At 36.8% G+C, this 69,512-nt stretch overlaps 11 protein-coding genes and 1 long non-coding RNA gene across 15 annotated transcripts in view; 7 read left to right on the top strand and 5 right to left on the bottom strand.

Moving 5' to 3' along the window:
- Positions 1-65: 65 nt before the first annotated feature.
- Positions 66-7,896, top strand: LOC111811475 (ABC transporter B family member 2-like). The gene is made up of 12 exons (XM_023698339.1): positions 66-468; positions 1,699-1,753; positions 1,837-2,012; positions 2,981-3,181; positions 3,974-4,233; positions 4,343-4,883; positions 4,956-5,332; positions 5,463-5,878; positions 5,956-6,197; positions 6,288-6,535; positions 6,627-7,039; positions 7,141-7,896. Exons 1-12 carry the CDS (start codon positions 181-183, stop codon positions 7,686-7,688), a joined length of 3,765 nt encoding a protein of 1,254 aa, XP_023554107.1. The 5' UTR covers positions 66-180; the 3' UTR covers positions 7,689-7,896.
- Positions 7,897-14,642: 6,746 nt separating this feature from the next.
- LOC111776339 (transcription factor MYB41-like) lies at positions 14,643-16,283 on the top strand. The gene is made up of 2 exons (XM_023655770.1): positions 14,643-14,917; positions 15,632-16,283. Exons 1-2 carry the CDS (start codon positions 14,655-14,657, stop codon positions 16,281-16,283), a joined length of 915 nt encoding a protein of 304 aa, XP_023511538.1. The 5' UTR covers positions 14,643-14,654.
- Positions 16,284-18,459: 2,176 nt separating this feature from the next.
- On the bottom strand, positions 18,460-21,870 carry LOC111776412. Its single transcript, XR_002812248.1, has 3 exons — positions 21,684-21,870; positions 21,507-21,572; positions 18,460-18,866 (listed from the first exon to the last, which is right to left on the bottom strand). It is a non-coding gene; the product is annotated as an uncharacterized LOC111776412 (long non-coding RNA).
- A 1,795-nt stretch (positions 21,871-23,665) lies between these two features.
- LOC111811338 (inositol-tetrakisphosphate 1-kinase 1-like) lies at positions 23,666-25,188 on the bottom strand. The gene has a single exon (XM_023698128.1). The coding sequence runs from the start codon at positions 25,060-25,062 to the stop codon at positions 23,977-23,979; it is 1,086 nt and encodes a 361-aa protein (XP_023553896.1). The 5' UTR covers positions 25,063-25,188; the 3' UTR covers positions 23,666-23,976.
- Positions 25,189-33,611: 8,423 nt separating this feature from the next.
- Positions 33,612-36,651, top strand: LOC111811119 (uncharacterized membrane protein At4g09580). Its single transcript, XM_023697858.1, has 4 exons — positions 33,612-34,058; positions 35,245-35,515; positions 35,592-35,762; positions 36,245-36,651. Exons 1-4 carry the CDS (start codon positions 33,865-33,867, stop codon positions 36,368-36,370), a joined length of 762 nt encoding a protein of 253 aa, XP_023553626.1. The 5' UTR covers positions 33,612-33,864; the 3' UTR covers positions 36,371-36,651.
- Positions 36,652-37,985: 1,334 nt separating this feature from the next.
- LOC111811867 lies at positions 37,986-39,271 on the bottom strand. Its single transcript, XM_023698904.1, has 3 exons — positions 38,663-39,271; positions 38,358-38,530; positions 37,986-38,274 (listed from the first exon to the last, which is right to left on the bottom strand). The coding sequence occupies exons 1-3, from the start codon at positions 39,188-39,190 to the stop codon at positions 38,166-38,168; spliced, it is 810 nt and encodes a 269-aa protein (XP_023554672.1). The 5' UTR covers positions 39,191-39,271; the 3' UTR covers positions 37,986-38,165.
- A 5,584-nt stretch (positions 39,272-44,855) lies between these two features.
- LOC111811231 (dolichyl-diphosphooligosaccharide--protein glycosyltransferase subunit 4A-like) lies at positions 44,856-45,157 on the top strand. The gene has a single exon (XM_023697990.1). It carries the CDS (start codon positions 44,856-44,858, stop codon positions 44,967-44,969), a length of 114 nt encoding a protein of 37 aa, XP_023553758.1. The 3' UTR covers positions 44,970-45,157.
- A 1,651-nt stretch (positions 45,158-46,808) lies between these two features.
- LOC111776464 (zinc finger CCCH domain-containing protein 12) lies at positions 46,809-50,090 on the top strand. 4 transcript variants are annotated; one of them, XM_023655902.1, is made up of 4 exons: positions 46,811-47,071; positions 47,203-47,566; positions 48,003-48,408; positions 49,526-50,090. In XM_023655902.1, exons 2-4 carry the CDS (start codon positions 47,234-47,236, stop codon positions 49,801-49,803), a joined length of 1,017 nt encoding a protein of 338 aa, XP_023511670.1. In that variant the 5' UTR covers positions 46,811-47,071; positions 47,203-47,233; the 3' UTR covers positions 49,804-50,090. The 4 variants fall into 4 exon arrangements, with proteins under 4 accessions (XP_023511669.1, XP_023511670.1, XP_023511667.1 ...); XM_023655901.1 differs by having other exon boundaries at positions 46,809-47,566; positions 49,562-50,090; XM_023655899.1 differs by having other exon boundaries at positions 46,811-47,566.
- Positions 50,091-50,869: 779 nt separating this feature from the next.
- On the top strand, positions 50,870-53,490 carry LOC111811942 (RING-H2 finger protein ATL29). Its single transcript, XM_023699015.1, has one exon. It carries the CDS (start codon positions 51,292-51,294, stop codon positions 52,312-52,314), a length of 1,023 nt encoding a protein of 340 aa, XP_023554783.1. The 5' UTR covers positions 50,870-51,291; the 3' UTR covers positions 52,315-53,490.
- Positions 53,491-55,720: 2,230 nt separating this feature from the next.
- Positions 55,721-58,356, top strand: LOC111811941 (transcription factor bHLH71-like). Its single transcript, XM_023699014.1, has 3 exons — positions 55,721-56,337; positions 56,700-57,110; positions 58,060-58,356. Exons 1-3 carry the CDS (start codon positions 55,756-55,758, stop codon positions 58,153-58,155), a joined length of 1,089 nt encoding a protein of 362 aa, XP_023554782.1. The 5' UTR covers positions 55,721-55,755; the 3' UTR covers positions 58,156-58,356.
- A 1,550-nt stretch (positions 58,357-59,906) lies between these two features.
- LOC111811223 (RING-H2 finger protein ATL52-like) lies at positions 59,907-61,915 on the bottom strand. Its single transcript, XM_023697980.1, has one exon. The coding sequence runs from the start codon at positions 61,212-61,214 to the stop codon at positions 60,147-60,149; it is 1,068 nt and encodes a 355-aa protein (XP_023553748.1). The 5' UTR covers positions 61,215-61,915; the 3' UTR covers positions 59,907-60,146.
- Positions 61,916-69,501: 7,586 nt separating this feature from the next.
- LOC111811153 overlaps positions 69,502-69,512 on the bottom strand; it is a 1,590-nt gene continuing 1,579 nt past the window's right edge. Inside the window, exon 4 of the mRNA XM_023697902.1 lies at positions 69,502-69,512. This exon is cut by the window's right edge and continues 500 nt beyond it. The gene's annotated coding sequence lies outside the window, so the exon portion shown is untranslated.

The raw sequence follows: 69,512 nt of genomic DNA on the forward strand, positions 1-69,512 counted from the left end.
AGTTAAGCCAACATTTATAACAAAAACCTGCCCATCACAAGACATAGGAGCTCACAAAAGGGCTCTTTAGTGCATTTAACATAGCCCTCCAACTCCCCTCTCCCTATCCACCTCCCACCACCTCTTATAATACCTACACCCTCTTACACTCCCTCCATTGTTGCAGAGATCTGAAAGACAATGAGAAGCCATGGATCATCACCATGTTCGTACGAGGAGGAGGCCATGGACAAGGAGGATGAACACAAAGTGAAGAAGAAGAAGAAGGAACACCAAAACAAAGTTGCTTTTTATAAGCTTTTTGCTTTTGCTGATTGTTATGATTATTTTCTCATGGCTTTTGGTTCCATTGGAGCTTGTCTTCATGGTGCTTCTGTTCCTGTCTTCTTCATCTTCTTTGGGAAGCTTATTAATATCATTGGTATGGCTTATCTCTTCCCCGAAGAAGCTGCTCCAAAGGTTGCCAAGGTACGCTTGTTTCATAATCATTTTAGTTTCTTTAAGGAACTGGTCCGTGAAAATAGTGTTTATAAGCTTAAATTTGAAAACCCAGAAGCTAAAAACTCGGAATAAGAGTTTAACTGGGTATTATTGAAAATCCTGGATAATAGTTTAATTGGGTACCACGAGGTAACGAAATAAGGAAAGGGGTCGGTGGAAATAGTGTTTATAAGCTTAAATTTGAAAACCCAGAAGCTAAAAACTCGGAATAAGAGTTTAACTGGGTATTATTGAAAATCCGGGATAATAGTTTAATTAGGTACCACGAGGTAACGAAATAAGGAAATGGGTCGGTGGAAATAGTGTTTATAAGCTTAAATTTGAAAACCCATAAGCTAAAAACTTGGAATAAGAGTTTAACTGGGTATTGTTGAAAATCCGGGATAATAGTTTACTTGGGTATCACGAGGTAATGAAATAAGGAAACGGGTCGGTGGAAATAATATTTATAAGTTTAAATTTGAAAATCCAGAAGCTAAAAACTCGGAAATAGTTTAACTAGGTATTATTGAAAATCCGGGGTAATAATATAATTGGGTACCAGGAGGTAACGAAATAAGGAAACGGGTCGGTGGAAATAATATTTATAAACTTAGATTTGAAAACCCAGAAACTAAAAACTCGGAATAATAGTTTAACAGGTATCATTGAAAATTCGGGATAACTATTTGTTTTTGAAACTGTGAGATCCCACATCAGTTGGGGAGGAGAACGAAACATTTTTTATGAGGGTGTGGAAGTCGCTCACTAACAGACACTTTTTAAAAATCTTGAGAGGATACCGAGAAGTGAAAGACCAAAGAAGACAATATCTACTAGCGGTAGACTTGAGCTGCTATATTACAGAAACAACGTAACAAAACAAGGAAACTGAATAAGTGGAAATAACATTTACAAGCTTAAATTTAAAAACCCAGAAACTAAAAACCTTGAATTGTAGTTTAACGGGCACTACGTAAAATCCGGGATAATAGTTCAGCAGGGTATCACTAATCATTTTCTAAAATACATTTCTGAATACACTCGTTTGATAATCATCTTTCTTTTTCAAACAATCGTTAAGTGAAAATGACATTTATAAGCTTAAATTAAAAAACCCAGAAAGATAATAGTTTAACACGACACTATTGACCTGGTCAATGCATTATATTCTCGAGTAATCGAGGCTAATTTTTTATTATTTTTTTTATTTTGCAGTACTCTTTGGATTTTTTATATCTAAGTGTGGCTATACTATTCTCATCATGGGCAGGTATGTTAATTTTTTTTTAATTAAAATTAAATTAAAAAATGGTTTAAAATTTAAAAAATAAAATAAAAAATTGGTAAATACAGAGGTGGCTTGTTGGATGCACAGTGGAGAGAGACAAGCAGCCAAAATGAGAATGGCTTATTTAAGATCAATGTTGAGTCAAGACATTAGCCTCTTTGACACTGAAGCTTCAACTGGTGAAGTCATTGCTGCTATTACAAGTGATATTGTTGTTGTTCAAGACGCCATTTCCGAGAAGGTACCTCGACAATCTCTCGTTTTTAATGTTACCCGACCTCGACCCACCATGCATCGTTCTTAAACGAGCTTCGAAATACTTGAACTTTTTATTAACGTTTCAAAATGAAAATCATTTAGAATATCAGACGGAAATCGAGACATGGAACATTGATGACCTAAAAGAGTGTGACTATCCAAATTGGTATAAAAGTATAATTGAAACTAATTTTTGACGGGTATTTTTAATAATTTAATAATGATATATATATATATATATATATATTAATAAAAATTTAATGCAATTAGAGATGGATGGTAGTGAATTTATATTTGACATAAAAGAATCTGACATTTCCTTTCTATAATGGTTTGATAAACGAGTGTGGAGTAAATGCAATGGTTGAGAACATTAAATAAGTCGCGGCTGCGTTGGTAAGGCTGCTCATTCATTCTCAGTTTTGTGACTTTTATTCCCAAATTAATCTAAACCCTTTTGAAAAAATCAATTTTAGTTGTTTATGTATTCATTTCTTGTACGATTATTGTTGTAACCCATCCATTAATGATGGGTCTTCAGTGTTTATTGTGTTCTTATGAGATAATTTAGATTTTGAGATGCGAAGAAATTAAACTGCTGATTCTTGAATTTGGAACTGAGATTTAATTTTTATGTGTTGTTCTTAGCATTAGAATTGTTGGGTTTTGTTTTGATCTCTGTACTCCGTTGTTTTTATCTTGAACGAATGAGTTGCGGTTAAGGTGTTTGATGAAATGCCTGAAAGAGTTAGTGGGTTCTACAGGTGGGGAACTTTTTGCACTAGCTGATTCTTGATTTGAATACTAAGATTTAAGTATGATGTGTTGTTCTTAGCATTAGAATTGTGAAGTTTTGTTTTGATCTCTTTACTCTGTTTTTTTTATCTTGAACGAATGAGTTGCGGTTAAGGTGTTTGATGAAATGCCTGATAGAGTTGTTGGGTTTTGCAGGTGGGGAACTTTTTGCACTATATAAGCCGGTTTATATCAGGGTTTATCATTGGATTTGTGAGGGTATGGCAAATCAGTCTTGTCACATTATCTATTGTTCCCTTGATTGCACTTGCTGGTGGTCTCTATGCCTTTGTCACCATTGGACTTATTGCCAAAATAAGAAAATCCTATGTCAAGGCTGGTGAGATTGCTGAAGAGGTTAGAACTTTCTCTGATCTACTCATCTAGACATTGTTTCGATTATATGTACGTTAACTCGTTGGCTTAAACTTTTGAATGATCAATAACATATGTAAAAGTTTAAACCTTATTATTTACCTTATGTTTTGTGAGATCCCACATCGGTTGGGGAGGAGAACGAAACATTCTTTATTAGGATGTGTAAACCTCTCCCTAGCAAACACGTTTTAAATAAAAACCTTAAGGGAAAGTCCAAAGAGGAAAATATCTGCTAGCGGTGGGCTTGGGCCGTTACAAATGGTATTAAAGCCAGGCATCGGGCGATGTGCCCGCGAGGAGGCTGAGTCCCAAAGGGGGGTTGACATGAGGCGATGTGCCAGCTAGGATGTTGGGCCCCGAAGGGGGGTGGATTGTGAGATCCCACATCAGTGAGGGAGGAGAACAAAACATTCTTCATAAGAGTGTGGAAACATCTCCCTAACAGACACATTTTAAAAACCTTGAGAGAAAGCCCAAAGAGGACAACATCTGCTAGCGGTTGGCTTGGGCCGTTACACATTTAATGTCAATCAGGAAAGCAAATGAGTTATAGTTGCCTTAAATTATATATAGGAAACTTAAATATGTTAACTAGTAAATGGTAAGCAGCATTTTTTTTCGCCAATTCGAACATACAATGGGTAAAGCATCAATTTTCATTCTAAAAGTCGATGATTCAATTCGAGTGGAAACAAATCCACCTTTTCTTTGCTTAATTAGCTGTATATTGTAGCTCTCTTCATCCCTTTTCTTCTGTTTTTGTCCTCTCAGATTCTAGGAAATGTTAGAACAGTTCAAGCATTTGCTGGGGAAGAAAGGGCTGTAGGATTATACAAAGGAGCTCTCAGGAATACCTACAAGTATGGTAGAAAAGCAGGGCTGGCTAAGGGACTTGGCCTGGGGTCCATGCATTGTGTTCTTTTCTTGTCATGGGCTCTGCTAGTTTGGTTTACCAGCATTGTTGTTCATAAGGGTATTGCCAATGGCGGAGACTCCTTCACCACAATGCTTAATGTTGTCATTTCTGGCCTGTAAGTCTTTCATCTTATCTCAAAATGAGTGCTACGTAATTCTAGTGAGCTGGTAATCCAAGCTTCATGCTAATGGTTGCACTTATTATTAATGGTTACATTGCTTCAGGTCACTTGGGCAGGCTGCACCGGATATTTCTGCCTTCGTTCGAGCAAAGGCAGCAGCGTATCCTATTTTTCAGATGATAGAAAGAAACACAGTTAGCAAAAGCAGCTCCAAAATTGGTCGGAAACTAAACAAGCTCGACGGTCATATTCAATTCAAGGATGTCAGTTTCAGCTATCCTTCTCGTTCGGATGTAATTATATTTAATAAGTTATCTCTCGATATTCCTGCGGGCAAGATTGTAGCTCTTGTGGGAGGAAGTGGGTCAGGAAAGAGCACGGTCATATCTTTGATCGAACGGTTCTATGAACCGATTTCTGGAGAGATTCTACTAGATGGTAATAACATCAAGGAGCTGGATCTCAAGTGGCTTAGGCAGCAAATTGGTCTGGTCAATCAAGAGCCTGCCCTCTTTGCTACGAGCATTAGGGAGAACATTCTATATGGAAAAGACGATGCTACGCTCGAGGACATCACACGTGCAGCGAAACTTTCTGAGGCGTTATCGTTTATAAACAATCTCCCTGAAAGATTTGAAACTCAGGTAATATTATCCATCTCTGAGAAATAACGATGAGAATTTGAGTTGAAAATAATATTAGATGTGTTGTTCTAGGTTGGTGAAAGAGGGGTCCAATTATCTGGAGGACAAAAGCAAAGGATTGCAATATCTCGTGCAATCGTTAAAAATCCATCGATCCTGCTGTTGGATGAGGCAACCAGCGCACTAGATGCAGAATCCGAGAAGAGTGTTCAAGAAGCACTCGATCGTGTCATGGTTGGTCGAACGACTGTAGTGGTCGCTCATCGTCTATCTACCATAAGGAATGCAGATGTGATTGCTGTCGTTCAAGAGGGGAAGATAGTTGAAACTGGAAGCCATGATGAGCTCATTTCAAACCCGGACAGTGTTTATGCATCACTTGTACAGTTTCAAGAAACGGCATCTCTGCAACGCCATCCTTCGATTGGACAGTTGGGTCGACCACCAAGGTATTTCACTCTCATTTTAGCCTACCATACAACAATAATCGACAAATTCAAGTTCGTTTCATCGTTTTACATGAATCAATGAGTTTCTCAAATGCTTCTTGTTTAACTGTTTTCGAATATGGCCTTGTAGTATAAAGTACTCGCGAGAATTATCTCGCACAACAACAAGCTTTGGTGCGAGTTTTCGCTCTGAGAAAGAATCTCTGGGACGGATTGGAGTCGATGGAATGGAAATGGAGAAACCGAAGCATATTTCAGCAAAAAGACTTTACTCCATGGTCGGACCGGATTGGATGTATGGAGTCGTTGGCGTCATTGGAGCGTTCGTTACTGGATCCCAGATGCCCCTTTTTGCTCTTGGGGTCTCTCAGGCTCTTGTTGCTTTTTATATGGACTGGAATACAACTCAACATGAGATCAAGAAGATTTCATTGCTTTTCTGTGGTGGTGCAGTTTTAACCGTCATTTTTCATGCAGTCGAGCATCTCTGTTTCGGAATTATGGGAGAGCGACTCACTCTTCGAGTTCGAGAAAAGATGTTCCACGGTATACTGCAATCTGAACACATATTTTGAGCGACTCATGAAACTTGTTTTCTCTGAGCAACTTTTGGTTTTTTGCAGCTATGTTGAGAAACGAGATAGGATGGTTCGATGATATAGACAACACGAGTGCTATGCTTTCGTCACGCCTAGAAACCGATGCAACTTTGTTACGAACTATAGTTGTCGACCGCTCGACAATTCTTCTGCAGAATCTAGCTTTGGTCGTTGCATCGTTCATCATTGCGTTCATATTGAATTGGAGAATCACTTTAGTTGTCCTGGCTACTTATCCATTGATCATTAGCGGTCACATTAGCGAGGTTTTCTATCACGACTTCTCTAAGTTGCTTATTTCGTTCCCCGAAATTTCGAATATTTCCTCATGAAACTGCATTTTCCATGTGTTTTAGAAACTTTTTATGCAAGGCTATGGTGGAAATTTGAGTAAAGCATACCTGAAAGCCAATACACTGGCCGGTGAGGCAGTTGGCAATATTAGAACTGTTGCTGCATTTTGTTCCGAGGAGAAGGTCCTCGATCTATATGCTAAGGAGCTTGTTGAGCCCTCGAGACGTTCACTTAAACGTGGACAGATCGCTGGCATATTCTACGGTGTCTCGCAGTTCTTCATCTTTTCATCTTATGGTTTGGCCTTGTGGTATGTGATTTAAGAACATGTTTGAATTAAACAGAATTAATTTTACTATTGCCTCAACTACATCGCCCGGTTCGGTATGTGATTTATGCAGGTACGGTTCGGTCTTGATGGGACAGGGACTTGCTAGCTTCAAATCTATTATGAAAGCATTCATGGTTTTGATAGTAACAGCATTAGCAATGGGTGAGACTTTGGCACTAGCCCCTGACCTTTTAAAGGGAAATCAGATGGTGGCATCAGTGTTCGAGGTGATGGATCGACAAACAGAGGTGTCGGGCGATGTCGGTGAAGAGCTAAATGTCGTGGAGGGTACCATTGAGCTGAAGAACGTCGAGTTCAGCTATCCATCAAGACCAGATGTTTTGATCTTCAAAGATTTCAATCTTAAAGTGAGATCAGGCAAGAGTATAGCCTTAGTTGGGCAAAGCGGCTCAGGGAAAAGCTCTGTTTTAGCCCTTATACTGCGTTTTTACGATCCGATAGCTGGGAGGGTGATGATTGACGGTAAGTTTCTCTCTCGAGACGTTTTGACTATTTCGATCTATGAGAATAGATCAGGCTATCTATCAATAGACGTTCTGATTCATGAAAGAATTGACTTGCAGGAAGAGATATAAAAAAACTGAAGGTCAAATCTCTGAGAAAGCACATAGGCCTCGTCCAACAAGAACCGGCTCTTTTCGCCACATCGATTTACGAGAACATTCTTTACGGGAAAGAAGGAGCTTCCGAAGCCGAAGTATTCGAAGCAGCAAAGCTCGCCAACGCGCATACCTTCATCAGTGCTCTCCCTGAAGGCTACTCAACAAAAGTCGGTGAAAGAGGGATCCAACTCTCGGGTGGGCAACGACAGAGGATAGCCATTGCACGAGCAGTCCTGAAGAACCCAGAAATCCTACTACTCGACGAAGCCACGAGCGCTCTCGACGTCGAATCGGAACGCGTGGTTCAACAAGCCTTAGATAGACTGATGAAGCACAGAACAACTGTGGTGGTTGCTCACAGGCTTTCCACCATTAAAAATTGCGACCAAATCTCAGTGATCCAAGATGGTAAGATAGTAGAACAAGGGACTCATTCGAGCCTTTGTGAGAACAAGAATGGAGCTTATTACAAGTTGATCAACATCCAACAACAGCAACAACGACAGTGAAGAACCAGACATCCATGTTACATAGGACAACCAAACAAGTCATGTTAAAACATTTTCTATTGGGTGCTTAATATTTAGTTTTTATTTTACTCTCTCATAGTTATTTATTTATTTATTGAACATTTGTTTCCACATTATGTACATTGAAGTGCTTGTTTATCTCTGATAATAAAGGATAATACATAATAGAGAATGGCTTCAAACACTATACATTTGGCAATTACTTTATATATCTATTGTCCCATGTTAGGGAAATGTGGACTCAAAATGTATATTTTGGTTATATACATTTGTAAGTTTATTTAAACACGATGGTTGGAGAGGGGAATGAAACATTCTTTACAAGGGTGTGAAATCTTTCTTTAGAAGATGCGTTTTTAAAACCTTGAGGGGAAACTCGAAAGGGAAAACCCAAAGAAGACAATATTTGCTAGTGATGAGCCTGTGCGTTTTCAAATGGTATCAGGTTAGACATCAGGCGGTGTGTCAGCGAGGACCTTGAGCCTCAAAAGGGGGTGGTGTGCAAGTGGGTACGTTGGGACCTGAAGGGGGGGTAGATTGTGAGATCTCACATCGATTCGAGAGAAAAACGAGTGCCAACGAGGACACTAAGTTCCGAAGGGGGGTGGATTGAGAGATCCCACATCGATTTGAGAGAAGAACGAGCGCCAACGAGTATGCTAAGCCCTGAAGGAGGGGGGTGGATCGTGAGATCCCACATCAACTGAAGAGGGGAACGAGTGTTAGCGAGGACGTTCGGCCCTGAAGGGGGTGGATTGTGAGATCCCACGTCGACTGAAGAGGGGAACCAAACATTCTTTATAAGGGTGTGGAAACCTCTCCCTAGAGAATGAGTTTTAAAAACCTTGAGGAGAAAACCTGAAGAAGACAATATCTACCGTCAGTGGGCTTGAGCTCTTACAGATGCTATAAGAACTAAGTTATATTCGTGTTGACATTATGTTTACTGAGTGCGTTTGAGTCATTCCAAATCATTCGTTTGAAATTTCTTAAGTAGTCAACATTTTACGTTAAAGTGAAATTTTATATAATTCAGAATTAGTATTATGTCATCAATATAAACACGTGAGAAAAATTGTAACGACCCTAATTTCTAGGTAAATAGAGCCGCTACTACATGCATGATGTGACTTTTAAGTGCAGAAATATTCATTTAAAATAATTAATAAAATGTTGCTATGGACTTAAACATTCATAATAAATGTCTTAAAACAAAACAACGGAAAGATAAACCACGTGAAATTTTAATCAAAACAAACAAAAGAATAAAACGATACCTTGATCTAATCTTAGAGCTACAAAATAAATAAAATGCGACGATACTAACACAAGTTTCATGGTTTTCAAGTCGACGCCCCCGTCATTCGTACATCGGTGCCTTACCTTTACTTGAAATGTAAGAGTGACACATGACTTGAGTATTATAAGAAATACTCAGTAAGTAATTTCATTATTGGGGTTGGAAAATTCAAAAATATGCAACATGGTAGGACCTATACGGTCCCTTCTAACATAGCATATCATGACCTTAGGTAGCTTTCTAGTCCGAACAAAGTTGGATGTGTAGTACTTCCCTACACGTGACCTACACGAGCATGGGTCCACAAGGCGGGCTCACACATCTCTGGGCCTAGTGTTGAGAATTGTTAGGAGGAGCTACACAATGGCTAGGATATATCTCCATTGGTACGAGACCTTTTGAGGAAACCAAAAGTGCTCAAAGTAGACAATATCATACCATTGTAGAAGTTTGTGATTCCTAACATGGTATCAGAGTCATGCTCTTAACTTAGTCATGTTAATAGAATCCTCAAGTGTCGAGTTGTGAGCTTCGAAGGTGTAGTCAAAAGTGACTCAAAGGTTGAAAAAATGGTATACTTTGTTCGAGGACTCTAGAGAAATGAGTCGAGTCTTGATTAAGGGGAGACTATTCAAGGCTCTATAGGTCTCAGGGGAGGCTCTATGGTGTACTTTTGTAACGACCCAGATCCACCGCTAGCAGATATTGTCCTCTTTGGGCTTTTCCTTTCGGGCTTCCCCTCAAGGCTTTAAAACGAGTCTGCTAGGGGAAGGTTTCCACACCCTTATAAATGGTGGTTTGTTCTCCTCCCCAACCAATGTGCGACATCACAACTTTGTTCGAGAGGAGGGCTATTGAAGATTGTTGCGAGGGAGTCCCACATTGACTAATTCAAGATCGGATCATGAGTTTTAAGTAAGGAATTCATCTCCATTGGTACGAGGCATTTTGAGGAAACCAAAAGAAAGCGGACAATATCATACCTTTATGGAGGTTCGTGATTCCTAACACCTGGTTCATCAAGCTAGCACTCGCTAATGGGCTCCATGTCAAATACCATGGACGGAAAGACCATCATTACATCATGGTAAACATAATGTCATAAATTATATATCATATTATACACGTCCGTACATGTCATAGTGTGCAAGCATCATACAAAAATGCATAGGGTCCCCATATCTTATAATCATGGTATAATATATGATGCAAAACAACCTCCATACATGCTTATATAATTCCTCTACATCGTACACAGCTTAGCCTTTACGAGCATGGTCTATGGAGGTTTATACATCTTAGCATACAAATTTCATGTTGGTTGGATGGTCGAGGGAGCACGATGGTATCTTCTTATTTACGATATTTATGTATTAATTAAATCTCGATATTTATTCATATTTGGTTGAATATTATTTTATTAATTTAAGAAAAAAAAATCCAAAGTCTACCAAGGAAGTCATACAACTTTGGTAAAAACCCACCTAACAATTAATCTTCTTCATAAAAGTAATAATAATAAATAAAAATTATATATATATATATATATATATAATCCCCACTTTATTAAGATAGTCAAGGAAGGCATTAATGATGTAAGAAAGGTTGACTTTTTTTGTCATTTTTCTCACTGTCTCTTATGTGTTGATACCTTGCTTCAACCAAATAAATAAAAACTATATATTATAAAATTATAATAAGGTTTGGGAATAAATAAAAACTATAGATTATAAAATTACAATAAAGTATGGAGCTTACCCCCCATGAGCTGCATGTATTCAAGGCGTTATCTAACTATGAATAAATTAATAAGTCAATACCAACTGAGATTATGTCAAAGATTTAAGGAGGCTTATTACATTTACTTCCGTTAATATTTATCCACTCGATTATCGCTAATTTTGTTTATTTAAATTCTAAACTTTCAGATATTTTTATCGGTAATCGGTCGAGCAACTAGGGTTCTAAAATGTCGATATCAATGATAATGTAGAAGTTTTAATTTTGTTTACATTTTTGTTACAGTTTAGGTACAGTTATTTTCGATTTCTGAGCGCTTCGTGAAACTTTCTCCGAATTTTCTATGAAACTGTAAGAACAAGAATCGTGGGCTAACTTTCATGGTAAATGGAAATTTTCTCTAACGGAGATCTGGGTCTTACCTAAAACGCTCAATTGATTCGACTTCGAGCTTAAGCTTCCTTCTCCCAAAATTGGCGTGATAGACTTCTTGCCTGCATTTGAATCTCCACGAACCTTTTTATGAAGTTAGCGTTAGTGATGATGGGTTTACGCTCGTTCTTTGAATCACAAGTCTTCTCAAATCTCCGGGAGGATAAAAATATAAGTGGACGTAGTTCTATTTGTCATAGCACATACCCAGGATTCGGAATTTGGAATCGACATCTAATGGCTCTAACATTCCCCTGTAACATGATCACGATACTCACTCTGAAGACTATCCTCATAAACAAAGACAAGTCCTTTCAAACATGTTTTGTCCTCACTCACATGCATTCTAGAAAAATTCTCAGGAGGTTAGGTTACCCAATATAGAATTACTCCAGAAAAAACACGTTTAACCTTAGAGTTACTATGATTGAGTCATCGAAAAGGAAATCCATTGATATCAACCGTTTGTACTCTCCTTTACTCCGACGTCTCTCAGATTCACTTTTCTAGCGAACCCAAACGGTTGATATCAATGAAGAACGAGAAGTTTAGAGACGAAAACAGATTCAAACCCTTTACTTCCGATCAGTTCTAGAAGTTTTCGATCAAAGGAATTTGACTATTTTGCTAAGAAATTACAATATAAAACAAGAACATTATTATTAAATTTGTTTGAATTTGAATTAAGTGAAGGCAGTTGGAGGTTTGAAAAATGAAGAACAAATGTGAAGCTGATAGCTTCAATTCTACACAGTTTGGTAAGGTTTGGTATACATAAATGTCTCAAACTATATGGTTCATAAGGTTTTTATTTATTTATTTATTTATTTATTTATTTATTTTTAGGAAATTAAAGACTCAATAATTGCTATCAATTTTTAAAATTTAATTTGGAATTTGAGATGAATTCTTTGTTGATGGCTTAATAAGGATAATCATAAAATGACAAATTTGATGACTTTTGCAATGAGGCATTCCTTCATACAATTTATTATTATTATTATTATCATCGAACGGAATTTAAATTATACCCTAAAGTTATATAACTGAATCAATTTAGATTCGTTGTTGAAATTTCGTTCGTAGGAATTTACGTCATAGTAAATAGAAATGTGGGATCTTAATGGATACTAACGACTTTCTGAGCGGTTTCTCTATGAACGACCACGTAATTTTTTGGAATTTTGGGAGAAGAATAATTTTATTTACGTGATTTTGAGTTGAGTTTAAAATGAATCGGGTAAAATAGTTAGGAAATTATTAATTAAATTGATATATTATTTGTTTGAGGTTTTAATTGAAATAATTTTAAAGATTAGAAATATAATTTATTTATTTTTACTTCAGTAATTGTCGTGTGTGACACCCGAGTAAATGAGAGGTAAATGAATGAACCGAGACCACAACTGAATGAGAGCGATATTGAGGATGAAAGGCTTAAAAGAATTGAAAATTACTATCTATACCAACAAAGTACACTTTTCTTTTCGGTGGCACAATTCTATAATGCATGTAAGTGAGAACAAAACATGCTGAAATGACTCATGTTGGTCGGATAGTTTTCACTTTTAGAAGTGAAGAGTAAGTAACATAACTATGTCGCATGAGATTAGAGGAATGGAGGTGTAACAGCTCATGCGCACCGTTAGTAGATATCGTCTGTTTTGGCCCGTTACGTATCGTCGTCAGCCTCACGGTTTTAAAACGCGTCTACTAGGGAGAGGTTTCCACACCCTTACGAGGAATTCTTTGTTTTCCTCTCCAACCGATGTGAGATCTCACAGTAAGAGTCATCGGGTGTCGAATTCAAATTGAGCAAGAGTTATTAACGTGTGAAAGAACGGATAATCGAGTCAAAATTGATGTTATATTTACTTAGCTATGATCCAATCGAGAACGATACAAATTATCATTACTTTAATATGATTATTTAAAAGATTGTCAAATCCCAATTGTTTTGTGTTCCTAATTAACTACTCAAAATTTACCGTTGAGATCATAGATGGTTAAGATGGTTGATTTCCTGTCCCAAAATCTGCCAACAAAGCTTGTTGTCTCATGTTTTTCTTTAAATTAAAAAATAATAATAATAAAACGACCAACCCGTGCCCAAACTTAAGGACTAAGATTCAGAATCTATATTCAGCACCTGATAGCTCCGATATTATCGTTAGTCGTGACTATTTTATCTTCGAAAACTATCCCACAAACGAATACGAGTTCCTTTAACATATTATGTTCTCACTTACCGACTTTCTAGAAAAATTCTTAAAAGGACACCGAACATAAAATTGATCCAAGCTAAGCATGCGTAACTCAAGAGTTCTTATGATTGAGCTACTGAAAAGTAAGTTTCGACTTTTAGGTCGAGAGCATATGCTTTAGCTAGTGTTAATATGGTCCAATAACTCGATCAACCTGAACTATACGGTCGAAATCAAATTCTTTTTCGTTTGGGTTGAGTTAAATTTTTGGTCGAGTCAACCTAACCAACCCAAAAATAGAATTACAATTCAACCCAACTCTATAATACTCTTAAGATTATTAGGAAAAATTAAGAATATTTAACGTTTGTAACCGATGCTAGTGATGCGTTATGACCCGTGAAGATATTTTAATTTTATGAGATTTTATTTATTTATGTAACATATACGGTGGATAAATAACATTTTTTAAATAATAAAAAAAAACAACCCGACAACCGACCCAACTTATGTACACCTCCACTTATTGGTCAGCTCGAATGTCTTCCTCCTTTTTTATAATATAATATCTTTAAAAAAAATTAAAAAATATCTTTATCATTAGTTTTGGATGGAAATCATTAATATATGTTTCAAAAATACCATCAAAATTTTTAAAAAATTATTAGTGCTAAAAAATAATCGTACCAAGTTCTAAAAATACTAATAAACTTTCAAAAGTACATTAAAAAAAGATCACCGATCACGTGTCAATAGACAGTTTACATTCATATATCATCGAACTTTTCATAAGTATTTTTGAAACAAAGTATTAAAATACTTACAATTTCCAACCGAATGACATTCTCGAGAATATTATTGAAACTTTTGAAACTTCATACGTATTTTTGAGACAAAATACGAAATTTATGGATATTTTTATTAATTTCGTCTATTTTATTTTAATAACGAGCCCTAACAACTACTTATAAATTGACACGGTTAATCAACGGTATACGCTATCGTCTTCGATATACAATTCTTATATTATTTATAAAAATAAATAAAAAAAGTATACCTAATCCAACAATTTTGAAGCCAAAAAGAAAATATTAAACTTGAAAACGGAAACATACTCTCTTCATAGCCAACCATGATATCATCACTTTGAAAAAAACTCATCTTTTGAGCCATTAATTCTTCTATAAAACCAACTCCATTTTATCTTCCTTACCTTAACCAAAACAAATTAGAACACATCTCTTCTTGTCGGGTTTTTTGTGCTTGAAAATGGGTCGATCTCCTTGTTGTGATGAAATTGGTGTCAAGAAAGGGCCATGGACGCCGGAGGAAGACAAGAAATTGATTGATTTTGTGGCAAGAAATGGCCATGGAAGTTGGAGGAATCTCCCGAAGCTTGCGGGTTTGAATAGGTGCGGAAAAAGTTGCAGGTTGAGATGGACTAACTATCTTCGACCTGATATTAAGAGAGGGAAGTTCTCGGAAGAAGAAGAATCCGCTATTATTAAGCTTCATTCAGTTCTTGGGAACAGGTTTGTATGTTTGTATGTGTGTGTGTGTGTGTATGTGTGAGATCCTACATCGGTTGGAGAGGAGAACGAAACATTCTTTATAAGAGTGTGGAGACCTCTCACGAGGCTTACGGCGATACGTGACTGGCCAAAGCTGACAATATTTGCTAGCGGTGGGCTTGAGCTGTTATAAATGGTATCAGAGCCAGATATTGGTCGATGTGCCAACGAGGACGCTGGTCCCCAAGGGGGGTGGATTGTGAGATCCCACATCGATTGGAGAGGAGAACGAAACATTCCTTATAAGAGTGTAGAGACCTCTCTCTAGTAGATTCGTTTTAAAACCGTGAGACTCACGACGGTACGTAACGGGCCAAAGCGGACAATATCTGCTAACGGTGGGCTTGAGTTATTACAAATAGTATCAGAGTCAGACACCGGGTGATGTGTCAGCGAGGTCGCTAACCTCCAAGGGAGTGGATTGTGAGATCCAACATCGGTTGGAGAGGAGAACGAAGCATTCCTTATAAGAGTGTGGAGACCGTGAAGCTAACGGTGATACGTAATGGGCTAAAACGGACAATATCTGCTAGCGGTGGACTTTATATTCTTCTTTCACTTCTTGTTTGTGGGTTTATAGAAATGAATCTAAATTCGAAAGTGGGTTTTGATTATTTTCTCTAAATCAATACTAATGATTAGATTACGATAAATTTAATCTTTAATAACGTGCAGATGGTCGAAAATCGCTAGCCATTTTCCCGGGAGGACAGACAACGAAATCAAGAACTTTTGGAATACCCATTTGAGGAAGAAACTTCTACAAATGGGTATCGATCCAAACACTCACAAGCCAAGAACAGACCTAAATCATTTGCTCAACAATTCTCAATTGTTCAATGGGATAGCAAATTATCTAAACAATGATCATCTCAAGTTACAAGCAGAACTAGTCAAGCTCCAATTACTACAAAATCTATGCCAACTTCTAAACCCTACCACACCTTCTCAAGCACTACCCAGCACCCCCCTCGATCGCCTTCAAAACCCTAACTCTAACCCGTCTCGAGCTAGCTTTTCGACCCAAAACCCTAACTCTAGCCAGCTTCAAGCTGGTTTTACGAGCGGGTTCATGTCGGGGTCGGGTTTTGAATACGAGGACAAGAATAAAGCTAAGATGGAAGAAATGGAAAATTTTGATTATGTTCAAGTTGAGAATTATTATCCAATTCTTCCTCCATTGACTTCAGAGAGTGAAACAAATCCATTGGGTTGCTCCACCAATTCAAACTCACCTTCTTCATCTTCTTCAATTTTTGATAGCTTGGAGTCTTTGATGAATGAGGACGAACCAAGTGAATCGTACTGGAATAATCTTCTACGGTAAGTTTCTTATTATCGAGCACATCATATCATAATAGCTTTCTATATCTTCGAAAATTCTATTGACATAGCTAAGTTAAGACAAGGGCAAACGTCTACAGTAGTATGATATTATCCACTTTCAACATAAATTCTCGTGACTTTACTTATGACTTCCCAAAATGTCTCGTACCAATAGAGATAATGTCTTTTACTTATATATCCAAGATCTTCTACGGTAAGTTTCTTATTATCCCGAATAATTTACTGTATCTTCGAGGATTCTATTGACATAGTTAAGTTAAGATCATGACAAACGTCAACAGTGGTATGATATTATCCATTTTAAACATAAGTTCTTGTGACTTTACCTTGCGTTTCTCAAAATGTCTCGTATCAACAGAGATAGTATCTTTTACTTAGCTAACGGGAGTTGTCCCGAACACTACATCCACCCATATGTTTCTTTGTTTTGTTATCTATAACGTTATCGGATTATTATTTTGATTTAATTTCTTGCTATTTCTTGCAGATCAACAATTTGATTCATAAGAGCTTTCAAATGGGGAGGAGTTCATACATTGAAGGATTATCATAGCTTGGTGGTTCTTATATATTCTTTTAAATTTTAGTGTTCATAATAATTTCAAACAGCTTTGATCAACGTAGCTGAATTATGCATTAATTAGTTCACTTAATTTAATTAAATCTCTATGTATTTTGTTATTTTTTTTCAATATAATTATTTTCTCACCAAACAAACAGAAAATAATTAAGAAAAAGAACAAACATGTCGTGTCAGCTACGTTAATTAACGAATCATTTGAAGACAGATAAAAGAACAGTGATTAGTTTGGTAACGACAGAGATTTACTTGGCCAAGAACATGAAGATAAATGTGTGTTGACTTTTGACTTTGGATTGGAAGTCAAAGTTGGCGTGGAAATTATTGTTTTAAGGCAGCAAGCAAGATGATTATTATAAATTATTTGGAATTTGTTGAGGGTAATAAGGACTAAAATATTGTCGTCGAGGTTTAGATTCTACTAATACATCGATAAAATAATGATATATCGACGTATATTAAATATTTTATGAATTATTTGAACTCTCGATAACGGTTATAGGTCTTATTTATATCGTTGACTAATTGATACGATTCTACGTTCTAGAAGTCTCTCATTTACCAACCTACACCTAACTCTGTAGTGATTCGAGTTTTTGGGTTTAGATCGATCAGAGTTGTTAGACATAGTATGAATTGAAATGATGAATATCACTAATACTTAGTAACTCTCTTAATGGGGTTAGATATGCACACACAGTAAAAAAAAAAGTATCGTAAATTTGAGGGACTTAAAAACGTTCAAAACTAGATCACACGTGGCTTGCCTCAAAATAAGATCACCTAGCTTGACCCTAAACAAACCACCATAGGTACTGATCGATCATCAGCCTGTAAGCTTGTGATTAGTTTTCAGTGATTAGTTTTCAAAAATCATAGACTAACTAATCGTGGTCAAAATCAAAATGTAGGTCCACGGACCCTAGTGGTACAATTAACTCATGCACACGGTAATTGTCATAAATTTATTTCACATGAAAAATATCTCATAAATTTTCAAAACATCTATGTATGCAAAAGGTTCGTTTATTTAATGAATTTAACCGCCTGATGTTTGAATAAAATGTTGACAATCAACATTTTATATACACTTAGTTATAATACATTCGTTAAATAATTGAAACAGTCTTTCATTTCAGACTTTGATTACATATCGTCACATAGACTCAAAGGTAAACATGACGATAATTTTTTTCTTTCATTTTATAAACGGGAGACTCTTAGAACAATAAATATATTAAGAGATTAAAAACGGTCAAGAAAAACGACTCAAATCTAGTGTGTCCTCGTAGCTGCACGAATCCAAGATATATCAGCAATCGTTCCAAATTCATTTGAAGTATAACATTATTGATGTTTCATTGATGTATTTATAATAAGTGTTGATGTATTATTGGTATATCTATTTCAATATTTATTGAAAAAGAACATTATTGTAAGTATATTAGTACGCCAATAATACATCAATGGTCATTTATAAAATTAATATGGATTCAAAATTTAATTCAAGTATATCATTAGTGCCTAAGTAGTATATCAACATTTATTCAAGCATACAATTTCAAGAATAACATTCACTCCGGATTCATATAAACATAACAATGATATTAGTACTCGTTCAAAATGCATTTGAAGTGTGACAGCTGAATAAAGGAAGGGTATATGAATGAATTGAGACCACATCCGAACGAGAGTAATCCTGAAGATATAATGACTAAGAAATGCTTAAAAGAATTGAAAGTCGTGCATCTTCCTTTTTGGTGGTTTAATCATAGGAATTCCATGATTAAGCGTGCTTCGTTTAGAGCAATTTTATGTTTGGTGACCTCTTAGGAATTTTCCTAAAATGCATGTAAGTAAAGACTAACCATGCTGAAAGAACTCGAGTTGATTTGTAGGGATAGTCTTCACTTTTGGAAATGAGGAATGACCATATCGCAACAGATGCAGACCATCAACGCCATTGATACATCAATATTATACCTGGAAATGAGTTTTAAATGAGTATTGTTACACTAATGAAAATATCAATTAACTTATCGTGAATCAGATATACAAAATATAAAGTATACGTAATATGCTGCTACACGCACATGAGGGTAAAATTGGTATAATAAAAAAAAACGAGAATCAAATTTTAAAAATTTTGCTACATTTGGAAATCTATTCTTTATTAGTAGAGAGAAAGGAATAAGTATGGCTGGATGAGCATCCTTAGCATGTGGGAACTATTGTCCTAAAAGGTTAGACTATGCCATTCCTTGGCATAAAAAATTGTGATGGAGGATTCAAATCTTCATACCATTATTCTTTTATTCTTTTAGACAATGCAATTCTTTTAAGTTTTGTGTAGTATTAATTAAGAAAGTTAGAAAAGGTTCAAACTTATGATATCATCTTCATGTTACTTTTTTTTCTCCCAAATATTCTAGGCCAACTCCGACATCACTTTTTTGGTCGTTCACCATGGTGATTAACGGAAAATTAGAATGTAATAGACTAAGCCCACCGCTAACAAATATTGTCTGCTTTGGTCCGTTACGCATTGCCAACAGTCTCACGGTTTCTAAAACACGTCTACTAGGGAGAGATTTCCACACCCTTATAAGGAATGTTTCATTCTCCTCTTCCAACCGATGTGGGATCTCACAATCCACCTCCTTTGAGGGCTCAATGTCCTAGCTGACACATTATTCGATGCCTAGCTTTGATACCATTTGTAAGAGCCTAAGCCCACTGCTAGCAGATATTGTCTGTTTTGACACGTTACGTATTCCTGTCAGTTTTACGATTTTTAAAATGCATCGATCAAGGAGAGATTTCCACACCTTTCTAAGCAATGCTTTGTTCCCCTCTCCAACGGATGTGAATGAGAGATTTCCACACCCATCTAAGCAATGTTGTGTTCCTCTCTCCAACTGATGTGAAATCTAACAATTCATCCTCCTTGGGAGCTCAGTGTCGTCGCTGGCACCAAGCCGATGCCTGGATCTGATACCATTTGTAACAGTTGAAGCCCACTATTAGTAGATATTGTCCGATTTGGCCCATTACGGATGACCGTCAGTCTCACGGTGTGATGTCCCACATTGGTTGGGGAGGAGAACAAATCACCATTTATAAGGGTGTGGAAACCTTCCCCTAGCAGACGCGTTTTAAAGCCTTGAGGGGAAGCCTGAAAGGGAAAGCCCAAAGAGGACAATATCTGCTAGCGGTGAATCTGGGTCGTTACAAATGGTATCAGAGCTAGTCACCGGACAATGTGCCAGCCTTCTCGCTGTTCCCCGAAGGGGGGTAGACACGAGGCGGTGTGCCAGTAAGGACACTGGCCCCAAAGGGGGGTGGATTTGGGGGTGGTCCCACATCGATTGGAGTAAGGAAAGAGTGCCAGCGAGGACGCTGGGCCCCGAAGGGGGTGGATTTGGGGGTGGTCCCACATCGATTGGAGTAAGGAAAGAGTGCCAGCGAGGACGCTGGGCCCCGAAGGGGGTGGATTTGGGGGTGGTCCCACATCGATTGGAGTAAGGAAAGAGTGCCAGCGAGGACGCTGGGCCCCGAAGGGGGTGGATTTGGGGGTGGTCCCACATCGATTGGAGTAAGGAAAGAGTGCCAGCGAGGACGCTGGGCCCCGAAGGGGGTGGATTTGGGGGTGGTCCCACATCGATTGGAGTAAGGAAAGAGTGCCAGCGAGGACGCTGGGCCCCGAAGGGGGTGGATTGTGATGTCCCACATTGGTTGGGGAGGAGAACAAATCACCATTTATAAGGGTGTGGAAACCTTCCCCTAGCAGACGCGTTTTAAAGCCTTGAGGGGAAGCCCAAAGAGGACAATATCTGCTAGCGGTGGATCTGGGTCGTTACACACGGTTTTTAAAATACATCTACTAGGGAGAGATTTCCACACTCTTATAATGAATGCTTCATTCCCCTTTTCAACCGATGTGAGATCTCACAGTCCACCCTCCTTGAGGCCTCAACATCTTCACTAGTACGCAGTCCGATGCCTGGCACTGATACCATTTGTAATAGCCCAAGCCCGCCGCTAGCAGATATTATCCACTTACGTATCGTCATCAACCTCACGGTTTTTAAAATACGTGTACTAGAAAGAGGTTTCCACATCCTTATAAGGAATACTTCGTTCTCCCCCTCCAACCAACGTGGAATCTCGCAATAGAATATTGACTTTTTCTTGACAGTTCCAAATAACATTTCTTCTCCTTCAACAGAGAATCAATTCTGCTTCTTTGCAGAAGTGATTCTCCCCTTCCTCCATTCTGGTTTTGTTCAATCGGTTTGTTCTTGTTAAATATGACAAGTAAAGGAATCCCACTAGTTTGTTTGTTTTCTTTTTACAGTAATCAAAGAGTTTTCAATTCAAGTAGCTAAAGGTCGTTTTGTATTCATCAACTAAACAGATAAATCTTGACTTTCCAGAGAATAGCATAACTTAGATATGAAAACCAAAATTCTCCACTACTATTCTATATTCTTTTTGGCAAGTTGTATCAGAATATGGCTACCTTTTATGAACACCAACTATTGCTATCTCCAAAGCTATAACATTCTAAAACAGGAACTATTGTTCCTAAATTGATGGAAGGAAATTGCTAGAGAAACTTACAGAATTTCTCGATATGGGACCGGATATTTCTCGTGTCCACGGTCAAGTAGGTTCCTCGACGTTTCTCTGCTTCAGCATTGGATAAAAGCAAAATGATACAGACATAAAGCTTAGATTTAACATATTTACAGCAAATTAATCAAAATCAGAAGTAAGAACAGAATCAGATCAATTCACCTGTCACAAGGGGAAAATATATAATGTTCCTCAAAGATGGCAGTATCAGTGATTGATGGAAGTTACCATTTGAATTAACAGAATTTGCATCCATAGAATGACTATCTTCTTAGGAATCACGGACCCTCCATAATGGTATGATATTGTCCACTTTGAACAAACTCTCGTGGATTTACTTTTGGTTTCCCCAAAAGGCCTCATACCAATGAAGATGTATTCCTTACTTATAATCAACCCCTTAATTAGCCGATGTGAAACTCCTCTCCCAACAATCCTCCCTTCGAACAAAGTACACCATAGAGCCTCCCTCCCTTCGAACAAAGTACACCATAGAGTCTCCCTCCCTTCGAACAAAGTACACCATAGAGCCTCCCTTGAGGTGTACAGAGCCCTCGAACAGTCTCCCCCTAATCGAGGATCGACTCCTTTTCTGGAGTCCTCGAACAAAGTACACCCTTTGTTCGACACTTGAGTCACTATTGACTACACCTTCGAGGCTCACAACTTCTTAGTTCGATACTTGAGAATTTTACTGACCGAGCTAAGTTAAGGGTATGGCTCTGATACCATGTTAGGAATCACGAACTCTCCATAATGGTATGATATTGTCCACTTTGAGCGTAAGCTCTCATGGCTTTGCTTTTGGTTTCCTCAAAACGCCTCATACCAATGAAGATGTATTCCTTATAAATCCATTATGAACTTCTTAATTAGCCGATGTGGGACTCCTCTCCCTACGATCCTCAACACATATAAGGGGTAAAAAGACTACCATCAATCGTGCAAATGTCGTTGAATCTGTAGTCTGCCGTGCGCCATCCGTTCTATTCTGTGAATGTCAACAAACTCATCCAGCCACTTGTGCTTGCCGTCTCTGCCATTCATTCTATTCTACAAAGATGGAATCAACAAGCTTATCCACCCACTTCCTTGCATAGATTCATACAGGGTCCTTGAAGGAATATGGTTACAATATTAATATCAGACTTCAATGAACCACAAAGGGAATACATACAAACTGGATTCTCCAAAATAGTCGGTTCAGAACCTTCATTGTTGGAAATGCATGCTTACCATGTCATCTACATAGAGAAAAATGCAGAGAACAGGAAGATTTAAGTATCACAAATTGCACAACGCAAAGAAACTTCAAGGGTGAGATATGGTATAAATATCAACAGTGGAATTGAAGAAAAAGAAGATTAAACTTCATATGCTTACCTCCTTTGATGCTGCAAAGCCCAATATTGTGTCTCCTCTGCCAGGCCAATACTCATAATATCTAGAGTTCATAGTTCAGATTGACAGCAAAATCATCTCATATAGATATCTCCTAGAACTTTGATATCACATATAGTAATCAAATGATTTCCCAGTTACAGAACAAACAGAATCGCCCATTAACAGCCACCTGAAGGCAAGAAAACTATCTGCAATCTACATGCCATTTACAGTGCAGATCTTATCTCTAAAGATAGCTGTTAGAAGAAGCTAACAAATAGTACTAACACAGCATCATCAATTGAAAAGTAATATCATCCTAGCGTTTGTCGAGTTTGTTTGTACAGCCTAACATCACACAAGTTGTATCAAGACACCATAGAACATCATTCAAGAATTAAACTAGATCTTTTGTACTGACAGTAGTGATCAAAGAAATTCGAATTTAACTCGCTTGATGCGAGGTAGATAAGGACACTCCATAACATAATAATCACCCCCACCAGCTACTGGGGCATAGAGATTCCTATTTCATCATATCTTTCTGTCCTATCTTCGTTCATCTTCTTAAAGGGTCTTACCGTATTCATGGGCCCAGGACCATGAACAGCTCTTGCATTTGATGATATGCCAAATGAACTCGAAAAAAGTTCGAGAAAATTACATACATACATACATATAATCCAAAAATAGCACATGTCATGCAATAAAAATCTGACGGTCAACTCACTAGAAGTCTAGAACTTAAATTATTCAAGGAAGGAAAGAACTTCAAATCTAACTTTATTGAGCTTTAATAGAGTAATTCAGAAATATCTATCTCAGAGAAGCGACTGATCGAATGTAGATAGCATCAACAATCATGACATGCTATTTTTTTTTGTTGGGGGAGGGCAAATTTGAGGTAAAGCGAACAGGGGGACCTTCCTGTTCTTCACCATATTATGAACTAGAAACTATAACTCATTTCAGATGTTGAATAGAAGCAGAACATCCTGCTTTTAGCAAATTCAATTTGGATTAGAATCTAAGTCAATGAAAAAGAAACAGAAATGATGGTTGCAAGTATTGTTTAACCTCCTCCATCCCCATTACTGATGCAAGTAAGCATCACAACATTTCTAGAATCATTTTCACAATTGTTCACTTGCCTTTTATCGAAGGCAGGCGGCTCCGAGGCATCATTCTCGAACCAAGCTTTTACGAGCTCTCTGTCTTTCATTCGCATAATGTCAGAGAAGAAATCTGTTAAAATCTTCTCATAACCTGGCATTTTCGCAAAACCAGGAAAGTAATTGATATCAACTATGAGATAACGGTTCCGGTTATTCGAATCCCGCATCACATCGAAGTTGAAGAGGTTGAGCTTCATCGCATGCCTCAATCCTTTGGCGATATCGGTGACGAAACTCAACGGCGGCATCTCGGTGTCGTCCAACTGCATCATCTGATAGTACTTTTCATCAACCCTCTCATGGTTCGTCAAGTTCGATACCTGAGAGAACGATAGCAAACCCTCGACGCTATCCGATTTCTCCTCAGAAACGTCAGGAAGCGACTTTCTCTTGACGCATTTCACGTGCTGTCCAGCCACATAAACCTTGAATATAACGCCGCCGTGGTTAACAAACTCCTGCAAGACAATGGGAGGTTTAACCTTGTTCAAGGCATCATGATTAAACACGAGCGCCATTTTATGCGATTTGGCACTGCCATCGGCCACCAATGGCTTCGCAATGACTGGAAACTTCAAGGCCTCCCAAGCTCGCCGATCAGATAGTTTCTCCTTATCGTAAATCGCGATCTGCTCCGGAATCCCGAACGACTCATCGTGATTTTCAATCTTCAGCTCCGATACCACCTGAAGCATGGAAATCCTGTTGTGAAGCCTCTCAATCGCATCCAGGGAATCCAAAATCACCGCATTAGGATTCACAACCTTGAAATTCTCCAGTTGCCTCCTCCAATCCGCACCATACAGCTTGTGGAGAACGCAATCAAAGGCTCCTTGATCAACAAGCGGCCGGTCCGTATCGATCCGAACAAGATCGATACCTCGCGACTCTGCAAGCCTCACCAACGAATCTCGTATGAAACTCCTCCGCTTCTTCGGCATAAGCGCATACCCGACACAGAATCTCCGTCCGACTTCCGCCATTGACACCAATAACAAGAAATACAAATGGGAAAACACTCATAAGAACAGTTACAGAAAGGTAAAATCAATAGAGAACTTCATCAATATTCCATCCAGAATTATAATCACATCTTTCGTTTCATTTNGTTGAAAATATCCATGTTGGTCAGTGAAAATAATTTTCACTTTTAAAAGAGAGAAGAAACAGACAGGAATTCGGGAATGAAGAGGAGAAGCGGAGGGGTATATATATATAGCGTGGATAAAAAGGGAGGGCAGGGGCTTTGATAAAATAACCCGCCATAATTGGTAGGGTGAAAAGACACAGTGTACACGTGGCATATTCTGTTGCAATATGCGGATTCCCGTCACGGGATCACACCACGGCGATCACCAAGGTCAACCAGTGTTCAAACGAGGAAACGGATTTGGATTTTATTACTATTTGAATTTCAATTCAACAAAATATTATAATATACATTTTTATTTAATTTAATTGCACAAACCACCCGACATTATTTTAGATCATATGACTCGAGAACCTAATCAATTTGAACTATCTAACGATCGTGTTAATTTCTTCTTCTTTCGGTGTCTTCGTGAGGATTTTCTTAGAAAGCAGGTTAGTGGGGACAAAACATACTGAAAGAACTCCCGAGAATTTTCAATCTTATAACTATCGTGACCATGTTGTAAGGGATACAGGAAAAGGTCAGTCATTAGGCGAACCGAGACCACCTCTAACTGAGAACAATCCTAAAGTTAAACGTGTTTTGCTGGGTGAACTCCTAAGAATTTTCATAAAAAATATAATGAAAAGACTCGGGTTGGTTTGGTCTATAGGGATAATTTTTCAGTCTAACGTGACCTAGCAAGGTGGTAAAGCCAGTGTCATAACGTGTCGACCAGGTGCTGAATTTAGATTTCTAGTACATGTGACACCGGCTAAAAAACGCTTATAAAAAATAAAAAATGACAAAACATGCTAAAATGAGTCGGGTTTATATGTTTTGAAAATATATAAAATTTAGAGTTTTATAATTTATGTAATAAATAAAATGTCATTTTAACCCACTTTTGTTGGTACAGAAATAAAAAAAAAAGGAAGAATATTGGACTTTTAACATTCTTTATATCTAGATGAAATGTTCTCCTTTCTATATCTACTTTATCCGAATATTGTCACAAATTAATTTAAAATAAAAACATTTGCGTAACTTTTGAATACAATATCAATATGATCTTATCTAGAATATTCAATTTGTAAATACATAATAAATTATAAGTTTAAAAAAAAAAAACTTAGAAATAATATCCGAATAATCTTAGGAATATAAATATGATTAAAGTCGGTGGGTTTCAAAAATACCCTTACAGCTTCAAAAATTTCATTAACAATAGTATATGGGAGGGGAAGTCCGAAAGGGAAAGCCCAAAGAGGACAATATCTGCTAGCGGTGGATCTGGGCTGTTACAAATGGTATCAGAGCCAGACACCGGACGATGTGTCAGCCTTCTCGCTGTTCCCCGAAGGGGCTAGACACGAGGCGGTGTGCCAGTAAGGACGCTTGCCCCAAAGGGGGGTGGATTTGTGGGCGCTCCCATATCAATTGGAGGAAGGAAAAAGTGTCATCGAGGATGTTAGGCCCCGAAGGAGGGTGGATTGTGATGTCCCACATTGGTTGGGAAGGAGAACAAACCACCATTTATAACGGTGTGGAAACCTTCCCCTAGCGGCTTTTAAAGCCTTGAGGGGAAGCCCGAAAGGGAAAGCCCAAATAGGATAATATCCCGTGGATCCGCGCTGTTAATTTTTAATAATATATATGGTTTCAATTTATCTTCATCAAATCTTTATGAAATATTTTCCAAATATATCTTTACCAGATCTACGGGGTTTTTTTTAACAGTATGTAGAGTGTAAAAGTCAAAGGTTTGACCTTTTAATTTAGTAAATATGTGTTTGTTAATGTCGGTTGAATATACTCATAGTAAAAACATAGTACCAATGTTTTTATGTTTTCAACGTAGTGTTGCACGTGGACATCTATATTTAGATTTTTGTGGTTGACTTTTGTGTCTTTTCATTATTTAATAAATTAATTAATTGAAAAGGAATTAGAAAGAGAATGAAATTTGGATTGTGTTGGCTTTTGGATAGAACTTATCCTTTTATAGAGCTCATCGGAATATCCAATACAATAATTCGATTACGTGTAGCCTTAGAAGCAACTTCTTTCTAGAAATCTTTTTCGGGTTTTAATATTGACGTATCCACAGTCTAATAATTCAAGCTCACTACTAGTAGATATTGTCTGTTTTTGTTCGTTACGTATCGTCGTCAGCCTGGAGAGGTTTCTGCACGTTTATAAGAAATGTTTTGTTCCCATTTCCTATCTATGTGAGGTCTTACAATCCACCCCTGTTGGGAGCCAACGTCTTTGTTGATACACCGCTCAGTGTCAACACAAGCCCACACTTGCAGATATTGTCCGCTTTGGCTCGTTACGTATCGCTGTCAACCTCACGGTTTTATTCTCAAGAAATTACTGAAGAGGTTACTCTAATGTGGCTAACAAAGCTTGACCTCGACATTTCCCTTCATCTCATGTGACATGATCACATTACCTATCTCTCACTTTTAAGAGTGAAGATTATCCTCACAAACCAACACGGATGAGGTCTTATAATCCACCCCTGTTGGGAGCCAACGTCTTCGTTGGTACACCGCTCAGTGTCAACCCAAGCCCACACTTGCAGATATTGTCTGTTTTGGCCTATTACGTATCGCTGTCAACCTCACAGTTTTATTCTCAAGAAATTACTAAAGAGGTTACTATAATGTGGTTGACATAGCTTGGCCTCGACATTTCCCTTCATCTCATGTGACATGGTCACGTTACTTATTTCTTGCTTCTAAGAGTAAAGATTATCCCCACAAACCAACACAGATCCTTTCACCTTCTTTTTCAGTAGCTCAATCATAGGAACTCCAAAGTTAGGTGTATTTTGCTTGGAGCAATCCTATGTCGAGTGACTTCTTGAAAATTTTCTTAAGAAGCATATGAGTGCGAACAAATCATGTTGAAAGGAATCGTGTTAGCCTGTGGGGATAGTTTACACTCTTAGAAACGAGAAGTAAGTAACGTGACCATGTCGCAAAAGGATGTAGGAGGATGTCGAGACCATCAATAGTTTACACTCTTAGAAGTGAGAAGTAAGTAATGTGACCATGTCGCAGGAGAATGTAGAAGGATGTCGAGACCATCAAGTATCGAATTCTTAGAAGTGAGAAGTAAGTAACGTGACCATGTCGCAGGAGGATGTAGGAGGATGCCGAGACCATCAAGTATCGAATTCAAATTCTGAATCCTAAACACGAGACGTTCCAATAACCCTACTCAACACGAGGATGCATACTTAACTACTAAGATAACTATTTACTTTCCATTTTAGAAAGATTGACTAAATCAAGATTTCTTATCCATTGGTCAAACATTTATGATGAGAGAGAGAAGAGAGAGAGAGAGAAAATTAAGATGGGTTGACCTAATTTGTGATATGAACTTACGTGGGCCATTCATAGCCACAAGTTGGGAGGATAATCATTCATCAAAAGTGGCATATATTATAATATATGATAGCTCCTTTTTTATATATATATATATATATATATATATATATAATCATTGGAGTTTATATATAAAAAATATAGTTAGTGGAAATTTTTAATAATCTAATGGATAAAGATTGTTGTTCTTAATTAATTAATGTATTAAAATGTGAATATGTCGGGACGGCGAACAATAGATTAGAAGTTTGAACATGTAACGTATACTTGTTAAAAGCTAAAAAAAACGTTATTTTATGTTTAAATTTGAGATAGGGATGTACACTGGTTGGGAATATCTCTTGGACAAACTTGAAATGGGTCAGTAACTCGAGCAACCTGAATAGAATTCACACTCTAACCAAATCCAACTTTTCACTTTCGGGTTGGGTTGGGTCGCCCGTTTATTTTTTTTTTATTATTTAAAAATAATAATTATCCACAATACATGTTACATAACATCGGTTACAAGATATTTTTAATCTTCATAATAATCTTAAAAGTCTGGTAGGGTTTGATTGTAACCCTATTTTCAGGTTGGTCGGGTTGACCTAACTAAAAGAAGTCAACCCACGAATCCACCTGAATTTTCGATTTTTAAAAAATTCAATCCAACCCAACCCGACCCATCTAACTCAATCCAAATTCTATGATTTGGGTTGAATAATCCGAGTTGGTTGAACTCTCGAGTCATTTAAACATCAATATTAATTATTTTATTCATATAAAATCAAGTTAAAACAAGCTATTGACGAATATTTAAATTGAAAGAGACTTTAGCTAAGAGGTTGTCTCTTTTCATGATAGACAATTATTTCAAAGCAAACAATGAGATAATGGTAGTCAATTTTAAATCAAAGTAAATCACCAAATAAAAGTAAATGGTGTTAAAAAAAAGTAATTTCTTTTATTAGAATCTTTTGGTAAGCAACGTTTTAAATGTCGAATCTTGACGTTAATGGAAATGTCATTGTCTTAATATAATAAAAATGTTGTCGAAAAATATTGTGATAATTAGGAGTATACATTGAACCAGACAACCCGAGAATAACAGAGAGTTGGAATGGGTTACAAATCTAACCAACTCGAACTTTTAGATTAGGTTGGTCCAAAAAATTCTCTTAACTCAACCCACGATTTGGGATAATTAAGGGTATACATTGAACCAGACAACCCGACAACCTGAATAACAGGGGGTTGAAATGAGTTACCAATCTAACCAACTCGAACTTTTAGGTTAGGTTGGTCCAAAAAATTCTCTCAACTCAACCCACGATTAAATATTTACTCTATATGATGGTATGATATTGTCCACTTTGAGCATAAACTCTCGTGGCTCTGCTTTGGGCTTCCCCAAAAAGTCTCAATACCAATGGAGATAGTATTCTTTATAAACCCATGATCATTCCCTATATTAGCCGATGTGGGACTTTCATCCAACAGGTCGAGCTGACCCAACAAAACAAACATGTCAACCCGCGAACCGATCTAAATTTTCAGCTTTCTAAACATTCATCCTAGTCTGAACCGAGAAAAATCTAACTCAACCCTCAAATCAACATTTATGGATTGAGCTGTCTAGTTTAGATCGTCGGATTATCAGAACATATAAACACCTCTTGCGTTTGGGCTGGGCTTAAAACGAGCAGACTGTAAAATACTCACTTAAACAGGCCCAATGGGCCATTTGAGTTACGGACCGTGAACGGCCCAAGCCCAAATCATTAGTTCTCAGGATTTACGCTTCGTTTTATTTTAAGATTTTTTTTTTTATTTCTTTTTCGTTCCTTGAATTTATGAAAATCTCGATTATTAAATTATTATTATTGCTATTTTTGTTATTATAATTTGATAATATTAAATACATTAAATGCCCAATCTTTAATGGTGGCTGAATTGGAATAATTTATTTTTTTGGGGAGAAAAATTGGAATAAAAATCAAATTTATTAGTAGTCCATAGTTCCAAAATAATTGGAAAAGGTGACCAAATCTCATAGAATTTTCAATGCATGCCCACATTAAAAATGCCTACTAACTAATAATATTAATGAATTTTTTTTAATTGCATGTCCATTATTATTACTATTATTTTTTAAGTAATTAATTGGAGCAAAAATATATATTTCAAAAGAAAAATAAATAAATAAATTTATTTATTTATTTATTATTATTATTATCATTTTTTATTTATGGAAGTTAATATATATCTATTATAATCTTAAAAGAAGGGTATGATTAGGTTAGGTTGTAACATATTTTCAGGTTAGTGTGTTGACCTAACCAAAAATTCAACCCGACCCAACCGGAAAAAAATTAACCCAACCCAATCTTCATGGTTTGTGTTGGGTAATTAGGTTGGTCGAGTTAACGGGTCATGTGAATATCTCTAATAAATGCATTGTTTTCATTTTTAAAAAATTTCGATTTTTAAACTTTTTCAGGTCTATTGCCGATACTAAGTATAAGTAGTAGCAAAAAAAAAATTGTATTAATTTTTCGTGATGTTATGTCTGGATCAACTATATCACGACGAATTCTTACGAAAAAATTGTGTCTTCCAAATAGAATCTTAATAAGTGAGATGAAGTATTTACTTAATCTGAAGAACGATTTATCGAAATAACGAGTCACTACTGATATCGACACGTTTGAGATTGTCAAATGTTCGGGAGTTCCTCTATTCAGTTAACGATTTGAATTATTATTTTTAACATTATAGAACAAAAAAAATAGGATGAGATTTTTTCGTTATTTTTAAAAAATTAAATATCCGACCTCGACATATATAGTTTAAAAATAAATTAGAAAATAAAATATTTTAAAAATAATGTTATCCAATTTCATTTAGTTGTCCATTGTGGTTTTTATATTAATTAAAGCTCAATCAATTTAATTATTCAATTAATATATTACATCATCAATTAAAATAATAAAAAATCAAAAACGAAACGTATTTAAAATTTATTTAAGGATAGAAATAAACTAAAATTTTAATTTAATAAAAAAAAATATTAAACAAAAAAAGAGAAGCATGAAAAGACAGTTTTAGCCCATCATATTGGCGGAGGAAAACAACGAAGAGGAGAAAGAGACAAAGGGCAAAAAAGTCATTTCAATTTTTTGTAATATTAAAAAAATCCACGAGAATAATTGGCACATGGGATCGACCGACATTGGAGGAAAGGGAATGATATGAGGAAGGGTAATTTAGGTATTTCACAAGGTGCGCGCCGTAACCCACCAGATCACGTGCTTATCGTGGCTTACGTGGCTCTGTCGTTTTTTTTGTTTTTGTTTATATATATATATATATATATATATATATATATATATATATATGTTTATTAATAATTTATTTAAAAATAATAACATTTATTCCGGATATTTAGAAATAATATATAAAAATGACCAAGATTTATTGATACAAAAAGATTGTATTATTGAAGTTAATAAATAAATAGAATTATTTTCCACCTAATTTCAAATTTATATTAATTAATTCTTGAACTTTACAAAATCAAATAAATCTGTTAAATTTTTATTTTATCTTTAAAAATTTTAACTAAATTATTAAGCGTAAAAATTGAATTAATTTTATGTCATTGAGTCGGTAAATTTTAAATGATGTTAAATAGGTTAAATATAAATCTAAAGTTTAAGAATCTATTAACATTTATTAAGAAAAAAAAATTAAAAATATAAAAAAAAATTAAAATAAAAGGGATCGATCCTCAATTAAGGAGCTAATAAATTAATTTGTTGAAAAAAAATGTAGTTTAGGTAAGTTTTATAAGCTGATTATTAACTCGTAAATTTTAACTCAGTTAAATAAGGTAAGATAAGTCTATTACTACGTGACGACAAACAGACAACTAATGTTCCAATATTAGAGATGTCTACAGGGAAGGTAGGGACGGGAAGTCTTCTCGGGTTATTTCGAGGATTGGAGCGGTGATTCTTTATATGGAATGTGGAGAGATCGAATTTTTTATGAATTTTTTTTAATTTTATAATATAATTTTTATTTTAAAAAATGTAAACAAAAATATAATTTCTAAATAATCAATTTGATGGAAATGTAATTGTACGATAAATAAATAAATAATAAATAAATAATAAATAAAACCCGCTTTATTAAATTTATAATAGAAATATACATACACATATGTAAAAAAGCGAGGATGGAGAAAGGGAATTCAGTCTCTGTCTTCGACCTTGTTCATCTAACGAGGAGAAATTTCTCACCATTCTGTTTCCCATATGTATTTAAATGGCAATCTCGCCCCTGTGGGGATATAATTTCCGTCTTTGACCCTGTTCATCTAACGAGGATAAATCTCTCACCACGGTCTTATTCCTCATCCCTGTTTAAACGGGATTTCTCGGCTCAGTGGGAATACAGTGGGAATACAGTCTCCATTTTCGACTATGTTCTTCTAACGAGGAGAAATCTCTCGTCACTCCCTTTCTTATCCTTGTTTAAACGGTAATTCCCAGCTCTATAGGAATACAGTCTCTATCTTCAACCCCGTTCATTTAACGAGGATAAAATGTCTCACCACTCTCTTCTCCATCCCTATTTAAACGAAAATTCTCCGTTCCGTTCCATTTAGGGACAACAAATATCAAGACACACGACTCGACACATTAATTTAAGCATCATCCAATGGAATATCCAACACTATAAGATAGGTATATCAACATCAATCATCTATCATACCAAGCCAACCAAATGAATAATTAATATCCAAATGAATAATTAATATCAAATAGTTGAGTACAAAAAATTGTAAAGACTTTGTTGTTTATATGAATTTTTTTAAAAATTGAAATGAAAAACGAGTTTGGAATACAATTTGTGGAGTGGAGCCACTGAAAATGATAGGACGAAGGAGGAAATTGCGAAGAACTGACCACATCCACAATGAAAAACAACCATCAAATTTCAAAGGCCTTTGTTCAATTGAAAGGCCTTATTTAAGGCTTCCAAGACATGCCAATCTCTGTATTGCGTATTGAATTTTCTGCGAATATTCTGTTTCTTTCTCCCTCTCTCAAGGAGTGACCCTAAAGGAAAGAAGATTGTTGTTAAAACAGATTTCAATTTCGTTTCTCTTTCTCTTTCTTCATCCTTTCCTCTGGGTTTTCTGTTTGTTTCCCGAGAAAACAACGGAAAGTGAAAAAGGGGATCAGGGAAAATCCTTGAGGAAAATGGAGAAGAAAGGGGAAAAGAATGTGGGCGAAAATATGAGCAAATTTCAATTGAGTTTTTGGGATTTGGCTGTGTTTAGCACCGTTGTTATTGCCTTCCTTTTTGGCCTTCTTTGTGTTTACCTAACCATGCCGGCCTCCGATTATAGCTTTCTTAAGCTTCCTCGCAACCTTCAAGATCTTCAAATCCTCAGGTAGTTCTTCTGTTCATTGCGTTTTCTTTCGATTTTGATGATGGATTTTTTCGTTTCGTTCGTTTTCTGGATTCTTTTTATGGTTTGATCGCTTGATTAGGTCATTTTTCTTGTGATTTCTGGAATTGGGTTTGCCTGAGTTCTTGTTCTTGATGTGATTAGCTAACCTTTCAATGGCTTGCTCTTGAATGATTTGATTGTCTTTTGAATGGGCACTAAATACTTTTGTTAGGGAGTTTCAAATTCAAGTGTTTGTATCAGAAATATGATCAGATCTGGCACTTTCCTTGATACAGTTTTTGTGGGATTCTTATGGTTTTGGCTGATGAGATTTGGGCAGCACTTTCTTGAATGTTTGTGGATATGGTTTGTGTGCGATACACGTTGGTTGGAGAGGGGAACGAAGCATTCCTTTTAAGGATGAGGAAACCTCTCCCTAATAGATGCTTTTTAAAACTGTGAGGCTGATGGTGATACGTAACGGACCAAAGCTAATAATATCTGCTAGCGGCGGGTTTGGGCTGTTACAAATAGCATTAGAACCAGACATTGGGCCATGTGCCATCGAGGATGCTGGCCCCCCAAGGGAGATGGATTGTGTAACGGCCCAAATCCATAGCTAGCAGATATTGTCCTCTTTGGGCTTTCCCTCAAGGCTTTAAAATGCGTCTGCTAGGGGAAGGTTTCCACACATTTATAAAGGGTGGTTTGATCTCCTCTCCAACCGTGAAGGTTTCCACACCCTTATAAATGGTGGTTTGTTCTCCTCCCCAACCAATGTGAGACATCACAATCCACCATTGGTTGGGGAGGAGAACAAATCACCATTCATAAGGGTGTGGAAACCTTCCCCTAAAAGACGTGTTTTAAAGCCTTGAGGGGAAACCTGAAAGGGAAAGCCCAAAGATGACAATATCTATTAGTGGTGGATCTGGGCCGTTACAGATTGTGAGATCCCATATTGGTTGGAGAGGGTAACGAAGGATTCCTTACAAGTGTGGGGAAACCTCTCCTTAATAGACACGTTTTAAAACCGTGAGGCTGACGGCAATACGTAAGGACCCAAAACGGATAATATCTACTTAGCGGTGGGTTTGGGTTATTACTTATCTCGTCATCATAAATGTTGCTATGTAAAAGCTTGTGGATGGTTAAAATGTGGCTTGATGAATATTCTTTCTTTTAGAGATCACCTTGAGGAATATACAAGTGACTACACTGCACAGGTCTTAGTAGGATACTGCGTTGTATACATCTTTATGCAAACCTTCATGATACCTGGAACTGTTTTCATGTCACTGCTGGCTGGAGCCCTTTTCGGGGTCTTCAAGGGCGTTGCTCTCGTCGTCTTCACCGCTACAGCCGGAGCTTCCTCTTGCTATTTCCTCTCGAAGATGATCGGGAAGCCCCTCGCCTTTACTCTTTGGCCTGACAAGGTGAAGTTCTTTCAAGATCAGGTAAGTTTCATATCCCCATCTCTTTCGTAGTCGATTCTATAAGGTTTTTTCGATGTTGAATCGATTCCTCTCTCAGGTTTCTAGGAGAAGGGAAGGGCTGTTGAACTACATGCTTTTTCTAAGATTGACTCCTACCTTGCCAAATACGTTTATCAATGTTGCATCTCCGATCGTCGATGTGCCTTACCATACCTTCTTCTTTGCTACCGTCGTTGGTCTCATCCCGGCTGCCTACGTTACAGTCAAGGTAATCACTTCTCCATTTCCATTGTTTGTCTTTGTGTTGCTCGTAGCTCATTGTCATGGGTTTCTAGAGAGGGATGATCTGTGATCCGACATTGGTTAGATAGGGGAACGATCCCTTCCTTATTAGGGTGTAGAAACCTCTCCCTAGTAGACACGTTTTAAAAACTTCAGTGGGCTTGGCTTGTTACAAACGGTATTAGAGCCAGACATCGGCCTGTGTGCCAGCGGGACGCTAGCTCCCAAGAGGGGTGGATTGTAAGATCCTACACCGGTTGAAGAGGGAAAGGAAACATTCTTTATAAGGGTGTGGAAACCTGTCCCTAATTACATAGTTCGGAAATGCATTTAGAAGCATACTTGACATTCTTAGGTGAGTGAGTGAGTGAAGAACTAATGTTGATTTGGCTGTTTGCTTCTCAGCTCATATATTGATGTTTCTAAAGTGTATATTGAGTGACTCGAACATCTCGAATTGTATGACAGGCTGGGCTGACGCTCGGAGAATTACAATCGGTTGGTGATCTTTACGACTTCAACTCGATTGCCACATTGTTTCTGATCGGAATTGTGTCAGTGACCCCGACATTAGTTGGCAAGAGTAAAGCATAGGATCCTATGGCGTAACGCTTGAGCGAATTTGCAGCCTCGTTCCTTGTACAGGTATAGCGTAATCACCCGAACAAGCCATTGAAGGTGATTATGGATCTCGTTTGGTGTCGAACATAATGTGGATGTCGGGTTTGGAGGATTGGGAGAAGGGTCAGAGTTATTAAATTTGGATAATTGTATTTGATTGACCAGAAAAATGATAAAAGGAATGATCATATTCATTTGATTCCCCAGAAAATTATAAAATGGAAGATCATATTCATTTGTGAATATTTTGTTTATATTCTGGGAAATTTGTAATATCTTTTGAATATCCGATTTCTCGATCAAATGTAAATATCTTCATCTAGTTGAGTTATGCTCGTGAAAAAGTTGAAAGTAATCCATAAAAAGATATTATAAAGTGCGTAATTAAATTACATATTTTTTTTAAATATAGCCTAAAGTTTATAATTTTTTTTAAAGATTAACTATATGACAAAAATATGTCACTTTTTTTAATATTATATTTGAAAAAATAAAAAATTGGGACCTTTTGAAAAATATTTTTTAAGAGGTTAGTTGTCCAGCTTTCTCGATTTGGTTTGGCTTCAATTAGCTTCGTTGTCCCGTTTTAATCACTAGAGGAGATATTCGAATCATTTTTAGCTAGAGAAGATGAGACGCTAAAAATGAAAGTGTTCAGAACGCATACCGAAAAGATACCAATGAAGTCGACCATTAATGACTAGTTCAAAGACCAGCAGCGGATCAAATAAGGGACTGTTCTTAGAAAATGAAAGAAAAGCAAACTCTCATAGTTCTCCGCCCAGCTCCAACTACTTCTTGAGGTGAGGTACTTATTTCGATTTGAAAAGGGGTCGCCCTTTTTTTGGTTGAAGTAGCCACTACTTTGGTCGTAGTCAGTTTAAACACATAAATTCAGTCCACTTACAGTACAAGCTATTGTTTTGGACAATTAATAATATTAACACTGTTTATATCTGATTTTAGGATAATTAAGTAATGTTCGCTCCATGAATAGACTATGTTCGGTAATATCATAAGTGAACATGAATTTTAGTTGAGTTAAACCTAGGAACGATAAGTTAAAATGAGCTTAGGAGTTCCAAGTTGAAACAAAAGCTTTAGGCGGACTTACTGTTAGAACACCTACAAGTTACGAATGAAAAATGAATATCTAGTAACCGTAACCTTATTGGATGTTATGTTATTATGGTGAAGTATTTGTTTCGTTTACATTTATGTCTTATACATAAGATACTATAACGTACCTTGTATGAAATACCACGAATATGTAAAGCACATCTCATAGGGAATTCATGTCATGATAAGTACGGAAGTACTAAGTGTATCATTACACATGACCATAATTTTAAGATGAGACCTCATACATATCGTATGTCATATGAGCCTGAATTACATCAATTGCTCGAGCATAGTGTCAGGCCTATGAAGTGGGTTATTTTAAATTTATTAATTAATTAAAAATAAAAAAAAAAGTTAAATTGATAATGTCTCGTAACTTAGGAGTTGTGATGTTGAAATTTCCCCAACTAAAATATTTGGTGGTAATTTAGGATTTGACGTCGAAATTTTCCTAATAAATAGAATATTTTAAAATAGAAATCAGAGTTTTTTTTTATTATTATTATTATGGGACTTTACATTACACCAACAAGTCACGTGCATTTTATTTCCTCCTGAAATGACACGTCCACAAATCACGTGCCACTTCTCCCTCAATTCTTCCTCTCCTATATCCGCGAAACCTCCATCAAACCAATTTCTTCCATTAAAACGCCGCAACCAGAGCCGGCGCCGGCGCCGGAGCCACCGCCATCGCTTCCTCCTCATCGTCTTCTACCAGCCACAAGAAATGAGCGTAATATCCTATCACCAAACTTCACAAACAAATTCAAACATTCAGAGTCTTCCAGTTCATGAAATTAGGGCTAAACTGCTCGATCCAGATATCGAAAATTACCAGTCGTTAGGGGAGGCACACACGGCACGATCGAAGTAATATTGAGCTCTTCGCTTGTCTCTTTGAGTATCCCATACTAATTTACCGTATAGAGCCAGCAATTCTCCGTCTCTTGGACTTGCCAGTATTGCTCTGCTGTAGCATTCCTCTGCTCGTTTACTATCTTTCTCAACCTTTACATCATCAATCAAATCAAAGAAATTAAAGTGTAATATTCCATTAGATTTCAGGATTTCAGGATTTCAGGATTTCAGGATTTCAGATCAAAGCAGACTTTCAATTTGATAATTCTAGACTTGGATTACCTCGTGTAAGAATTTTCCGTAGTTTCTCAATATCAGAGCGTCGCTAGGGTTCGATTTCAGCATCTCTTCGTAGTACGCTCTGATCTTACTAGATTCACTACTTCCATCCGTAAATTTATCTGCTACAAAATCACCGCCATCGCCGCTTACGATTCCGGAATTTAGAAATTCAGTGTCCGCAAATGAACCACGGTGAAATTCATCCTGGTTCAGAAACTCATCCTCTGGTATTTCGGAAGGAACGGACCAATATCGAGATCTGAATCCACCGAATTGATCATACGGACTCGAAACCTCGTGGAGAGATCGCGATATGTCGCTCTCCGATGCCGCTCTTCGAATACCACTCCAGTTCTTTCCTCTGCGATGATTGATCTCAAAATGCAGAGAGATCTTCGGAGATGAAATGGAACTGTTCTGGCCGGAGAGAGCTCCATACAACGGTTTGTAATTGGAGAAGGACGAAGAAGCGGCGACGGCCGACGAGAGGACGGGAACGGAAACGGTTCTGATGAGAGCGGATTCCATAGCTGCAATTTGCGAAGGTTTTGAAATGGCAGAGTTTTCTTTCGTTTTACCTTTTTGGGTTTTTCGTTGAGGTGTTTCAATGTGTCGTAAATGCATATATATAGGCGAGTTCTCACCGTTGGATTAGGCGATGGAATTGAGCTTTAGATCGTGGGAGATCATGACACGTGTTTAAGTGCACGTGAATTGCTAACGAACAGGCTACTCCGGTGGAGTCGGTTCCTTGTCTTCTTCGTTTTTTTCTTTAAAAAATGTCTATTTTTTCTTAAACTTTTAATTTAGATAATTATTATAATTTTTTTGTTTATAAATTTTTAATTCGTTAACTATTATTATAATATTAGAGTTAAACTGTGATGTCCTCGTTAGTTGGAAGGAGAACTGTCCTCGTTAGTTGGAAGGAGAACAAAACACCATTTATAACGCTGGAAACCTTCTCCTAGCAGACGCGTTTTAAAGGTTTGAGGGGAAACCCGAAAAGAAAAACCTAAAGAGGACAATATCCGCTAGTGGTGGATCTGAGTCGTTATGAATGATATCAGAGCCAGACATCGGACAATGTGCCAGTAAGGACGCTGGGCCCTGAAGGGGGTGGATTGTGATGTCCCACATTGGTTGAGGAGGAGAACAAAACACCATTTATAAGAGTGCGAAAACCGTTCGTAAATTAATAAATTTATGAATTAAAAAGTTTAGGTTAATCTTGAACAATTGACAATCTAAGTAAATTTTGAAACTTTTTCAGCATGTCACGAGAAGGGCGTGACGAGGATGATGCAATGAGGGATGATGCTAGCACAATTTAGATTCGATGTCCCGTTTTAAATTAAAAAATAAAATTATAAAATAACGCGATTTAATTTTTAAAATTAAGAAATTTAAATTGTAATTTAATAAACTTAAAACATTAAAATTAAAATTGTAATATGAAAATAAATTTATAATTTACTAAAAAAAGAAATTTTGAAGAGTGAACTGAAATTTATAAAATAAAATAATATAAATTTGTAGTAAGATAAAGCAAAGTGGCGCATCTCTTCCCACGTGTGAGATCCCACGTGGTCAACTCTCCTCTTCTGCCATTTGGCGGTCAAATTATTTTGTATATCTAGATTATTCTAGAATAAGCCTTTTTAATAATATGCACCTGTAATAATAAATTAACTTTACATTATTATTATTATTGTCATCATCATTTAAATTTAAACTATGGTAAGAATAAGAAATGAAACTATATTCTAAAATAATAATGGTAATTTTTATAATGTGTTCATTATATATTTTATTAATATCAATAACTTTATGTTTAATACTACGATGTAGGTTCATGGAATTTACATCACAAGCTTATATTAAAAAAAGAAATCGTGTCGCTTAAACATAGGTGGTAATTATTATTTTTCCTTAAAATTTTCAAAACTATTCTCTACTTTATCCATTTCATTCCTTCAACGTATAGCAATAGTCATATTCAAATAAATAAAAAAATATTATTTTAATGTTTACGTCGTGTTAGACATCATGACATGTCGTGTATGAAAAACATGAATGAAATATCATGAATATGGATGTACGTTTCATAAGGAATTTATGTACATCATTTCATTGGACCGTGATTTTCAGTGCAGGACCTCATGCATGTTGTATATCATATGATCATGGACTACTCACCACGATATTATTCGTGTTCCTTTTTTTTTACTTTGATTTTCGGTAGCGTGAGCGTGTATGAGCTTATAGTCAGGTCTAGTGTGTGCATTAATGAAGTCTTCTAGTAGGTACATGAACGAGTGAGTGTATCAACTAAAGGGAAAGTATGGAACGGATTACCTTGTTGATCGAATATCTCAAGGCAAGAACATTGTTTGAGATTCGAATCACTCCACAAGCAAGATCGATCATGTTTAGCTTAAATGATTCTTGTTGATCAAATATCTCGACGCAAGAACACTTGTTTGAGATTCGAATCACTCCAAAAGTAAGATTGATCATGTCGAGCTTGAATGATTCTACATGCATCCTAAACTACATAGAATTGCAAAGAAACTTAGTCATTGGCTAAAGAGAGCACAAATGCTCATTTTATTACATTTTCTGAGTCTACTTACAAATACGACATACATGACTTTATAGAGTGAAACTATTAAAGACATTCCAAGAGTTGTAACATTCATACATAATAGCCATAATTAACCATTATGTAATTGTAACTTAATGTAAATAAAAAGTCTTAAAATACATTAATAAAATATAAAAACTCTAAATTACTTCAGATTGAAACTTCAGTGTGACATTAATTGAAATATTTTTTTTTTTTGATAATTTCAACAATATTTTCTTTATATCTTCATTGAAGTATATTGTATGATTGATGTCTCTTAGTTCATATCAGACCGTGTGTAGAGAAGTACTATGCATTCAATTATGCTCCAAAAGGAAAATAGAGCTCAATGAACAATCATTAGATCCTACCCGTCATGATATATGTATATATGTAAGTGTATTTTCGGCTCTAACCGTGTGGTCTATTACTAACCATTCTAAAATACATTTTTTATGTTTAACATAAGAACAGTAAGAACATTTTTGTCATAAACTTTTCGATTTGTAACTAATTACGTCTAACTATCGAGATTGCAGAGAAGTTAGAGATATCCATTTAACCTGTATGGTAAACAACTTGCAGGGACCCACCCCGAATGAGGTCGGGACTCCCCATTTAAGACCGAGAATTGAGAGGAAGTGATGAAAGATTGCTTCGGTTAGATAAATGGGGTTGGAGACTAGAATTATATACTGTCTAGTTCTTCATGCCCGCTTAATATAAATATATTTTCAAGAGATTTTCTAAATTTAGTTCGAGTTATAAATATTTAAAATATTTAAGCTAAAAATTATTATTTTTTAATTGTTAAAAGGGATATATTATAATATTTAAATTTAAATTTTGAGAAATTAAATTCTCTAATAAATGGCCCCAAGAAATATATAATTTCGCCCTCTCCAATTCGCTAATTCACTCTCTCCCGCCGCTCCGAGTTGCTGACCAGACGACGCTCTCTCCGCCGCAGTTCTCCCCTTCTTTCTTGGGGCTGTGTTGTCAACTCAACGATTATCAGAGTAATTCAACTCTTTCTCTGTTTTTGTTTTCATTTACAATTTCTCCACTTGATTCCATGGCTATTGATTGCATAATTTTGTTGAAATCATCCAGATCTACCGTGCTTAACCTTGTAATTTTCCTTCAGAATTCAGTGACAAACCCTAAGGATTCTGTTTGTTAGGTTCCTTTTTATGAATAATTTTCCCCTTTTCTATGTTGCAAAGGCACGATTTCCCAATTGGTAACAGCGTCGATTGTTTAGCAGCACCGCTTGGAATTAACCGTTCTTGATAATTTCGATCGAGTCCGATTTGGATTATGTAAGGTCTAGGGTTATTTAATTTTGTTTATTGTCAGCCAATTTTAGGAGGCTGTTTGGTGTTATGCGATTGAACCTTTTTACAATATCCCATCTTGATAAACTGGTATTAGAGTTTGGTGAGAAATTTGGAAATGCTCATAACATAGTTTTGATATTGGACAATCGAGAACAGAGGAGAATGATTGAGAATATTGGTAACCAATTCAAGACCCAGACTGAGTTTAGGATCACCACAAACGATAATGAATATGTTCATTTTATTATTGAGAGGAAAAATATTGATGATTTGCGGTGCTCAATCAGGACAATCCGAGAAATTAAAACTTTTGAGATGTTGAGGAAGGTGATCTCAATTCATCTGTCGTCCTTTGTTCCGCCTTGTCACTTTTGTTCTGTTCTTCCTCTTTTCTTGCTCTGATACCATGTTAAAAAGATCCCACTTCTGCTTCTCATTCTTAACACAATCCCGCTACTATTTCTCATTCGTAACAAAACATAGCAAAATGCAGTTAGTGTAGGTCGTGATATTCCCACCTTCAAACTTGAAACATGAAGTTCTGAAGGATTTGATCTGATGAAACATGAAGTTCTAAGTTAGTTTGATGGATCTGAAGTCTGGAGTAGATCCATTCTAGTTATAACACCTCCAAACTTGAATGCTGTCTTTTTTACTAACCTGTTCCCAGTATGGCGCTGGATTGATTGGTTTTTTCTTTGAAATTATCTTCATTTCTTTGTATTGGGATCTCTAGCACTGTGCTCTCTGCTGCTGAAAAAAGTTGGGTGCTTATTGCGATACTGATATCTGTAGTTATTCTATCCTGAAACCCATCTCACTTAAGAATCAGAAGAACGGAAGGAAATGGAAGCAGAGAACAACCCTTTAACCACCTCAATAGGAGTCACCGGACAACTATCCCAAAGAACAAGAATCCCACTAGAAAAACCCCCCACAGACTCGAGGCTTGCCCGCTCCTCCTTTGTTTTACTGTAAAGACTTCTCACCAACTGGCGATGACGGTTGGTTTCCACAAGGAGCACAACCACCCGAAATAACATGTATATGTACCGAAGCAGGAGCAGCCCACCCGGAGAGCCAATTCCCATTAACACCCATCAAAGGGAAGACCTGGAAACCTTACTTTTTATTTTAGAAAGAGTTACGGCATTTGTTCCAGTGTCCATCGTATGGTGTGGTTGGGGAGGTCATCCGTATGGGGTGGTTGTGGGCACCCTTTTCCCTGACGACAAGTTAATTGACGACAAGTTAAAAGAGAAAGGCAAGGGATTACGAGATCACTTGGATAAAAAAGACCCCCTTTACCATAACTTGGGAGAGGGATATTCTTGAGGAGGGGAAGAGCCTCCGAGCTCGGGCAATCGGCAATTTCGTTGGTTGTTCTCTCTTTGCATCATCATAAATCATTTTTGGCATTTCAAAGGAGTACTACCTTCTTTACATGTTAATCACCTGAGGGGAATAAAATGCTTATAGGTTAAAGATTCTCACATTATTTCTGTAGGAATGATTCTATGTATGAATTCTTGTTTTGCACTGTCTAGTTTGTATAGTTCCTAGAGTATTGTAATGGCTTAGGCCCATCGCTAGTAGATATTGTCCTCTTTGGGCTTTCTTTTTCGAGCTCCCCCTCAAGGTTTTTAAAACACGTCTCGATTTTTAAAACACGTCTGCTAGGGAGAGGTTTCCACACCTTTATAAAGAATGCTTTGTTCCCCTCTCCAATCGATGTGGGATCTCACAATCCACCTCCCTTCGGGGCCCAACGCCTTCGATGGCATTCGTTCCCTTCTCCAATCGATGTGAGACCCCTCAATCCCCCCTTCAGGGCCCAACGTCCTTGCTCGCACACCTCCTCGTGTCCACCTCTTTCGGGGTTTAGCCTCCTTGCTAGCACCTTGCCCAGTGTCTGGCTCTGATATCATTTGTAACGGTCGAAGCCCATCGCTAGCAGATATTGTCCTCTTTGGGCTTTTCCTTGAGGGGATGCGGCTAGGGAGAGGTTTCCTTAGGTTGATCAGTAAAGATGTTTCATATCATGTTACTTGTATGACCAATAAATTAAGCATTTCATATGTTTATGAATTTGTTAAATGGGCTTCTTAGTAATTTCTGTTCAATTTAATTAGTTCATATTAAATATAAAACGAAATTCATCATATATATATTTATATATATGTTTGAAGAATTGTTGATAATGTTTAACCTTATTGTGGTACAGATGTTTGACGATCAAGATCTCGGGTTCTTTTCAAACTTTCTTGGAATCTTTATATTTGTATTGGTAATAGCATATCACTATGTTATGGTTGATCCAAAATATGAAGGTCATTGAATCTTCCCTATGATGAGAAATTTTTATCGACCCTTCTAGTTATTATATTATCTACTGTAATGTTATTATCTTTCATAGTATAGAATGTTTTAGTCGATACCGGAGACAAAATCTTTTTTTGATACGGTGACTGGAAATTTTTTACAGACTATTCTAGTTATTATATTATCTACTCGTTTAGTGGATCATAATGTTATTATCTTTTATAGTATAGAATGTTTTGGTCGATGTTGAAGACATACATTTTTTTTTAATACCGTAACTAGGAATTTTCACAGACCAATCTAGGAATTTTCACAGACCAATCTAGTTATTATATTTAGTGGATCATAATGTTATCATGTTTCATAGTATAAAATATTTTGATCGACGCTGAGGACATAGATGTTTTTTTTACACGTGATGATTTTTGAGTGGGTTTATAACCTTTCTCATTTACATGATTTTTGAGTGAGTTTATAACCTTTCTCATTTACAACATTCAATTTTTAATTTTTGGGTTTAAAATTTGAATATATTGGAGATTTAATTATAACAAAAATTTGAATATATTAGAGATTTACTTATAACATTTAATTTTTAATTCTTGTGTTTAATTATAAGTTTTAAGGATTGGAAAAATTTAGGATCCAATAGATTTTATGTAAGGTCTGCTAAAAATTCAAATTCTGCTAAAGATACTAGAGACCGTTTCCAAAACACAAATTTAAATTTTCAGAGACCTTTCCAAAACACAAATTTAAATTTTCAGAGACCTTTCCAAAACACAAATTTTAATTTTAATTTTTAGAGACCGTTTTGTGTTATGGGTTGATTTTAATATGTCTGGTTTGAGGTAAAGATTTTATATATTTGAGCTAAATTTTATACCAAAACACAAATTCTGCTAAAGATTATACTAGAGACTGTTTCCAAAACACAAATTTAAATTTTTAGAGACCGTTTCCAAAACACAAATTTAAACTTTTAGAGACCGTTTCCAAAAATTTTTAGAGACCGTTTTGTGTTATAGTTTGATTTTAATGTTTAGACCGTTTTGTGTTATGGTTTGATTTTAATGTTTTGGACACAAATTTATAATTTTAGAGACTTTGTTTTAACTATATTATAAGTATTGTAATTAAAATTTTAAAATAATAGATGTAAATTTAATAACTTAGATTAAATTTTAAAATAATAGATGTAAATTTAATAACTTAGATTATGATTAGATATAGAATAGATGAATTTAATAGATGCAAATTTAATAACTTAAAAGTTTTATTAGATATAAAATTTAATAAAATTTAAATTTATATATAATTGATTTTTAGAAATTTAGAATTTTTCCACTACACGAATTTTTTTAATGACACGACTTTTTATAATAAATTAATCCATTTTTAAAAATTTAGTTTTTATAATAGATTAATTAATTTTTAGAAATTTATAATTTTTCAAGCAGAAGAATACAAAACAAAATAGATTATTAGATTATAATTTTTCAACGAATAGAACACAAAAAGATTATTATTAAATTATAATGTTTCACGACAAGAATACAAAAAAAGATTATTAGATTATAATTTTTCATAATTTTTGAACGATGAGAACACAAAATAAAAAAAAAAAATTATTAGATTATAATTTTTCATAATTTTTGAACGATGGACGATACAAAATAGAATTTTAAAAGATTTACATAGATGAATTGGCCTAAATATTTTGTATACAAAAATTGATTTAACATTTTTAATAAGTAATTATTTTATAAATTTTTTATGATTGAAATCTAAAAAAACATTAAACTTTTATTTACAAAATTATTGTGAATCTAAATTTATTTCAGAAATCTCTCCTCCTTTTTCTCATCCTTTTCTTATCTATTTTCCTTCCATTTTTGTACCTTGTTCTTAGCTCACTGTTTCTCCCCTTTTTACTTTTGTAATGTTCATATAGATCTATGCCGTCTTCCTACTAACTTCATCCTCTACGATCTGTTCTTCTCCTTGATATTGAGAAAATTCTCCGTCGCTTTTGAAGCTTTCACTGCCCATTTCTGCGTTCGTCTCTATTAGGGTTAATGGCTGGTCGGTTTTGAAGCTTTCACCTCTTCTTTCGAGGTTGAAGAAACCCATTTCTGTGTTCTTCTCTGCAAATTAGGGTTTTATGTGTGATGATTTGATGATTTTGTAGTTCTCTGGAGGTAACAATTTGTGGATTTTTGTTTTTTTTTTTTTCGAATGGATTATAGTGGGGGAAACGTAGTCCATGTGATCCCCGGGATGAGTAGCGAGAATTGGCCCGGTGAAGTTTGGGCTACCGAAGAAGAATACAGAGCTTGGAACAATGGCGGTGGTGATGGTTCCATTGATACGCCTTCTAATTCGAGTTATGATCAAAGACAATCCCAAAGCCGATCCGGAAGCGAACCCCCAAACAAGAAATCGAGAAGCTCACAGGATGTTACGTCTTCCAATCGATCAAAAGCGATTGGTAAAATGTTCTTCAAGACCAAACTCTGCTGCAAATTTCGTGCTGGAACCTGCCCTTACATCACCAATTGCAATTTCGCTCATAGCATTGAGGAGCTCCGGCGGCCACCACATAATTGGCAGGTATTAGAATTGGTTCTTAGTTAGTATTTTGTGTTAGGAATCACGACCCTCCACACAATAGTATGATATTTAGTATGATATTGTCCACACAATAGTATGATATTTAGTATGATATTGTCTGCTTTGAGCTAGAGCCTACTCTTAGGTCTATGTAGCCGTTCGACACGTAAGTCACTTTTGATTACATCTTCCAAGCAAGCAGTTGCTTAGTTAGGATTCTCGATATGACACTCTGATACTATGTTAGGAATCATAACACTCCACCATGAGCATTGCTTTGGGCTTTCCAAAAGGCCTCATACAATAGAGATGTATTTCTTACTTATGAACTCATGATCATTAGCCAACGTGGGACTTCCTCCTGACCGTGGTCAACATTTTGTTTGGTTTAATTTTTAGAATATCAAGAGTTCCTAATTGCAATGAGTGTTGTTAGCAGGAAATTGTGGCGGCACATGAAGAAGAGAAGGTATTTTCAGAGCCAAGGGAGGAATTTCAGATACCTTCACTTGGGACATCAAATTTTGGTTCAGAGTCGCAGAGGTCATATAAAGGAAGACATTGCAAGAAGTTTTACACAGAGGAGGGCTGTCCATATGGGGATAGTTGTACGTTTCTTCATGATGAGCAGTCAAAGAATCGAGAGAGTGTGGCAATAAGCTTGGGACCTGGTGGCTACAGTGGCGGTGGTGGTGGTGGTGGTGGCGGCGGCGGTGGTGGTGGTTCAGGAAATGGATCCAACAGTAAGCCTTCGAATTGGAAAACAAGGATTTGTAACAAGTGGGAGTTGACAGGATATTGCCCATTTGGAAGCAAATGCCATTTTGCTCATGGAGCTGCTGGTATGTTTCTTCTATTATCAATCCTTGTGTTAATGACATAGCTCATTCTTTGCTTTGGGTTTAGGACTCCACCATGAACGTGCTAGAAACTTCTTAAATGTGGAACTTGAATGACACTATAATACTTGTGAGATCCCACGTCGGTTGGAGAGGGGAACGAAGCATTCTTTATAAGGGTGTGGAAACCTCTCCCTACCAGACGCGTTTTCAAAAACCTTGAGGGAAAATCCGAAAGGGAAAACCCAAAGAGGGCAGTATCTGCTAGTAGTGGTCTTAGGCTGTTACAAATGATATCAAAGCCAGACACCAAACGGTGTGTGTCCTGAAAGGGGGTGGACATTGGGCGATGTGCCAGTGAGGACGCTGGCCCCATGGGGGGGGCGAGTGGATTGTGAGATTCCACATTGGTTGGAGAGGGGAACGAAGCATTCTTTACAAGGGTGTGGAAACTCTTCTTAGCGGACGCGTTTTAAGAACCTTAGGGGAAGCCCGAGAGGAAAGCCCAAAGAGGACAATATCTGTTAGTGGTAGGCTTGGGTTATTTTGTATCAAAGCCAGACACCGGGCCATGTGCCAGTGAGGAGGCTGAGCTCCAAAGGGGGGTGCACACCAGGCAGTGTGCCCGCGAGTACGTTGGGTCCCAAAGGAGATGAATTGGGGGGTATTACATCGATTGGAGAGAGGAACGAGTGTCAGCGAGAATGCTGGCCCAAAAGGGGGTAGGTTGTGGAGATCCTACACCGGTTGGAGAGCGGAATGAAGCATATTCTTTATAAGGGTGTGGAAATCTCTCCCTACCAAACGCGTTTTAAAAACCTCGAGGGAAAATCCAAAAGGGAAGTTTATATGGACGAAGTGTATAAGTCTCGATCAACATGGTTATGCCATATGCTGATTTGTTGTCATTCTCATGCACATCTAACAATGCTTCCATTTTTTCCCATGATGTTTCGTGCTTTTGTTTCTTTGAATTACTGATATTTATCTGAACGTCGATATAGCCATATGGACCGAGTTGGTTACTTGATTAGACCGATAAACATACGAACATTGTCGTGTCCCGTTGAACGAGCTGTTTAGTTTGTGGTTTAGATTTAATACTTTGAATTAACCACAGAATTACACCGTTATGGTGGTGGGCTTATGGAGACAGAAACTAGAGACTCTTCATCAGCTCCTCCTGACCTGAAGCAGGGTGTATTGCCTAAAGCTCCTGGCGATACTCTGGTTGCTTCTGTTCCTTCACTACCTCATTCAGATGTTTATCATATTGTGGTTCCATCACAGAGGTCAACCATTGTAATTCAGAGGTCGGGTCAGCGAACTCATCAGAAATGGAAGGGCCCCGATAAAATCAGTCGGATATATGGTGACTGGATTGACGACATCGAATAATATCATATCCAAGAAATCGTTGAACGTGAATAATGATCATCATGATGGACTTGGTCTCTTGTAAACCTTTGGCAGATGAAGATTCTGTTTGTTCGGGTTAAGTTTCGGTTGGTTCTTTTCGTATTCTCGTTCCTAACCCGCTTCACGTCCGATCTATGGTCTTTATCTGTTAGTGTTGTTGTTTATGTAGTTACTATATGTAATCCTTTTCATTGAAAGAAGAGAGAAATGTATGATTTTCACCACCTTCTCAGTTCATCATTGAGTAATTCTTCTGTGTTGTGTTATGGGAAGTCTTCAATCTTAATGTAATGGGGAACAAGAGAGGCAGCGGATGAGTGTCATGGTTATGCTTGTCTAAGACGTGTTGTCTATGAGCGTATGTCCGTTTCAAACCTCTTTTTACTTAGGTTAGATAGGTCTACTATTATTGGTGTCATTATGGAGTATATGACCGCTCACTAAAATCATGTCTACACCCGACATGACTAAAATGCCCCAAAATGTATTATAGGTGATATGACTAGTTGTCTCTTCCTCCTACTCCGGTTATATGCTATCAAAGCCGTTGTTGTTGTCTAATTGCTTTTAGCTTATAATATATATATATATTGAAATTGTTTTCAATATATTTTTTCGCTCACATTTTTAAAAACATTTCTCTCAAACGTGACTCGAGGCTCAAGTATATGCAGATGTTACTCGCGAAGTCTGAATTTCTCACGGTTGACATATTCATTGAGTTAGAACAAGTGTTATACAATCGTTGTTCTATTGTCGCAAGTTTCTAAAACTATCCCCTTTAATTCAGTCTCTAAAAAAGAATAATAGAACCACTAACGATCGAACGTGGTAGTCCTTTGTCTATCTTTTTATATTTGATACTCATCAATTTGCTTAGTTTCAATAGAAAATTTTGATATTGATACGTCTTAAAATTTTCTAAGCATCGATACTTTAACTCAAACTTTTCGGGTTTTGCTTGGTTGTTGAGAAAATTGACGAAAATTGAACAAACGAGAGAAAAACGACAATATTTATAGAAGTTGTTCAAGCTGGTTCTTTTCTAACTAACGATAACTTCAAACAGATTGATCGTTCGAGTCTTAAAATTTCAAACAAAACATACAAGACCCAAAATAGCTCTCGAGCATTCTCCCACCTCGTCATCCGAAAAAAAAAACTCCCTCAGAAAGACACTTCCAAATTTCGAGTAGTACCCACGACTACACCTACAGGGTATTAATAAAATTTTCAAAAGTCGAAGGGTATAATTGAAAGACGAAGTGTCGGGTCATCCCATAGAATGAGGAGAGAAAGAAGGATTGAGTGTTGGTCACAAAGAAAGTGTATAAAAGGGTTAGTCCTAATTATGGAAATGGCTATGTGGAAGGTGTTAGCCATCTCCATCTCCATTAACCTTAAACCATTGAAAGCAACAAGAACGAGTCATTGCGAGAAGAAGAAGGAGCATGAAGAAACACCATAATGAGTCCCCTTATTAATTCTCCTCCTCCTCCGCCGTCTCCTCCGCCGCCATCTCCTCCTTCCTCCTCCTCCTCCTCCTTCCTCCTCCATGTCTTTTTCCGGCCAATGTCCACCGATTTCTCCCACTCTTCTTTCTCCCCTGAAGAACACTCCACTCCTCCTCTCACCATTATCCTCACTCTCATCCTCCTCGCCTTCCTCCTCGTCGGCTTCTTCTCCATCTACTTCTGCCGCTGCATCATGGACTCCCTCCTCCATTCCCGCAACCTCCGCCGCTCCCCTTCCGGCAATATCCTCCACCCTTCCGCCGATTCCCCCACCGTCCCTCCCGGCCTCGACCCACTTCTCATAAACACCTTCCCCACCTTCCCATATTCCGGCATCAAGGAATTTCGCAGCGACAAATTCGGATTAGAATGCGCCATTTGCTTACTTGAATTCGACGACGACAGCTTCCTCCGCCTCCTCACTGTCTGCTGCCATGTCTTCCATCAAGAATGCATTGATCTCTGGCTTGAATCCCACAAAACCTGCCCTGTTTGTCGCCGGAATCTCGACTCCGATTCCGCCAGAAACTCCGCCGATAAGCCCCCTGATTCCGATGATCATGACAACCCACCACGCAGTACCCATCATGAATCAATCGAAGATGCTATTAGTATTGACATTGACGACGACGTCGACGACGATGACAACGCCGACGCCGATGACGACGACGATCGCCGGTCTGGTTCGAACAGAGGAAAACAGAGTATAAAAACAGAGGAGGCGGAGGACGACGGTATCAAGAAATTCTCGAGATGCCATTCAACGGGTCATTCGATTTTGAAGGCGAGAAGGAAAGATGATGATCGGTATAAGCTGAGATTGCCGGAACATGTAAAGATTAAGATCATTAGAGGGCATAATTGGACGGGGAGTTGTGTGACTTTTGAAGAATTTTTACGAAATCCTGGGAATGGTGGTGGGTTCTCGGAGCTATCTGAATCTGATGATCGAATTGATTTGCAGAAGCCGCCATGATTGAGTTTCTTGAGTTTGATTCTTCTCTTTCTCTCTATCAGTTTTGATTTGATGCATTGAGTTTTGTATCCATTAAAGAGTTTTGATTCGTTTTGTTTACAACAGGGTAGTCGTTTTTTGTTTAGGTTCTTTATCGATTGCTCTAGAAGATTACAAAAATTATTCAATGAGATTTGAATATTTTTGTTTAGGTTCTTTATTAATCTTCTATAATCATATTGGATATAAGCTCTAGTGACTTTGTTTATAATTTATTTGAAAAGTCGGATAGTAATTGAGCTTTAAACACATTTCCAACTAGAGATATCCATTGAACGGGTAGAGATTGAACGGGTAGAGATGAGAAAATCTTCTCCATCTTTCTGTTTTAATTCTCATCCTTACAATTTTTTTTTATTTATTTTCACGAAGATCGAGTGTGTGTATGGATGAAAGATGTTCAGTGCCCATTTAGCTAAGTGGGTGGGAGGTTTCCTTGCTCTGTTTGAGATAGCTTAACAGGTTAACGTGAAATTCTAACTTTGGGGTTAAATGGACATTTTTACTTCTAACCCACGAGGATGTGTGTGTGGGCAGGAGATGTCCACGAGATCCGTTTAGCTAGTGGGAAAAAATTTCTCATACATTTTACTTCTAACCCACGAGGATGTGTGTGGACAGGAGATGTCCACGAGATGCGTTTAGCTAATGGGGGAAAATCTCTCATACCCCCCTTCTCTATTTCTTGTTTAAACAAAGATTTCTTGTTCCGTTCGAGATAAGTCTATGTAAGATTTCAACTTTGGAGTTAAATGTGCATTTCTACTTCTAACCCATGTGGATGTGCGTACGGACAAGAGATGTCCACGAGACCCGTTTAGCTACCGTGAAAAAATCTCTCCTACCCCCTTCTCTATTTCTTGTTTAAACGAGGATTCCTTGCTCCATTCGAGATAGGTCTACGTGAAATTTCAACTTTGAGGTTAAATGAACATTTCTAATTCTAACCCACGGAGATGTGTGTGTGGACAAGAGATGTCCACGAGATCCATTTAGCTAACGTAAAAAAAATCTCGCCTATCTCCTCTATTTCTTATTTAAACGAGAATTCCTTGCTCCGTTCGAGATAGGCCTAACTGGAGTTAGAGTTGGAGATGAATGAAGAGTGGTAGAGTAGAGGCCCATAAACCCAAAGCCCACCCTGGTGGAAAAACATGTCAGAATTTTATAGTTCCAAATTAAAAATAAAATAAAATAAATAATAATAATAATAATAAATAAATAAATAAATAAAAATATTAGGAGGAAACTAATGGTCCCATTTCCCATAACATGCAACTTCCTAATTCCGACCACTTGTCATTCTCTTGTGTTCCAAATTTCCTCAATTTATTTATTTTATTTTATTTATTATTATTCTTTTCCACTATGTTACAAAATTACAGCTCATTCACTCATCTCTCCATTTTCTTTCTATTAAATATTTATTTTTTTTTACCGACTTACCCATATTTTTCCTAAATATTTTTACATTAACATACAAGGTAAATCAAAATCCCATTACATTATAAATTTAAAAAAACAATATATCAAATATAATATTAAATAAAAAAGATGTAAAATGTTTACCGAGAAGATTTAATAATCTTCTATTACAGTTTACTGTATATATCATATTTGACAATCATATAGTAATATCATATATCTAGTTATTGCTCACGGTAGTTTTAGCAAATATTGTAACTGCCTAGATCTACCGTTAGCAGATATTGTCCTCTTTGAGCTTTCCCGTTTAGGCTTCCCCTCAAGGCTTTAAAACGCATCTACTAGGGAAAGGTTTCCGCACCAGTTCTCCTCCCGAACCAATGTGGGACATTACAAATATTCTCATGGAATCAGGGTCTATCCATCTAGTTTAGCAATTCGGATCCTTTTTGTTTGGTGAGTTTTTGAAGATTCTTCAATGGTTTATTTATTAATTTATTTAAAAAATTTGTATTTTTGTAAGGGAAAATAGAAAATTTGATTTATATAAGAAGGAGGGGTAAGTAAGGAAGCAAGGTCCAATGAGAAGAAAAATGGTACTTTTTCCGAAGCTGATGGGTCACATGGATTAGGGTGCAGAAGAGGCTGACACATTGGACCACACTTTCAAGTTTCAACTTCAAATCCCTTTTCTTTCTCTCTCTCTCTCTCTCTCTCTCTACCCAAAAATTCTCTCTTTCTCTCTCTTGTTCATCATTTATGAACATACATCTATGATCATAAAGTAGTCTCTCTACTTTTTAATTTTATGATTTTGGGTTTTGATTCATTATTAGTTTCTTTCAAGGGTTCAATCGAGTGTAATTTGGAAGATAAGGCATAGAGATCGATGGTTCAATTCTCACACTCGTACAATGATTGAACTCAAAAGGACGAAGAAGGATTAAGACACATATTGTAGTTTTAATTTGAATAATTCTGAGTATATTGTGAGTTTGTTGAGTAAAATAAGTGAGAGTACGAACATTTGAACTTTCGTGTCACTGAATTGGCTGTAAAAATAGGTGTAACCCTATTTCTCACGAGTATCATGCCTCTTTAGAACGATCCTGAGGCCATATCTATGTGTCCCGAAGTCACTTTGAAGACATTACTTCATTTTCAATAAGCGTGAGCATGTAATATGGCAATGGTTCATATCATAAACTTGTATGTGTTCGAACTCGGGATTTGCCTATTTTCTTGTGTCCATGGTAAGCATCTAAACCCTAAAGATAATATGGATTGAGAGGTAAGGGAGTTGGGTAAGTGCAATAACTCAATCCCACCGCTAGCAAATTTGTCCTCTTAGAGCTTTCTCTCAAGGTTGTTAAAATGCGTCTGCTAGGGAGAAATTTCCACACCTTTATAAAGAATGTTTCGTTCTACTCCCTAACCGATGTGGGATCTCGCAATCCCACCCCCCTTCGGAGCCCAGCGAGTTTGTTCTCCTCCCCAACTGATGTGGGATCTCACAATCCGTCATCTTCAGGGTCCAACGTCCTCGTTGGCACTCGTTACTCTCCAATCAACGTGGGATCTCACAATCTACTCCTCTTCAGCGCCAAACGTCCTTGCTGGCACACCGCCTTCAAGGCCCAACATTCTCGGCTCTGATACCATTTGTAACAGCCAAAGCCCACCGCTAGGAGATATTGTCTTTTTTAGGCTTTCCCTCAACATTTCTAAAACGCGTATATTATGGAGAGATTTTCACACTCTTATAAACAATGTTTCGTTCTCCTCTCCAACTAATACGAGATCTCACATAAAGGGTCGAAGAAATTGGATTAGTTTAGGTAAACGAAGCTAAGATCATCTGAAACACAGCTTTTGCTAACTTGTCTCTATGCTCATTTCTACATGGATCATTTGGTCCCCTTAGCCCTCTCTCTCTCTCTCTTCTGTACAAACTGTTCCAATGTTTTGGCACTTTCTATGATGATATCAAGGACTAGAGAAGAACTATATGAAGCAATCCAATTCTGCCCCTCTCACGTGCACCTTATATACCTCTTTCCTTTTACATTACCCTTTCAACAATTCCTACACTTCTCTTCCCATTCATCCCTTCTCTCCCTATCTTTCTTCAACACAATTCCTAACCAAAAACCAAACAAAATGAGTCTTGATGCTCTTTCTTCCAATGACTTCTTCAACTTCATCATCTACGACACCATCTCCGCTATCCCCAACACCTCCCCCGTCCTCCACGACTCGTCGGAGAACACATTTTTCTCCGACGACACGTGTTCGAGACATCAAGATCACCAACATGGGCTTGAAGGAAGCTTGAAACCCAATAGAAAACGCCGTCCGAGTGAGTCGGAAAGCCTCCGGACGGCGTCGACACGACAAGGGAAGAAGAAGAGGAAGAGAAAACCAAGGGTTTGTAAGAACAAAGAGGAAGCTGAAACACAAAGAATGACACACATTGCTGTTGAAAGGAACCGCCGCAAACAGATGAATGAGCATCTTTCAGTGTTACGTTCACTCATGCCCGAATCCTATGTTCAAAGGGTTTGTTTTCTTCTATTTGTCTCTTTCATTACTAAAATTTGGACCCCATTTCTGAGATTTGATTAAACTTCATAATTATGCCATTAAAACTCCTACCCACCTTCTTCTTTTGCTCATATCTTCGTTACTAATCTCAATTATTTAGCCTAAACATAGAATTCAATTATTACTGCTAAAAATTGACCTCTGCTCCTAACCCTATTCATAATTGCATGGCTTGGCTACATTTTTGTTCAAGAACATTTCAAAAAATGACAGATTCATAGGAAGCAGAGTTTGTAAGGCCCTAAAATATGAGACGTACCTTTTTGATAGTAATCTTTCATGAACTGATATCAGTTTTATGCGATGAACATATGAAGGGTGACCAAGCATCCATAGTAGGAGGAGCGGTTGAGTTTGTGAAGGAATTGGAGCATCTTCTATCAACTTTGGAAGCCAAGAAGCTGCAAGTTTTACAGAAAGAAGTTGATCATCAAGAACAAGAGATTAATGATAATAAGTTGTTTTCATTTGGAAGTTTGTTGATGAATAATTCAGATCATAATTATTGTTCCCAATACTCTACCAAATACACTTCCAAATCCAAGGCTTCTTCAGCTGATATTGAAGTTACTTTGATTGAAACTCATGCAAACCTTAGAATCCTATCAACAAGAAGCCATAGACAGCTCTTGAAGCTCATTGCTGGTTTGCAGGCTCTTCGTCTCACCATTCTTCATCTCAGTCTTACTGATTTTCATCCATTGGTTCTTTACTCCATCAGCCTCAAGGTACTTACTTAATGTTTCAAACTTTATTGTGAGATCTCACATCGGTTGGAGAGGGGAACGGAACATTCTTTATAAGAGTGTGGAAAGCTCTCTCTAGCAGACGCGTTTTAAAAACCTTGAGGGGAAGCCCGAAAGGGAAAGCTCAAAGAGAACAATATTGGCTAGCGGTGGGCTCCGATACCATTAGATCTCACATTGGTTGGAGAGGGGTACGAAACGTTCCTTATAAGGGTGTGGAAACCTCTCCTTAGTAGACACGTTTTACAACCTTGAGGGCAAGTCCGGAATGGAAGGCCCAAAGAAGACAATATTTGCTAACAGTGGGTTTGAGCTGTTACAAATGGTATTAGAACCAGACATCGAGAAGTGTGCCAATAAGAATGCTGGGACCCAAGGGAGGTGGATTGTGAGATCCCACATCGGTTGGAGAGGGAAACGAACATTCCTTATAAGGGTGTGGAAACCTCTCCCTAGTAGACGTGTTTTAAAACCTTGAGGGGAAGCCCGGAATGGAAAGCCCAAAGCTAACGATGGGCTTGGGCTGTTACAAATGGTATCAGAGTCAGGCACTGAACAGTGTGCCAGCGAGGACGCTGGGCCCCAAAGGGTGGGTGGATTGTGAGATCACACATCAGTTGAAGAGGGGAACGAAACATTCCTTATAAGGGTGTGGAAATCTCTCTCTAGCAAACATGTTTTAAAAACCTTGAGGGGAAGCCCGAAAGGGAAAGCCCAAAGAGGACAATAATGCTAGCAGTGGGCTTAGGCCGTTACACTTATCAAATTTTTCATCCTCTAATTACCATTTTATAGCCGTCTCTAAACTTTCAAAACGGTCTAGATACGAAACTTCTTTATCAAAATGGAATAAGTCAAAGTTCAAAGTCAGAGTTCGGGGCAAGAATGAAGATTAAACTTACGACGTTTTGATGAAACAATGAAAATGCAGGTTGAAGAAGGATGCCAACTGAGATCAGTAGATGACATAGCAGCAGCAGCACATCATTTGGTGAGAATAATTGAGGAAGAAACTATGTTATGTTAAAATGTAAACAATTCAAAAGCCAAAACAAAGAAAAAGAAGAGGTAAGAGCATTGAAATGGAATCAGCCATTAAAATGCCAAGTTCACTGTGTGTGTGCATGTGGCTTGGTTTGATGTAATTAGTAAATGAATGTGTTTTTATGTAAGATGATATTGTTTTGTAGCTTTCAAGGGTTTGTCTTATTTGCTTTAGTTTCTCTTTTTTCTTGAGACCACAGACAAGAAGAGAGTGACAGATGAGAAGAAAAAGTTGTCGAAGGGATTGGTTTTGGGTTCATCATTATCTTCCTGTGCAATTTCCTCTCCCTTCCCTTCCCCTTTTCATACCTCCTTTCATCATCCAAGTTTAGTTAGGGTTCTTGATGACCCACAATGCCAAATAGTGAGTAAATTTCTTTTTGGGAAGGTAAGAAGTCAATGTCCAAGATAAATAAAAGTAATTGAAACGAGAGATTTGTTTACAAAACGATGATCAGGACGGTTTAGAGAGCAACGCCACGTGCCGTGGTTATACCTTATACCATCTATAGTCATTTAAGTTCGGGTTCTACAATGTCGTCTCATTTTAGTAAGCTGTCAACTATTCGGACTTATCTCTTCGTAACTTTGTTCATTGGGTTTTGAACACTTGGAAAACCATTCCGACGAATAAACATGTAAGCACATAATCTATCTGGTTGAACTATGCTAGAAAGAATAAGTTAGGTACGGTTGTGTAACAGCTCAAGCCCACCGCTAGCAGATATTGTCCGCTTTGGCCCGTTACATATCGTCGTCAACCTCACGGTTTTAAAACGCGTCTACCAGGGAGAGGTTTCCACACCCTTATATGGAATGTTTCGTTCCCCTTTCTAACCGATGTGGGATCTCACAATCCACCCCCCTTGGGAGCCCACCGTCCTCGCTGACACACTGCCCAATATCTGGCTCTGATACCATTTGTAACAACTCAAGCCTATCGCTAGCAGATATTGTCCGCTTTGGCCCGTTACGTATCACCGCCAGCCTCACGGTTTCAAAACATGCCTACCAGGGAGAGGTTTCCACACCTTTATAAGGAATGTTTCATTCCCTTCTCCAACCGATGTGGGATCTCACAATTCACCCCCTTGGGAGTCCAGCATCCTCGCTGGCACACCACCTAGTGTCTAGCTCTGATACCATTTGTAAAAGTTCAAGCTTACTGCTAACAAATATTGTTCGCTTTAGCCCGTTACGTATCGCCGTCAGCCTCACAAATTTAAAATGCGTCTACCAAGGAGAGGTTTCTACACCTTTATAAGAAATGTTTTGTTTCTCTCTTGGGCCGATGTGAGATCTCAAAATTTTGAAAATCTCAACCACATGAACACTAACTTTTTTGAGTAGCTAGCTGCTTCTAAAACTTATCAAAACATTAAAAAACTGGAAATAAAGTAGATGTACTTACAAACAAATCTTGTAGAAGGGCGTACAGGTTCATATGGGGCATCTTGAAGATGATGATGAGAATCATGAGAGAGCAATCCCTTTCCTTGTCATATGGAGCCCCTGTGTGCTACAATTATTGGGAAAAAGAAGTGACATGCAAACTTTTTAGCATTGAACAGAGAAAAAGGCTGCAGCTAAAAGGGTTTATTTAAATTGTGCCATTCGATGCATAGTTTTGTTTCTATATACACATCACTCTGTATTCTCATCAATTCAGAAAAACCAAAATTTAACAAAGAAACCAAAATCTCCCAGAAAAATTTCAAAAGTTTTAGAGAGAGATAGAGAGAGATGTCTTATAATCTTCATAGAAGCAATGCAAAGGCAGTCAAATAATTGATGGAAGAAGAAAAGTACTGGTGCATCAGACATATTTGTGACAGTTTAATGATGCAACAAAAGCCATGGATGATCTTCACTAAAACCCATAACCAACCATAAAGCAGCTAAACCAAGAACATGGTATAATGTTCATTCCATAAAATCTCTGTTGTGGTTCCTCCTGATTCTGTGTTGTAAGTTTCAGACACGGGCGATTTCCCTGTGTTCTTTTCCATGCCTAATGAGAGAAAATCTTCCACTTGAAAACGATCTCTTAATCGAAACAGGACTCATAACACAATGCAGGATTGTTTTTCTGTGGCTGGACTTGCTGTCTTCTCCCACTGAACATTTGGATGATCCAACATCACCTGAACTTCCTGCTTCATACTCGTCGTCGTTTAGACGTAGAACATCCGCAATAATGATATGATTTTGGCTGCAATGATCCATTGAAATGGACCTTCTAATTTGCTGCAATTCGCCGTCTCTAAGCTCAATGACAGTGTCTCTTTTCTCCAGTACTCCGAGGTCACTGAAGGCACGAACTGAGTTCTTCCCACAATTACTTCTGAAACTTCGTTCTGAATCTTGTGAAACAGCCTCAGGGTCATGTGTCTGAGAAGTCTCTGGCATGGTCTCATTAGTTATGGGATATGCATTGCTTGCAGGAAGGTGAACGGGAGGAGAAGCATCGACAGAGACGATATTAGCACGACATAACGGGCAATTGGAGTGTGATTTGAGCCAAGTATCAATACATTGAAGATGAAAAGCATGGCTGCATTTAGGCAACAACCTAAGGCTATCATCTTCTTGAAACTCACTAAGACAAACAGAGCAATCAGAGCCTTCAACCAACCCATCTCCTCTCTTGTACTTGCAAATCGTAATCGACTTAACCATTGCCTCATCCAAGCCATTTGTGGCAACATGCCATGGTTCATGAAGTGTTGGGTTATGATTATCTTCAAATTCCTCATTTGGGTCATGATTTCCAGTTCCAAACAAGCGATTTGTGTTGCCACAATACTTTGAAATGATGGTGTAATAGCTTAAAAGAAGGAAAGCACTTGCTAGAATTCCAATAATTGCTATAACAAGAGGTGAAAAATTTGGGGATGAATCATCATCAGGAAACTCCAAGGGTGGTGGAGGTGACAACATGATGTAGCACCATTGAGGACAATATACACTACAAAAACCTTGAGAGCAATCTTTGTTGCTCATATAAGGTATCCAAGTCTTAGGGCTGCCATAAGACCCCATCAATATTCTAAGAGGCCCAGATATCAGTTTTTTCAAATCCCTCCAATGCAACAGGAGAGAATTCCAAAGAAATGGGTGATTTCTAGCTAATTAGATCACACGGTTACCCGGAAGCCACCAATTGGTGATTGCGGCATTTCATCAAACACTTGGTGGGCGTAGACAACCCAAAAAGGTGTTTAGCATGAATATCGAAGCAAAAAACACAATATTACCTGAAAATCGCACTCCAATTGAACAGCCCTCAAAAAAATGATGGAAACAAATAAGCAGAACATAAAATTGTGCACTTAACTCCAAGAATTCTTGCAATGGAAAAGGGTGTTTGAAGGAAGAAAGAAATGGGAAATGGGAAAAGAAAGCAGAGCAGAAGAAGTGGGAAGAAGTAGGAAGAAGAGAGGATAATCTAAATGGGTAATCTTCAATATTTCTCTTTTTCTTTTTCTTGTTCTTCATTATCTTTTCCTTTTTCTGTGGCTTGCTTTTGGGAAGAACAGTTTGTTGACTAAGATGAAGATGCTGGTGCAGGAATTTATTAAAGTAATCAATGCTTTTTGGTATGGTTGAAGCTCAATTGCAGAGCGACAGGGAGGGTTTTTCATGGGCCTCCTTCTACCTTTTTACAGAGACGAGAGGATTCATAAATACCCACAAACAAAAAAGCACCAAAATTTGTTGTTCTAAAATTGCTCGCTCATTCCGGCCGTCAAAGTTGGTAGAGCAGCTCCCGTCTGTATCTAAAAGGCCCCAATGATTGTGACACCAAATGATCCATCTCCTATCATTAAGAGTTATACATCGGCCCGGCAGAGAAGGAAATCAGTCTCATCTCGGTTCCCACATTTAGATGAACAGGACTCTACAGAATGAGATATGATATTGTCTATTTTGAGCATTAACATGAGATATGATATTGTCCACTTTGAGTATTAACTGTCATCGTTTTGCTTTGGGCTTCCCAGAATGAGATAGTATTCTTTGATTATAAACTCAACATCATTCTCACAGCACCTATTTCATTTTCTATTTATTTTGGTGGAGATCGATGCGAGTATCGAGTTTAGTGCAGTAATTTTTTCTCGTTCATTATTTTGTTATAAAAAATAGTTATTCTAAAAAAAATTATTTTCAATATAACCTATAAATAAATTAATAATGTTATAACGTCCACCAATATAATTTCTAAAAATTTATATTTTAATATTGCAATATAGTCGTTAACAATTAAAATAATTCTACCACAATAATTTTTAATATTAGTGTCAAAACTAACTCATTTATCTTTTTAATAATAATAATAATAATATATATCACAATCGCACTCTTGATGGTAGTGGACTTGCGATTGTGCGGCATTCACTCTCCAACGACAAGTGAGCTAAGTCAATTCGTTCTTGTGTCGCCTACGGCCAAGCGACGTATGCTCGAGCCTCTGGCCTCGGTTTTAAGAGAAGGTTTTAGAAAACGATGACAGAAAGAGATTTTTTAAAGAGACGTTAGATAAGCAAACAAGAGAGAAATAACAATGGCTTTATATTAAGCAGATGGAGTCTCGGCCATTTGTCCCACTTCTCTCCCCATTTTATCGACGGGTCATTTATCCTTACAAATGGGGTAAGATAATTCGTACTATTATTTAATATTTTCTTTTATTTAATTGAAGAAATAAATAGAAAATAAAACAGCAAATACAAAAATGAGTAATAACCCCGTACAGACTGGTACGATTCAATTCAACATTTTGTTCGTTCAGATTTGATTGTGTCATAGCTCTATAATTGAAATTAGGTTTATCGTTGGATGAACTACATTGCTTATTAAGATTATTTTTATCGTTGGATAAAATATTAAGATTATTGTTATCGTTTATTTCATTTCAAAATCTATATTTAAAAATATTTACATAATCAATTTTAACACTTTAACTGTCACGTCAAATTATGTTGTAAATAATATTACGTGTATCTTCTAACTTTAGTGATGGATCGTCACGTTAATTTTTACTTTATTTTAATATATAAAAATATTTAATAATGCGTTAATTGATATCTTATCCAATATACGGACTAAAATGAAAGCGTTCAAAGTTGTTTTATATGACTTAGTTGGAAATAAACTTAGATGGAAAATTCTTTTATTTTCATTTTGTGGACCTTAGAAAATTTACTTTTTATTCGTTTTGGTCCTTCAACTTTAGAATAATAGCGGTTTTGGTCCCTCAACTTTTAAAAAGTATTCATTTTGATCGTGGTATTACTAGTTATGTCGTTCTAACACATGTTAATACTCATGTACGAGAAATTTAATATCAATTTGTTAGCTATGAAATTAAAATAATGACAAAAAATAACTTTTTTAAAGTTGATAGGTCAAAATAGAATCTAAGTCGGTCAAAAGTAGGCTATGTGGGATAGAAAAATGGGTTTAGACTACATGTAGGCTATCGAGCTTTGGACTTTGGCCCGGGAGAATACTTATGAGATCCCACATCGATTGGAGAGAGGGACGAATGTGAGCAAGAGGCGGGTTGTGAGATCCTATGTCGGTTGGAGAGGGGAACGAAGCATTTTCTATAAGGGTATGAAAACCTTTCACTTGCAGACGCGCGTTTTAAAAATCTTGAGATGAAACTCAAAAGGGAAAGCCGAAAGAGGACAATATTTGCTAGTGGTGGGCTTGGGTCGTTACAGTACTATATCAAGGTGACAGGATTCGAACCAATGACCTTTTATACCCAAAACAAATGTACTAACCAGGCTGTTGGTACCCCTCGTTTCACCTCCTAGAGTATATAGATTCACTCGATCGATGAACACTCGAACCGGGATGATTATTGGAGTAGCAAGGGAGAATATGTGGTGGGGTGTAAGAAGGAAAGTGATTTGTGAGTGTTAAAGCAAAGGAAGGAGTTTGTATTTGGGAGGGTCAAAAGTACTTTTTGACTAGAGGAAAAGGAGTTTAGACGAAGGTGGGGTTTGCTTAATTGCCCGACTTTGAATTTCTTCTTTTTAGCTAAACGAGCGAGAGGAGCGAAATTTGGCTAGCCACCCAATAAGATAACGCGTGCGTCCAATTCTCCTATGGCATCTCATCATTTTCGGTGTCGTTGTCCTTCTGGTTGTCGTGGCGGGCTTCATTGGAGCCTTTTGGTGCATCAGTTGGCTACTTCTTATTCACCTCGTGGCGATACGTCTTTTCATTGTGCTCCTCGCTTCCTTGGTGGGTTTTATTTACATGGTCACCATTAGAGGCTCGGCTACCTCGAGCCCAATCGGACTTATTTGGAGTACCATCTCGATGACTTCTTTCTACTTCTTAGGCACAGAGTTCAAAGTTCGTTCTAAGTAAGATCTAAAACCTTGAAGTGTAACCAAACATATTACCCAACAAATTACTAAGGGTCAACAATTCTAAAGATCAAATATTAGAATCTCGACTAGAGAACGAACAAACCCTAATTTCCCAAAAGTGGTAAACTGTTTGACAAATACAAGCAAGCCTAAACCCGAACCCAAGCCTATGTCTCATCATCATTATCAGAATTCTCGGACTTATCGGTGAGTTTTTGAGGTGTGAAAATGAATTGATTGACGTAGAAATTTGGGGTAAAGTTGGAGGACATGATTTGTAACGGCCCAAGGACATCGGACGCTATTTTGTTTAATTTCTTTGGTATTATTTTTAATTTCTTTGTTTAGTTTTTTTATATATAATATTATATTTTAATTAAAGTATAGAATAAGCTAACATGTAACTATTAATACATTTTATACTAGTCTATTATACAATACAATGGTTTATATTTTTGTTACTAGAAATATCGGTATTTAGTTGTCTTTAGTTTTATGATAATGTTGAACTATGTTAATATGTTACAATTTTCGCTCGTTTTTTTTATTTACTTATTATTATTATTATTATTTGTAAATAATTACATTGATTTGTATTTGTGTTGTGAACTTTTAATATATTTTATCTAAAATTACATCCAAATAATTATAAATGGCGATAAATAAAACTAAAAAAAAGAAGGTTGAGTTGGGTTGAATTGTGAAAAGTTTCGGGTTGGATTGGGTTACCAATCTAACCAGCCCAAACTTTCGGGTTGGGTCAAAAAATCTCCCAACCCGGACCATTTTCCAATATGTTTTGTTCTAACTCACATGCATTTTATGAAAATTTTCAAGAAGCCACTAACTTACTTAAAAAAACACGTTTAACTGTATAGTTCCTATAATTGATTCATTCATGTACTCAGTTATAAAAATGAAACAAGGGGATATTTGTTGGAGGATAAACAAACGTGTGTGTGGGGTTGGGCTCTATACAAATGGGCTGAAGTGTGAAAAAACGTGAAAATTTCTAGCCCGGGCCCAGCTTTGGCCCATTTGGCCCATTTTTGTGCTCCTCCCCTACATCTCTAAATTATAATAAATGAGAAGAAAATTTTTAAAGCCTACAATTACAATATGATAATAGAAATTATTATTATTATTTAACCAATTTTGATATAAATTAATTTAAAAGACTAAACTCAATAATTAAATAATCGAATATACAATAAAATCAAACCTAAAGAATTCGGGTCGTATAGGACAAGTTTGTGTTTGATCCCTAAATTTTAAAAAATTACATTTTAGTCCTTGAGATTTACCGTTAGTTGAATAATAAAAATATGATGTAACGTAATTAAGTTCTCATATTTTATTAATTTTAGATTGATTCTAGGTTAAAGTCGATTTTTTTACTCTCTCTCTTTCTATCTCGTTGCTCCTTCTCTTCAATTTTAACCTTGTGTCTGGACCTACGGACCAAGTAACAGTCTCAAGTAGACAATTTCTATGGAGACGTTGGACACCCAAAAGGTAACGGAAACGTGCAAAGGTTTCTTCGAGTCAGATGGGAGATTGGTCCTCGAGAGTGCAAAGACAGAAGGGAGTTAGTGCTAATTTCAACTATCCTTCCTCTCCATTTCTGCTGTACCTTTTCAGATTTGAATCTCCTTATAATCAATTCAAGCGTTTGCAAAAATAGTGAAAGGAACATGAACTTCAAAATAGAAACCCGTGTGCAAGGTCTAAAGTGATATTTTTTATAATTTATGGACCAAATAAAAATTTGCCTCAAATTGAGGGACTAAAAGAAAAAAAAAAAAAGAGGCAATGAATTTGGGAAATTTTGAGTTCTTCATAATTCCCAATTTATAGGATTTGACATATCGATCCAGTTGTTTATGGAAATTACCAAATTTCCCAACAATTTTGTGGAAATTGAATTAGTTGACCAATGGGCTTACACAAAATAATAATAAATGTACACGTGTCGTAATGTGTACCATTCGTACGTTTGAGATTCCAAAATTACCAAAAAGTATATATTTGTTTTAATTGCAAGTTAGTCCTTAATTTGAATGTTTATTTTTATTTGATCCATAAATTTGTTAAAATATCTTATAAATTAACTCTTTTTTTAAATTTTTAAAACAAGAATATGCATTTTTTAAATATAAAATTTAATTTAATTTATAAATTAATTAATTGAAATCTTAGGAATTTATTACATATTTTTTAAAGCTCATTAATTTAATTTATATAATTAGGATAAGTTCTGGTGACCTTCATTGGTCTAGAATGTCATCGTTGACTATTAATCCGCTACTTACAAATCCTACATCACCCAAAATCGAAGAAAGAAAGATAAACAAAAGGAAAGAAAAATGAGCATTTGGCTTCTGAACGCCACAGATGTGGGATTCCAATTAGAAAATGCTCGGTAAATTAACTTGACTCATTTTTTTCATAAGAATCTTTCCATTTTCGGGAGATAATTATTAAGAGCAGTAGTCTCACGTTAGCTAATTAAGAGGAAGATCATGAGTTTACAAGTAAGAAACATTATCTCCATTGGTACGAGACCTTTTAGGAAAACCAAAACTAAGGTCACGAGAGTTTATGCTCAAAGTGGATAATATGATACTACTGTGGAGGTCCGTGATTCCTAACACGGCCCAATTTGAATACGACGATTGGTAAAGATCGAATATTTACACTTTACGATCCTAGAAGAGATAGTTTAGTAGATAAGGTATCAATTATTATTTGATGGGTCATTGACTTTTTCGACCCTTCTCGACCTTTTATAAAAATAAAAAAAAAATTGATGCCAAGTATTCCCGTCTTGCTAAACTAACCATAAATGACACTTTCCACGTTATCTTGTTCCAAAATGAGACATTTATGTCTGTTAGCTTAACAAAGGGTTTTATGTACGTCACCCAAAATTAATAAAATAAAATTATATTAATTATGACAGCCCTTCTCCATCATATCTTCTTTCCTTTTTGGCTTTCTTTAACCCCAAATGGACCCTTTGATAATGATAAATATTGAATAAAAACTTCCCATTTTGTCCCATTAATCTTTCTCTAACCATTACTGTGTGTACGTGTGCTTAAATGTGACACCCGAGTATAGTGGAGGTAGACAAGTGAACCGACCTCATTCGTATGAGATCAGTCTGATAATAATAACGAAGAAATGCTTAAAAGAATTTTATATTGGGTAATTTCTCGAGGAATCTTCTTATGATGCATGTGGCTGAAGATAAAACATGTTGGAATGACTCATGGTTAAATGTTGGGATCATTAGATGTCAAATATGCGTTGCAAATCCTAATTTGAATCCGAAATGAGTTGTTATATTGAAAAAAATTTGATAATCCCGAAAGCCGATCAACCCAACCCAACCCGTACGTGTTGGGTTGGGTTAAGTTCATATAAACGAGAAATCTATGAATTGGTAGAATCGTGAATCTCTCGTCACAAAATAAAAAATTTTAAAATGTATTCTACATTTTTTTTTAATTCAGAGACCAAGTAACTTAACCATAGTTAGTTGTCTTAATTTCGTTAGAGTTGAAAGTGGAGTTGTTCTTAAACATCAACTTCATATTCATATTGTTTTTGTTCGTATTCATATATATATATGAATGAACGAGAGCAGGGAAGTGTAGGTGACCATATACAAGACCGACCAATAAAAATAGGGCATATAATGAGTTGGGATGTTGACCATTTCCGAACATAACCAAAGTTTTAGTAATCTCATGACATCATCGCTTACCAAATTCATTAAAAAAAAAAAAAAAATTTTAAAGGTGCGAAAACATTTCTGTATCAGACGCGTTTATAAATCTTAAAGAAAAACCCGAAAGGAAAAATCTATAGAAAAAAATATCTGTTAATGGTGGGTTTAGATTGTTACAAATGGTATTATAGACAGACATTGAGTAGTGTGTCAGTAAGGACGTTAAGCCTTAAGGAGGGGGTGGATGATGGGGTCCCATATGAGTTAGAAAGGGAAATAAAACATTCTTTATAAGGGTGTGAAAATATCTCCGTCAACAGCTCGACCACAATGACCTATTATAATTTTTTTTTAATTTTGAATTTTAAAATACGTTAAATTAATTTAAAAAAAAAAAAAAAAAGCATTCTCCACACGTGTAACTCACATACTGACACTCCCCGGAACATTCACCAAGTTCCTATACACTTCCACGACACGTGTCCTCTTTCTCTCCACTAAACTTCCCTCTTCCCTTCCAACTCAACTAATCCGCTTCGCCACGTGTTCCATGTCTCTCTCTCTTCCCCTTCATACGTGTCTGCTGACTACTCCCCAAAATTCTGCTTACGTCAAAATTTATTTTCCAATAAAATCCAACTCTTAAAATACGCTTAAATATTAAAATAAAAAAAATGTAGAACACGTGGTAAGTCACGTGTAAGGCAAGTGAATCCCCACGTTAAAGTCGTGAACCTCGGCACGTATTACGAGGACGCATGATTTCAGTCAAATATAAAATTTCTAATATCATTACCGTAAATTAAATAAATAAAAAATATTAATTTTACGGAGTTGACGTGTTGTCGCTGAATCACCACACACCGTTCCTGCTATTTCCACGTCACCCCACTATAATAAATTAAAAAGCCAACCGTTTATAAATCGAAACGTGGCATTTAAATGATAGAATAAAATAATATATTATTTACTTTTAATTAAATAAAATTAAAAAATATATATTATATATATAAAATAAAATACTCCTTTCTGCTTGTGGGTGGCTGACCTACTTTTTACAACCTCGGGAATCCAGTGGCTTACCTTTCCATCATCCTCTAATATCACGACACGTGTCCAGACACCCTCCCCACTGAACCGCCCGCCACCGGTCCTACCCCGGTCCGCCCCTTTATATGAAAATGAAAATAAAAATTAATAATTTACAAATTT

This window comes from Cucurbita pepo, chromosome LG15 (assembly GCF_002806865.2).
Source record: "Cucurbita pepo subsp. pepo cultivar mu-cu-16 chromosome LG15, ASM280686v2, whole genome shotgun sequence".
Classification (NCBI taxonomy): Eukaryota; Viridiplantae; Streptophyta; class Magnoliopsida; order Cucurbitales; family Cucurbitaceae; genus Cucurbita; species Cucurbita pepo.

Bases quoted from the DNA above. Each gene is read 5' to 3' on its own strand.
- LOC111811942 (XM_023699015.1), top strand. From the start codon at position 51,292: ATGAGTCCCCTTATTAATTCTCCTCCTCCTCCGCCGTCTCCTCCGCCG.
- LOC111776339 (XM_023655770.1), top strand. From the start codon at position 14,655: ATGGGTCGATCTCCTTGTTGTGATGAAATTGGTGTCAAGAAAGGGCCA. The intron at 14,918-15,631 runs GTTTGTATGTTT...AATAACGTGCAG, and splicing joins CATTCAGTTCTTGGGAACAG to ATGGTCGAAAATCGCTAGCC.
- LOC111811475 (XM_023698339.1), top strand. From the start codon at position 181: ATGAGAAGCCATGGATCATCACCATGTTCGTACGAGGAGGAGGCCATG. The intron at 1,754-1,836 runs GTATGTTAATTT...TGGTAAATACAG, and splicing joins ACTATTCTCATCATGGGCAG to AGGTGGCTTGTTGGATGCAC. The intron at 6,198-6,287 runs GTTTTCTATCAC...CATGTGTTTTAG, and splicing joins TTAGCGGTCACATTAGCGAG to AAACTTTTTATGCAAGGCTA.
- LOC111811119 (XM_023697858.1), top strand. From the start codon at position 33,865: ATGGAGAAGAAAGGGGAAAAGAATGTGGGCGAAAATATGAGCAAATTT. The intron at 35,516-35,591 runs GTAAGTTTCATA...TTCCTCTCTCAG, and splicing joins TGAAGTTCTTTCAAGATCAG to GTTTCTAGGAGAAGGGAAGG. The intron at 35,763-36,244 runs GTAATCACTTCT...ATTGTATGACAG, and splicing joins CTGCCTACGTTACAGTCAAG to GCTGGGCTGACGCTCGGAGA.
- LOC111776464 (XM_023655899.1), top strand. From the start codon at position 47,192: ATGGATTATAGTGGGGGAAACGTAGTCCATGTGATCCCCGGGATGAGT. The intron at 47,567-48,002 runs GTATTAGAATTG...GAGTGTTGTTAG, and splicing joins GGCCACCACATAATTGGCAG to CAGGAAATTGTGGCGGCACA. The intron at 48,409-49,525 runs GTATGTTTCTTC...AATTAACCACAG, and splicing joins TTTTGCTCATGGAGCTGCTG to AATTACACCGTTATGGTGGT.
- LOC111811338 (XM_023698128.1), bottom strand. From the start codon at position 25,062: ATGGCGGAAGTCGGACGGAGATTCTGTGTCGGGTATGCGCTTATGCCG.
- LOC111811941 (XM_023699014.1), top strand. From the start codon at position 55,756: ATGATGATATCAAGGACTAGAGAAGAACTATATGAAGCAATCCAATTC. The intron at 56,338-56,699 runs GTTTGTTTTCTT...GAACATATGAAG, and splicing joins CCGAATCCTATGTTCAAAGG to GGTGACCAAGCATCCATAGT. The intron at 57,111-58,059 runs GTACTTACTTAA...ATGAAAATGCAG, and splicing joins TTTACTCCATCAGCCTCAAG to GTTGAAGAAGGATGCCAACT.
- LOC111811867 (XM_023698904.1), bottom strand. From the start codon at position 39,190: ATGGAATCCGCTCTCATCAGAACCGTTTCCGTTCCCGTCCTCTCGTCG. The intron at 38,531-38,662 runs GTAATCCAAGTC...GATGATGTAAAG, and splicing joins ACGGAAAATTCTTACACGAG to GTTGAGAAAGATAGTAAACG. The intron at 38,275-38,357 runs GTAATTTTCGAT...TTGTTTGTGAAG, and splicing joins TGTGCCTCCCCTAACGACTG to TTTGGTGATAGGATATTACG.
- LOC111811223 (XM_023697980.1), bottom strand. From the start codon at position 61,214: ATGGGGTCTTATGGCAGCCCTAAGACTTGGATACCTTATATGAGCAAC.
- LOC111811231 (XM_023697990.1), top strand. From the start codon at position 44,856: ATGTTTGACGATCAAGATCTCGGGTTCTTTTCAAACTTTCTTGGAATC.